Source organism: Elephas maximus, chromosome 13 (genome assembly GCF_024166365.1).
Source record: "Elephas maximus indicus isolate mEleMax1 chromosome 13, mEleMax1 primary haplotype, whole genome shotgun sequence".
In the NCBI taxonomy this organism is placed as follows: domain Eukaryota; kingdom Metazoa; phylum Chordata; class Mammalia; order Proboscidea; family Elephantidae; genus Elephas; species Elephas maximus.
Window position 1 is genome coordinate 252,985 of NC_064831.1, and position 72,089 is coordinate 325,073.

Consider the following 72,089-nt stretch of genomic DNA (forward strand, 5'->3'; position numbering starts at 1 on the left):
GTACTAGGGTTTAGGGTAAGAGGTAGGGTCAGGTTTAGAGTTTTTGTTAGTTTTAGGGTGGAGTTAACGTTAAGCTTAGCGTTAGGGTAAGTGTTAGGTTTAGGTCAGGGTTAAGGTTAGGATTAGGGTTAGGGTTAGGGAAAGGGTTAGGTGTTCGTGGGAGGGTTAGTGTTAGGTTTACACTTAAGCTGATGTTTTACAGTGTTACGGTTAGGTCAGGGTTGTAGTTAGGGTTAGGATGAGGTTTAGGTTTAGGGCTATATTTAGGGGATAGTTTAGGGTTAGGTTTAGTTTTAGGGTTAAGGTTAGGCTTAGGTTTATCTTGAAATTTATGTTAAGGATGAGGGTTAGGGTTAGCGTTAGGGTTAGGTGTTTGGGTTAAGGTTAGGGTTAGGTTTAGGGTTTGGGTTAGGGTTCGGTGTTTCGGTTAATGTTAGGGTCAGGTTTAGGGTAAGGGTTAGGGTTCGGTATAGGATCAGGCTTAGGGTTAGGGTTAGAATTAGGGTTAGTGGTTAGGGTTAGGCTTAGGGTTAAGGTTAGGTTTAGGCTAAACATCAGGATTTGATTTCGAGTTAGGTGTTAGTGTTTCGGTTAGGTTTAGGGTAGGTTTATATTTAAGGTTAGGTTAAGAGTTAGATTTATGTTTACAGTTAAGGTGAGGGTTTTGAGTAAGTGTTACATTTAGGGTTAGGGTTAGGTGTAGGGCTAGGGCTAGGGTTAGGTTTAGATTTCGGGTTACCGGTTAGGGTTAGGTTTCAGTTTATGGTAGGGTAAAGTTAGGGTTAAGGTTTGGTTAGGGTTAGGGTCAGGGTTAGGATTAGGATTAGGTTTAGGGTGAGGGTTAGGGTCAGAGTTATTGTAAGGGTTAGGTTTGGGGTTACAGGTGGGTCAAGGTTAAGGTTACGGTCAGGGTTAAAGTTAGGGTGTGCTTTAGATTAGGGATAGGGTGAAGTTTAAGATAGGGTGAGGGTTAGGGTTATGGCTAAGGTTTGCTTGAGTTTTCAGGTTAGTGTTAAGGTTATGTTTAGGGTTAGGAATAAGTTTATGGGTTCTGTTTACTTTTAGGGTTAGGGGTAGATTTTAGGTTAGGGTTAAGTTCAGTGTTACGGTTAGGGTTAGGTTTACGGTTTGTGTTAGGCATTGTGGTTGGTGTGAGGATTAGGTTTAGGATTAGGGTTGGGTAGGGTTAGGATTCTGGTTATGGTAAGGTGTTAGGGATTAGAGGAGTAGTTTTGGGTTAGGGCTTGGGTGAGGGTTCCGGTTAGGCATTGTGGTTCTGGTCATGGTTAGGTTTGGTTTAGGGTTAGGGTTAGTTTTATGATTAGGTTTAGGGTTAGTGTTAGAGTTAGGGTTAGGCTTTGGTGCTAGGGGTTAGGTTTTGGGTTAGGGTTATCGTTAGGGCTTAGGTTTTCAGGTGAGTGTTTGGGTTAGGGTTAGGGATAGCATTAGGGTTAGCTTTTGGGGGTACGGTTAGGGGTTAGGTGAGGGTTACAGTTAGTATTGCAGTTAAGGTTAGGTTTTAGGGCAAGTGTTAGGATTAGGGTTAGAGTTAGAGTTAGGGTTAGGTGCAGGGTTAGGTGCAGGGTAAGTTTTAGATTCAAGTCCTGGTTTAGGGTTAGAGTTAGTGTTCTATTTAGGGTCAAGTTTAGAGTTCGGCTTAGGTTTAGGATTAGGTCTATTGTTGGGCTTAGGATTAGGGTTAGGTTCAGAGCTATTGTAAGGCTTAGGTTTAGGGTTACAGATGGACTAGCTTTACGGTTAGAGTTAGGTTTAAGGTCAGGGTTTGGGCTAGGTTTACGTTTACGGTTATGGTTAGGGTTAGGATTTGGTTGAAGCTTAGCATAGGCTGAGGGTTACTTTTAGGGTTAGGGCTAGAGTTTGGGTTTGTGTTCAGGTTAGTGTTATGGTTAGATTTAGGGTCCAGTTTAGGGTTAGGGGTTAGGTTTAGTGTTAGGGTTAGTTTTAGGTTTAGGGTTAGTGTGAAGTTTAGGTTAAGGGTGAGAGCTAGGGTTAGGGTTAGGATTAGGGTTAGTGTTAGACGTTAGGTTTAGGGTGCTAGTTTTAGGTTTATGGTTAGGGTAGGTTTAAGTTTAGGGTGAATGTTAGGGTTAGTGTTCGATTAGGGTTACTGTTCGTGTTAGGGTTACAGTTAGGGTTAGGGATAGCATTAGGTTTAGTGTTAGGAATATAGTTAGGCGTTAGGGTGAGGGTTGGGGATATGGTGAGGGTTAGGTTTAGGTTTACAGTTAAGGTGAGGGTTTAGGGTAATTGTTATGGTTAGGGTTAGAGTTAGGGTCATGGTGAAGTTTCAGGTAATAGTGGGGTTCAGGGTTAATGTTAGATTTAGGGTTAAGGTTAGTGTTAGGGTTAGGTTTAGATTAGGGTTAAGGTAGCGGTCAGGTTAGGGTTAAGACTAGGTTTACGGTAAAGTGTAAGGCTAGGTTAGGGTTAGGTTTAGAGTTAGTGCTAGGGCTTAGGGTTAGGGTTAAGGTCAGGTTTAGAGTTATTGTTAGGTTTACGGTTAAGGTTAGGGTAGAGTTAAGGTTAAGGTTAAGTTTAAGGTTAGGGTAAGAGTTAGGTTTACGTCAGGTTTAGGGTTAGGATGAGGGATAGGGTTAGGGAAAGGGTTAGGGTTTCATGTGAGGATTAGTGTTATGTTTACATGAAGCTGATGTTTTTGGGTGCTACAGTAAGGTTCAGGGTTAGAGTTAGGTTAGTTTAGAGTTAGGGCTAGAGTATGGTGATAGTGCTTTAGGCTTAGGTTTAGGGTGAAATTTAGGTTAAGGATGAGGGTTAGGGTTGGGGTAGGTGTTTGGATTAATGTTAGGGTCAGGTTTAGGGTTTGGGTTTAGAGTTCAGGTTAGATTCAGGGTTAGGGTTAGATTTAGGTTTAGGGTTAGGGTTAGGTTTAGTGTTAGTTTAGCTTAGGGTTAGGGTTTGAATGAAGTTAGGGTAGGTTTAGGGTTATGGTTAGGTTGAAATTTTGGTTAAGTGTGAGGGTTTGGTTTCGGGTTAGGGTTAGAGTTAGGATTAGTGGTTAAGGTTAGGTTTAGGGTTAAGGTTAGGTTTAGGCTAAGCATTAGGGTTAGAGTTAGGGTTAGTGGTTAGTGTTTCAGTTAGGTTTAGGATAGGGTTATAATTAGGGTTAAGTTTAGGGTTACGGTAAGAGTTAGATTTACGTTTACAGTTAAGGTGAGGGTTTTGCGTAACTGTTACGGTTAGGGTAGGGCTAGGTTTAGGGTTAGAGTTGGGTTAGGGGTTAGGTTTAGGTTAAGTTTATGGTAGGCTTAAAGTTAGGGTTAAGGTTAGGTTAGGGTTACGTCAGGGTTAGGATTAGAATTAGGTTTCGGGCGAGGGTTAGTGTCAGAGTTATTATAAGGGTTAGGTTGAGGGTTACAGATGGGCCAAGGTTAAGGTTAGGGTTAGGTTTAGGGGTAGGATTAGGGTTAAAGTTAGGGTTAGCTTTAGGTTAGGGATAGGGTGAAGTAAAGTAGGGTGAGGGTTAGGGTTATGGCTAAGGTTTGGGTTCGTTTTCAGGTTAGTGTTAAGTTTATGTTTAGGGTTAGGGTTAAGTTTATGGGTTGTGTTTAGTTTTAGGGTTAGGGTTAGATTTTAGGTTAGGGTTAAGTTAAGTGTAACAGTTAGGGTTACGATTTGTGTTAGGCATTGTGGTTGGGGTGAGTGTTAGGTTTATGGTTAGGGTTGGGTAGAGTTAGGATTATGGTTATGGTAAGGTGTTAGGGTTTAGAGGTGTAGTTTAGGGTTAGGGTTTGGGTGAGGGTTTCGGTTAGGCATTGTGGTTCTGGTCATGGTTAAGTTTGGTTCAGTGTTAGGGTTAGGTTTATGATTAGGTTTCGGGTTAGTGTTAGAGTTAGGGTGAGGGATAGTGTTAAGGTTTAGCTTAGGTTTTGGTGTTATAGGTTAGGGTTTGCGTTAGGGTTAGTGTTCTCTTTATGGCTTAGGGGTTTCAGGTTAGTGTTGTGGTTAGGGCTAGGGTTAGCATTAGGGTTAGGGTTGTGGGCTACGGTTAGGGGTTAGAGTGAAGGCTACGGTTAGTTTTACAGTTAAGGTGAGGGTTTAGGGTAAGTGTTATGATTAGGGTTAGAGTTCGAGTTAGGGTTAGGTTTAGGGTTAGGGTTAGGTGTAGGGTAATATTTAGGTTTACGTCCAAGTTTAGGGTTCGAGTTAGTGCTGTATTTAGGGTCAGAGCTAGTGTTCTATTTAGGGTCAAGTTTAGAGTTAGGGTTAGGTTCAGGATTAGGATTATGTTTAGGGTTAGGGTTAGGTTCAGGCCTATCGTAAGGGTTAGGTTTAGGGTTTCAGATGGACTAGTGTTATGGTTAGAGTTAGGTTTAAGGTAAGGGTTTTGCTTAGGTTTAGGTTAGGGCTAAGGTTAGGGTTAGGGTTTGGATGATGTTTAGGCTAGGGTGAGGGTTATTTTTATGGTTAGGGCTGGAGTTTGGGTTTGTGCTCACGTCACTTTTAAGGTCAGGTTTAGGGTTTGGATTAGGGTTAGGGGTTATGTTTAGGGTTAGATTTACGAACAGGGTTAGTATTAGTGTGAAGTTCAGGTTAAGTGGGAGGGTTAGGATAAGGGTTAGGATTAGGGTTAGAATTATAATGTTAGACATTAGGTTTAGGGTGTTAGGTTTAGGTTCATGGTTAGGCTAGTCTTAAGTTTAAGGTTAATGTTAGGGTTAGGATTAGATTAGGGTTACTCTTCGTGTTAGAGTTAGGGTTAGGGATAAGTTTCGGGATAGCATTAGGTTTAGGGTTGGGGACACGGTTAAGGGTTAGGGTGTGTGTTAGTGTTAGTTTTACCGTTAAGGAGAGGGTTTAGGTTAATTGTTATGGTTAGGGTTAGAGTTAGAGTTAGGGTTAGGGTTAGGGTGAAGTTTCAGTTAATAGTGAGGGTTAGGGTTAAGGTTAGAGTTAGGGTTAAGGTTAGTGTCAGGGTTAGGTTTAGGGTTAGGGTTACGGTAGGGGTAAGGTTACTGTGAAGGCTAGGTTTACAGTAAAGGGTAGTGCTGGGTTAGGGTTAGGGTTACGTTTAGAGTTATTGTTAGGCTTAAGTTTAGGGTTAGGGTAGAGTTAATGTTAGGGTTAATTTTAGGGTTAGGGTAAGGGTTAGGTTTAGTTCAGGGTTAGGGCTAGGATTAGGGATAGGGTTAGGATTGGGGGATGGGTTAGGGATTCTTGTGAGGGTTGGTGTCAGGTTTACAGTTAAGCTGATGTTTTAGGGTGTTACAGTTAGGGTTAGGGTTAGAGTTAGGGTTAGGATTAGGTTTATGCTTAGGATTAGGGTTAGGGTTAGGGTCAGGGTTAGGTGGAGATCTAGTGTCATGTTTAGGTTGTTTTTTTAGTTTTAGGGTTAGGCTTAGTGTGAAGTTTATTTTAATTATGAGGTTTAGGGTTAGGGGTTAGGGTTAGGTTATGTTTAGTTTTAGGTTTGGGGTTAGTGTTAGCGTTAGGGTTAGTTTTAGTTTTGGTTAGGGTTTGAATGAATTTAAGGTAGGTTTAGCGTTATGGTTAGGGTGAAATTTTGGTTAAGGGTGAGGGTTTGTTTTAGGTTTAGGGTTAGGGTTAGAGTTCGGGTGAGTGTTTATGTTTTAGGTTTAAGGTTAAGTTTAGGTTTAGGCTAATGATTAGGTTTAGAGTTAGGGTTAGGGGTTATTGTTTCGGTAAGGTTTAGGGTAGGGTTCTGTTTAGGGTTAAGAATAGTGTTAGGGTAAGAGTTAGAGTTCCATTTACAGTTGAGTGTTTTGGGTGTTACTGTTAGGGTTAGGGCTAGGGTTACAGTTAGAGTTAGGGTTAGAGGTTAGGGTTAGGTGTAAGTTTATGGTAGCCTTAATGTTAGGTTAAGGTTAGGTTAGGGTTAGGGTCAGGGTTAGGATTAGGTTTAGGGTGAGGGTTAGGGTCAGAGATATTGTAAGGGTTAGGTTTAGGGTTACAAGTGGGCCATGGTTAAGGTTAGGGTTAGGTTTAGGGTTAAAGTTAGGGTTAGCTTTAGGTTAGGGATAGGATGAAGTTTAAGATAGGGTGAGGGTTAGGGTTATGGCTAAGGTTTGGGTTAGTTTTCAGGTTAGTGTTAAGGTTATGTTTAGGGTTAGGGTTAAGTTTATGGGTTGTGTTTAGTTTTAGGGTTAGGGTTAGATTTTAGGTTAGGGTTAAGTTTAGTGTAAACAGCTAAGGTTACGGTTTGTGTTAGGCATTGTGGTTGGGGTGAGGTTTAGGTTTAGGGTTAGGGTTGTGTATGCTTAGGATTATGGTTATGGTAAGGTGTTAGAGGTTAGAAGTGTAGTTTAGGGTTAGGGGTGGGTGAGGGTTCTGGTAAAGCATTGTGGTTCTGACCATGGTTAGGTTTGGTTTAGGGTTACGGTTAGGTTTATGATTAGGTTTCAGGTTAGTGTTCGAGTTAGAGTTAAGGTTTGGGTTAGGCTTTGGTGTTAGGGGTTAGGGTTTGGGTTATGGTTAGGTGTAGGGCAATATTTAGGTTTAGGTGCCGGTTTAGTGTTAGAGTCAGTGTTCAATTTAGGGTCAAGGTTAGATTTAGGGTTAGGGTTAGGTTTAGGTCTAGGGTTAGGATTAGGTTTAGGGTTAGGTTCAGGGCTATTGTAAGGGTTAGGTTTAGGGTTACATTTGGACTAGCATTATGGTTAGAGTTATGTTCAAGGATAGGGTTTGGGTTAGGTTTAGGTTTAGGGTTAGGGTTTGGATGAAGTTTAGGATAGGGTGAGGGTTATTTTTATGGTTTGGGCTAAAGTTTGGTTTTGTGTTCAGCTTAGTGTTAAGGTTACGTTTAGGGTTCGGTTTTGGGTTAGGGGTTATGTTTAGGGTTTGGGTTACGCTTTGGTTTAGGGTTAGTGTGAAGTTTAGGTTAAGGGTGAGGGTTAGGATAAAGGTTAGGATTAGGTTTATGGTAAGGTGTTAGTGGTTAGAGGTGTAGTTTAGGGTTAGGGTTTGGGTGAGGGTTCCGGTTAGGAATTGTGGTTCTGGTCATGATTGGGTTTGGTTTAGGTTTATGATTCGGTTTCGGGTTAGTGTTAGAGTTAGGGTGAGAGTTAGGGTTAAGGTTTGGATTAGGCTTTGGTGTTAGGGGTTAGGGTTTGTGTTAGAGTTAGGGTTATCGTTAGGGCTCAGGGGTTTCAGGTTAGTTTTAGGGTTAAGGTTAGGGATTGCATTAGGGTTAGGTTTGGGGGATACGGTTAGGGGTTAGGGTGAGGGTTGTGGTTAGGGTGTGGGTTAGGGTTAGGTTTACAGTTAAGGTGAGGGTTTAGGGTAAGTGTTATAGTTAGGGTTCGAGTTAGGGTTTGGGTTAGGTTTAGGGTGAAGTTTCAGTTAATAGTCAGGGTCAGGGTAAGGGTTAGGGCTAAGATTACAGTTAGGGTTAAGTTTAGTGTTAGCGTTAGGGTTACGGTAGGGGTAAGGTTAGGGTTAAGGCTAGGTTTACGGTAAAGGGTAGGGCTAGGTTAGGGTTAGGTTTAGAGTTAGAGCTAGTACTAGGGTTTAGGGTAAGAGGTAGGGTCAGGTTTAGAGTTTTTGTTAGTTTTAGGGTGGAGTTAAGGTTAAGCTTAGCGTTAGGGTAAGTGTTAGGTTTAGGTCAGGGTTAAGGTTAGGATTAGGGTTAGGGTTAGGGAAAGGGTTAGGTGTTCGTGGGAGGGTTAGTGTTAGGTTTACACTTAAGCTGATGTTTTACAGTGTTACGGTTAGGTCAGGGTTGTAGTTAGGGTTAGGATGAGGTTTAGGTTTAGGGCTATATTTAGGGGATAGTTTAGGGTTAGGTTTAGTTTTAGGGTTAAGGTTAGGCTTAGGTTTATCTTGAAATTTATGTTAAGGATGAGGGTTAGGGTTAGCGTTAGGGTTAGGTGTTTGGGTTAAGGTTAGGGTTAGGTTTAGGGTTTGGGTTAGGGTTCGGTGTTTCGGTTAATGTTACGGTCAGGTTTAGGGTAAGGGTTAGGGTTCGGTATAGGATCAGGCTTAGGGTTAGGGTTAGAATTAGGGTTAGTGGTTAGGGTTAGGCTTAGGGTTAAGGTTAGGTTTAGGCTAAACATCAGGATTTGATTTCGAGTTAGGTGTTAGTGTTTCGGTTAGGTTTAGGGTAGGTTTATATTTAAGGTTAGGTTAAGAGTTAGATTTATGTTTACAGTTAAGGTGAGGGTTTTGAGTAAGTGTTACATTTAGGGTTAGGGTTAGGTGTAGGGCTAGGGCTAGGGTTAGGTTTAGATTTCGGGTTACCGGTTAGGGTTAGGTTTCAGTTTATGGTAGGGTAAAGTTAGGGTTAAGGTTTGGTTAGGGTTAGGGTCAGGGTTAGGATTAGGATTAGGTTTAGGGTGAGGGTTAGGGTCAGAGTTATTGTAAGGGTTAGGTTTGGGGTTACAGGTGGGTCAAGGTTAAGGTTACGGTCAGGGTTAAAGTTAGGGTGTGCTTTAGATTAGGGATAGGGTGAAGTTTAAGATAGGGTGAGGGTTAGGGTTATGGCTAAGGTTTGCTTGAGTTTTCAGGTGAGTGTTAAGGTTATGTTTAGGGTTAGGAATAAGTTTATGGGTTCTGTTTACTTTTAGGGTTAGGGGTAGATTTTAGGTTAGGGTTAAGTTCAGTGTTACGGTTAGGGTTAGGTTTACGGTTTGTGTTAGGCATTGTGGTTGGTGTGAGGATTAGGTTTAGGATTAGGGTTGGGTAGGGTTAGGATTCTGGTTATGGTAAGGTGTTAGGGATTAGAGGAGTAGTTTTGGGTTAGGGCTTGGGTGAGGGTTCCGGTTAGGCATTGTGGTTCTGGTCATGGTTAGGTTTGGTTTAGGGTTAGGGTTAGTTTTATGATTAGGTTTAGGGTTAGTGTTAGAGTTAGGGTTAGGCTTTGGTGCTAGGGGTTAGGTTTTGGGTTAGGGTTATCGTTAGGGCTTAGGTTTTCAGGTGAGTGTTTGGGTTAGGGTTAGGGATAGCATTAGGGTTAGCTTTTGGGGGTACGGTTAGGGGTTAGGTGAGGGTTACAGTTAGTATTGCAGTTAAGGTTAGGTTTTAGGGCAAGTGTTAGGATTAGGGTTAGAGTTAGAGTTAGGGTTAGGTGCAGGGTTAGGTGCAGGGTAAGTTTTAGATTCAAGTCCTGGTTTAGGGTTAGAGTTAGTGTTCTATTTAGGGTCAAGTTTAGAGTTCGGCTTAGGTTTAGGATTAGGTCTATTGTTGGGCTTAGGATTAGGGTTAGGTTCAGAGCTATTGTAAGGCTTAGGTTTAGGGTTACAGATGGACTAGCTTTACGGTTAGAGTTAGGTTTAAGGTCAGGGTTTGGGCTAGGTTTACGTTTACGGTTATGGTTAGGGTTAGGATTTGGTTGAAGCTTAGCATAGGCTGAGGGTTACTTTTAGGGTTAGGGCTAGAGTTTGGGTTTGTGTTCAGGTTAGTGTTATGGTTAGATTTAGGGTCCAGTTTAGGGTTAGGGGTTAGGTTTAGTGTTAGGGTTAGTTTTAGGTTTAGGGTTAGTGTGAAGTTTAGGTTAAGGGTGAGAGCTAGGGTTAGGGTTAGGATTAGGGTTAGTGTTAGACGTTAGGTTTAGGGTGCTAGTTTTAGGTTTATGGTTAGGGTAGGTTTAAGTTTAGGGTGAATGTTAGGGTTAGTGTTCGATTAGGGTTACTGTTCGTGTTAGGGTTACAGTTAGGGTTAGGGATAGCATTAGGTTTAGTGTTAGGAATATAGTTAGGCGTTAGGGTGAGGGTTGGGGATATGGTGAGGGTTAGGTTTAGGTTTACAGTTAAGGTGAGGGTTTAGGGTAATTGTTATGGTTAGGGTTAGAGTTAGGGTCATGGTGAAGTTTCAGGTAATAGTGGGGTTCAGGGTTAATGTTAGATTTAGGGTTAAGGTTAGTGTTAGGGTTAGGTTTAGATTAGGGTTAAGGTAGCGGTCAGGTTAGGGTTAAGACTAGGTTTACGGTAAAGTGTAAGGCTAGGTTAGGGTTAGGTTTAGAGTTAGTGCTAGGGCTTAGGGTTAGGGTTAAGGTCAGGTTTAGAGTTATTGTTAGGTTTACGGTTAAGGTTAGGGTAGAGTTAAGGTTAAGGTTAAGTTTAAGGTTAGGGTAAGAGTTAGGTTTACGTCAGGTTTAGGGTTAGGATGAGGGATAGGGTTAGGGAAAGGGTTAGGGTTTCATGTGAGGATTAGTGTTATGTTTACATGAAGCTGATGTTTTTGGGTGCTACAGTAAGGTTCAGGGTTAGAGTTAGGTTAGTTTAGAGTTAGGGCTAGAGTATGGTGATAGTGCTTTAGGCTTAGGTTTAGGGTGAAATTTAGGTTAAGGATGAGGGTTAGGGTTGGGGTAGGTGTTTGGATTAATGTTAGGGTCAGGTTTAGGGTTTGGGTTTAGAGTTCAGGTTAGATTCAGGGTTAGGGTTAGATTTAGGTTTAGGGTTAGGGTTAGGTTTAGTGTTAGTTTAGCTTAGGGTTAGGGTTTGAATGAAGTTAGGGTAGGTTTAGGGTTATGGTTAGGTTGAAATTTTGGTTAAGTGTGAGGGTTTGGTTTCGGGTTAGGGTTAGAGTTAGGATTAGTGGTTAAGGTTAGGTTTAGGGTTAAGGTTAGGTTTAGGCTAAGCATTAGGGTTAGAGTTAGGTTTAGTGGTTAGTGTTTCAGTTAGGTTTAGGATAGGGTTATAATTAGGGTTAAGTTTAGGGTTACGGTAAGAGTTAGATTTACGTTTACAGTTAAGGTGAGGGTTTTGCGTAACTGTTACGGTTAGGGTAGGGCTAGGTTTAGGGTTAGAGTTGGGTTAGGGGTTAGGTTTAGGTTAAGTTTATGGTAGGCTTAAAGTTAGGGTTAAGGTTAGGTTAGGGTTACGTCAGGGTTAGGATTAGAATTAGGTTTCGGGCGAGGGTTAGTGTCAGAGTTATTATAAGGGTTAGGTTGAGGGTTACAGATGGGCCAAGGTTAAGGTTAGGGTTAGGTTTAGGGGTAGGATTAGGGTTAAAGTTAGGGTTAGCTTTAGGTTAGGGATAGGGTGAAGTAAAGTAGGGTGAGGGTTAGGGTTATGGCTAAGGTTTGGGTTCGTTTTCAGGTTAGTGTTAAGTTTATGTTTAGGGTTAGGGTTAAGTTTATGGGTTGTGTTTAGTTTTAGGGTTAGGGTTAGATTTTAGGTTAGGGTTAAGTTAAGTGTAACAGTTAGGGTTACGATTTGTGTTAGGCATTGTGGTTGGGGTGAGTGTTAGGTTTATGGTTAGGGTTGGGTAGAGTTAGGATTATGGTTATGGTAAGGTGTTAGGGTTTAGAGGTGTAGTTTAGGGTTAGGGTTTGGGTGAGGGTTTCGGTTAGGCATTGTGGTTCTGGTCATGGTTAAGTTTGGTTCAGTGTTAGGGTTAGGTTTATGATTAGGTTTCGGGTTAGTGTTAGAGTTAGGGTGAGGGATAGTGTTAAGGTTTAGCTTAGGTTTTGGTGTTATAGGTTAGGGTTTGCGTTAGGGTTAGTGTTCTCTTTATGGCTTAGGGGTTTCAGGTTAGTGTTGTGGTTAGGGCTAGGGTTAGCATTAGGGTTAGGGTTGTGGGCTACGGTTAGGGGTTAGAGTGAAGGCTACGGTTAGTTTTACAGTTAAGGTGAGGGTTTAGGGTAAGTGTTATGATTAGGGTTAGAGTTCGAGTTAGGGTTAGGTTTAGGGTTAGGGTTAGGTGTAGGGTAATATTTAGGTTTACGTCCAAGTTTAGGGTTCGAGTTAGTGCTGTATTTAGGGTCAGAGCTAGTGTTCTATTTAGGGTCAAGTTTAGAGTTAGGGTTAGGTTTAGGATTAGGATTATGTTTAGGGTTAGGGTTAGGTTCAGGCCTATCGTAAGGGTTAGGTTTAGGGTTTCAGATGGACTAGTGTTATGGTTAGAGTTAGGTTTAAGGTAAGGGTTTTGCTTAGGTTTAGGTTAGGGCTAAGGTTAGGGTTAGGGTTTGGATGATGTTTAGGCTAGGGTGAGGGTTATTTTTATGGTTAGGGCTGGAGTTTGGGTTTGTGCTCACGTCACTTTTAAGGTCAGGTTTAGGGTTTGGATTAGGGTTAGGGGTTATGTTTAGGGCTAGATTTACGAACAGGGTTAGTATTAGTGTGAAGTTCAGGTTAAGTGGGAGGGTTAGGATAAGGGTTAGGATTAGGGTTAGAATTATAATGTTAGACATTAGGTTTAGGGTGTTAGGTTTAGGTTCATGGTTAGGCTAGTCTTAAGTTTAAGGTTAATGTTAGGGTTAGGATTAGATTAGGGTTACTCTTCGTGTTAGAGTTCGGGTTAGGGATAAGTTTCGGGATAGCATTAGGTTTAGGGTTGGGGACACGGTTAAGGGTTAGGGTGTGTGTTAGTGTTAGTTTTACCGTTAAGGAGAGGGTTTAGGTTAATTGTTATGGTTAGGGTTAGAGTTAGAGTTAGGGTTAGGGTTAGGGTGAAGTTTCAGTTAATAGTGAGGGTTAGGGTTAAGGTTAGAGTTAGGGTTAAGGTTAGTGTCAGGGTTAGGTTTAGGGTTAGGGTTACGGTAGGGGTAAGGTTACTGTGAAGGCTAGGTTTACAGTAAAGGGTAGTGCTGGGTTAGGGTTAGGGTTACGTTTAGAGTTATTGTTAGGCTTAAGTTTAGGGTTAGGGTAGAGTTAATGTTAGGGTTAATTTTAGGGTTAGGGTAAGGGTTAGGTTTAGTTCAGGGTTAGGGCTAGGATTAGGGATAGGGTTAGGATTGGGGGATGGGTTAGGGATTCTTGTGAGGGTTGGTGTCAGGTTTACAGTTAAGCTGATGTTTTAGGGTGTTACAGTTAGGGTTAGGGTTAGAGTTAGGGTTAGGATTAGGTTTATGCTTAGGATTAGGGTTAGGGTTAGGGTCAGGGTTAGGTGGAGATCTAGTGTCATGTTTAGGTTGTTTTTTTAGTTTTAGGGTTAGGCTTAGTGTGAAGTTTATTTTAATTATGAGGTTTAGGGTTAGGGGTTAGGGTTAGGTTATGTTTAGTTTTAGGTTTGGGGTTAGTGTTAGCGTTAGGGTTAGTTTTAGTTTTGGTTAGGGTTTGAATGAATTTAAGGTAGGTTTAGCGTTATGGTTAGGGTGAAATTTTGGTTAAGGGTGAGGGTTTGTTTTAGGTTTAGGGTTAGGGTTAGAGTTCGGGTGAGTGTTTATGTTTTAGGTTTAAGGTTAAGTTTAGGTTTAGGCTAATGATTAGGTTTAGAGTTAGGGTTAGGGGTTATTGTTTCGGTAAGGTTTAGGGTAGGGTTCTGTTTAGGGTTAAGAATAGTGTTAGGGTAAGAGTTAGAGTTCCATTTACAGTTGAGTGTTTTGGGTGTTACTGTTAGGGTTAGGGCTAGGGTTACAGTTAGAGTTAGGGTTAGAGGTTAGGGTTAGGTGTAAGTTTATGGTAGCCTTAATGTTAGGTTAAGGTTAGGTTAGGGTTAGGGTCAGGGTTAGGATTAGGTTTAGGGTGAGGGTTAGGGTCAGAGATATTGTAAGGGTTAGGTTTAGGGTTACAAGTGGGCCATGGTTAAGGTTAGGGTTAGGTTTAGGGTTAAAGTTAGGGTTAGCTTTAGGTTAGGGATAGGATGAAGTTTAAGATAGGGTGAGGGTTAGGGTTATGGCTAAGGTTTGGGTTAGTTTTCAGGTTAGTGTTAAGGTTATGTTTAGGGTTAGGGTTAAGTTTATGGGTTGTGTTTAGTTTTAGGGTTAGGGTTAGATTTTAGGTTAGGGTTAAGTTTAGTGTAAACAGCTAAGGTTACGGTTTGTGTTAGGCATTGTGGTTGGGGTGAGGTTTAGGTTTAGGGTTAGGGTTGTGTATGCTTAGGATTATGGTTATGGTAAGGTGTTAGGGGTTAGAAGTGTAGTTTAGGGTTAGGGGTGGGTGAGGGTTCTGGTAAAGCATTGTGGTTCTGACCATGGTTAGGTTTGGTTTAGGGTTACGGTTAGGTTTATGATTAGGTTTCAGGTTAGTGTTCGAGTTAGAGTTAAGGTTTGGGTTAGGCTTTGGTGTTAGGGGTTAGGGTTTGGGTTATGGTTAGGTGTAGGGCAATATTTAGGTTTAGGTGCCGGTTTAGTGTTAGAGTCAGTGTTCAATTTAGGGTCAAGGTTAGATTTAGGGTTAGGGTTAGGTTTAGGTCTAGGGTTAGGATTAGGTTTAGGGTTAGGTTCAGGGCTATTGTAAGGGTTAGGTTTAGGGTTACATTTGGACTAGCATTATGGTTAGAGTTATGTTCAAGGATAGGGTTTGGGTTAGGTTTAGGTTTCGGGTTAGGGTTTGGATGAAGTTTAGGATAGGGTGAGGGTTATTTTTATGGTTTGGGCTAAAGTTTGGTTTTGTGTTCAGCTTAGTGTTAAGGTTAGGTTTAGGGTTCGGTTTTGGGTTCGGGGTTATGTTTAGGGTTTGGGTTACGCTTTGGTTTAGGGTTAGTGTGAAGTTTAGGTTAAGGGTGAGGGTTAGGATAAAGGTTAGGATTAGGTTTATGGTAAGGTGTTAGTGGTTAGAGGTGTAGTTTAGGGTTAGGGTTTGGGTGAGGGTTCCGGTTAGGAATTGTGGTTCTGGTCATGATTGGGTTTGGTTTAGGTTTATGATTCGGTTTCGGGTTAGTGTTAGAGTTAGGGTGAGAGTTAGGGTTAAGGTTTGGATTAGGCTTTGGTGTTAGGGGTTAGGGTTTGTGTTAGAGTTAGGGTTATCGTTAGGGCTCAGGGGTTTCAGGTTAGTTTTAGGGTTAAGGTTAGGGATTGCATTAGGGTTAGGTTTGGGGGATACGGTTAGGGGTTTGGGTGAGGGTTGTGGTTAGGGTGTGGGTTAGGGTTAGGTTTACAGTTAAGGTGAGGGTTTAGGGTAAGTGTTATAGTTAGGGTTCGAGTTAGGGTTTGGGTTAGGTTTAGGGTGAAGTTTCAGTTAATAGTCAGGGTCAGGGTAAGGGTTAGGGCTAAGATTACAGTTAGGGTTAAGTTTAGTGTTAGCGTTAGGGTTACGGTAGGGGTAAGGTTAGGGTTAAGGCTAGGTTTACGGTAAAGGGTAGGGCTAGGTTAGGGTTAGGTTTAGAGTTAGAGCTAGTACTAGGGTTTAGGGTAAGAGGTAGGGTCAGGTTTAGAGTTTTTGTTAGTTTTAGGGTGGAGTTAAGGTTAAGCTTAGCGTTAGGGTAAGTGTTAGGTTTAGGTCAGGGTTAAGGTTAGGATTAGGGTTAGGGTTAGGGAAAGGGTTAGGTGTTCGTGGGAGGGTTAGTGTTAGGTTTACACTTAAGCTGATGTTTTACAGTGTTACGGTTAGGTCAGGGTTGTAGTCAGGGTTAGGATGAGGTTTAGGTTTAGGGCTATATTTAGGGGATAGTTTAGGGTTAGGTTTAGTTTTAGGGTTAAGGTTAGGCTTAGGTTTATCTTGAAATTTATGTTAAGGATGAGGGTTAGGGTTAGCGTTAGGGTTAGGTGTTTGGGTTAAGGTTAGGGTTAGGTTTAGGGTTTGGGTTAGGGTTCGGTGTTTCGGTTAATGTTAGGGTCAGGTTTAGGGTAAGGGTTAGGGTTCGGTATAGGATCAGGCTTAGGGTTAGGGTTAGAATTAGGGTTAGTGGTTAGGGTTAGGCTTAGGGTTAAGGTTAGGTTTAGGCTAAACATCAGGATTTGATTTCGAGTTAGGTGTTAGTGTTTCGGTTAGGTTTAGGGTAGGTTTATATTTAAGGTTAGGTTAAGAGTTAGATTTATGTTTACAGTTAAGGTGAGGGTTTTGAGTAAGTGTTACATTTAGGGTTAGGGTTAGGTGTAGGGCTAGGGCTAGGGTTAGGTTTAGATTTCGGGTTACCGGTTAGGGTTAGGTTTCAGTTTATGGTAGGGTAAAGTTAGGGTTAAGGTTTGGTTAGGGTTAGGGTCAGGGTTAGGATTAGGATTAGGTTTAGGGTGAGGGTTAGGGTCAGAGTTATTGTAAGGGTTAGGTTTGGGGTTACAGGTGGGTCAAGGTTAAGGTTACGGTCAGGGTTAAAGTTAGGGTGTGCTTTAGATTAGGGATAGGGTGAAGTTTAAGATAGGGTGAGGGTTAGGGTTATGGCTAAGGTTTGCTTGAGTTTTCAGGTTAGTGTTAAGGTTATGTTTAGGGTTAGGAATAAGTTTATGGGTTCTGTTTACTTTTAGGGTTAGGGGTAGATTTTAGGTTAGGGTTAAGTTCAGTGTTACGGTTAGGGTTAGGTTTACGGTTTGTGTTAGGCATTGTGGTTGGTGTGAGGATTAGGTTTAGGATTAGGGTTGGGTAGGGTTAGGATTCTGGTTATGGTAAGGTGTTAGGGATTAGAGGAGTAGTTTTGGGTTAGGGCTTGGGTGAGGGTTCCGGTTAGGCATTGTGGTTCTGGTCATGGTTAGGTTTGGTTTAGGGTTAGGGTTAGTTTTATGATTAGGTTTAGGGTTAGTGTTAGAGTTAGGGTTAGGCTTTGGTGCTAGGGGTTAGGTTTTGGGTTAGGGTTATCGTTAGGGCTTAGGTTTTCAGGTGAGTGTTTGGGTTAGGGTTAGGGATAGCATTAGGGTTAGCTTTTGGGGGTACGGTTAGGGGTTAGGTGAGGGTTACAGTTAGTATTGCAGTTAAGGTTAGGTTTTAGGGCAAGTGTTAGGATTAGGGTTAGAGTTAGAGTTAGGGTTAGGTGCAGGGTTAGGTGCAGGGTAAGTTTTAGATTCAAGTCCTGGTTTAGGGTTGGAGTTAGTGTTCTATTTAGGGTCAAGTTTAGAGTTCGGCTTAGGTTTAGGATTAGGTCTATTGTTGGGCTTAGGATTAGGGTTAGGTTCAGAGCTATTGTAAGGCTTAGGTTTAGGGTTACAGATGGACTAGCTTTACGGTTAGAGTTAGGTTTAAGGTCAGGGTTTGGGCTAGGTTTACGTTTACGGTTATGGTTAGGGTTAGGATTTGGTTGAAGCTTAGCATAGGCTGAGGGTTACTTTTAGGGTTAGGGCTAGAGTTTGGGTTTGTGTTCAGGTTAGTGTTATGGTTAGATTTAGGGTCCAGTTTAGGGTTAGGGGTTAGGTTTAGTGTTAGGGTTAGTTTTAGGTTTAGGGTTAGTGTGAAGTTTAGGTTAAGGGTGAGAGCTAGGGTTAGGGTTAGGATTAGGGTTAGTGTTAGACGTTAGGTTTAGGGTGCTAGTTTTAGGTTTATGGTTAGGGTAGGTTTAAGTTTAGGGTGAATGTTAGGGTTAGTGTTCGATTAGGGTTACTGTTCGTGTTAGGGTTACAGTTAGGGTTAGGGATAGCATTAGGTTTAGTGTTAGGAATATAGTTAGGCGTTAGGGTGAGGGTTGGGGATATGGTGAGGGTTAGGTTTAGGTTTACAGTTAAGGTGAGGGTTTAGGGTAATTGTTATGGTTAGGGTTAGAGTTAGGGTCATGGTGAAGTTTCAGGTAATAGTGGGGTTCAGGGTTAATGTTAGATTTAGGGTTAAGGTTAGTGTTAGGGTTAGGTTTAGATTAGGGTTAAGGTAGCGGTCAGGTTAGGGTTAAGACTAGGTTTACGGTAAAGTGTAAGGCTAGGTTAGGGTTAGGTTTAGAGTTAGTGCTAGGGCTTAGGGTTAGGGTTAAGGTCAGGTTTAGAGTTATTGTTAGGTTTACGGTTAAGGTTAGGGTAGAGTTAAGGTTAAGGTTAAGTTTAAGGTTAGGGTAAGAGTTAGGTTTACGTCAGGTTTAGGGTTAGGATGAGGGATAGGGTTAGGGAAAGGGTTAGGGTTTCATGTGAGGATTAGTGTTATGTTTACATGAAGCTGATGTTTTTGGGTGCTACAGTAAGGTTCAGGGTTAGAGTTAGGTTAGTTTAGAGTTAGGGCTAGAGTATGGTGATAGTGCTTTAGGCTTAGGTTTAGGGTGAAATTTAGGTTAAGGATGAGGGTTAGGGTTGGGGTAGGTGTTTGGATTAATGTTAGGGTCAGGTTTAGGGTTTGGGTTTAGAGTTCAGGTTAGATTCAGGGTTAGGGTTAGATTTAGGTTTAGGGTTAGGGTTAGGTTTAGTGTTAGTTTAGCTTAGGGTTAGGGTTTGAATGAAGTTAGGGTAGGTTTAGGGTTATGGTTAGGTTGAAATTTTGGTTAAGTGTGAGGGTTTGGTTTCGGGTTAGGGTTAGAGTTAGGATTAGTGGTTAAGGTTAGGTTTAGGGTTAAGGTTAGGTTTAGGCTAAGCATTAGGGTTAGAGTTAGGGTTAGTGGTTAGTGTTTCAGTTAGGTTTAGGATAGGGTTATAATTAGGGTTAAGTTTAGGGTTACGGTAAGAGTTACATTTACGTTTACAGTTAAGGTGAGGGTTTTGCGTAACTGTTACGGTTAGGGTTAGGGCTAGGTTTAGGGTTAGAGTTGGGTTAGGGGTTAGGTTTAGGTTAAGTTTATGGTAGGCTTAAAGTTAGGGTTAAGGTTAGGTTAGGGTTACGTCAGGGTTAGGATTAGAATTAGGTTTCGGGCGAGGGTTAGTGTCAGAGTTATTATAAGGGTTAGGTTGAGGGTTACAGATGGGCCAAGGTTAAGGTTAGGGTTAGGTTTAGGGGTAGGATTAGGGTTAAAGTTAGGGTTAGCTTTAGGTTAGGGATAGGGTGAAGTAAAGTAGGGTGAGGGTTAGGGTTATGGCTAAGGTTTGGGTTCGTTTTCAGGTTAGTGTTAAGTTTATGTTTAGGGTTAGGGTTAAGTTTATGGGTTGTGTTTAGTTTTAGGGTTAGGGTTAGATTTTAGGTTAGGGTTAAGTTAAGTGTAACAGTTAGGGTTACGATTTGTGTTAGGCATTGTGGTTGGGGTGAGTGTTAGGTTTATGGTTAGGGTTGGGTAGAGTTAGGATTATGGTTATGGTAAGGTGTTAGGGTTTAGAGGTGTAGTTTAGGGTTAGGGTTTGGGTGAGGGTTTCGGTTAGGCATTGTGGTTCTGGTCATGGTTAAGTTTGGTTCAGTGTTAGGGTTAGGTTTATGATTAGGTTTCGGGTTAGTGTTAGAGTTAGGGTGAGGGATAGTGTTAAGGTTTAGCTTAGGTTTTGGTGTTATAGGTTAGGGTTTGCGTTAGGGTTAGTGTTCTCTTTATGGCTTAGGGGTTTCAGGTTAGTGTTGTGGTTAGGGCTAGGGTTAGCATTAGGGTTAGGGTTGTGGGCTACGGTTAGGGGTTAGAGTGAAGGCTACGGTTAGTTTTACAGTTAAGGTGAGGGTTTAGGGTAAGTGTTATGATTAGGGTTAGAGTTCGAGTTAGGGTTAGGTTTAGGGTTAGGGTTAGGTGTAGGGTAATATTTAGGTTTACGTCCAAGTTTAGGGTTCGAGTTAGTGCTGTATTTAGGGTCAGAGCTAGTGTTCTATTTAGGGTCAAGTTTAGAGTTAGGGTTAGGTTTAGGATTAGGATTATGTTTAGGGTTAGGGTTAGGTTCAGGCCTATCGTAAGGGTTAGGTTTAGGGTTTCAGATGGACTAGTGTTATGGTTAGAGTTAGGTTTAAGGTAAGGGTTTTGCTTAGGTTTAGGTTAGGGCTAAGGTTAGGGTTAGGGTTTGGATGATGTTTAGGCTAGGGTGAGGGTTATTTTTATGGTTAGGGCTGGAGTTTGGGTTTGTGCTCACGTCACTTTTAAGGTCAGGTTTAGGGTTTGGATTAGGGTTAGGGGTTATGTTTAGGGTTAGATTTACGAACAGGGTTAGTATTAGTGTGAAGTTCAGGTTAAGTGGGAGGGTTAGGATAAGGGTTAGGATTAGGGTTAGAATTATAATGTTAGACATTAGGTTTAGGGTGTTAGGTTTAGGTTCATGGTTAGGCTAGTCTTAAGTTTAAGGTTAATGTTAGGGTTAGGATTAGATTAGGGTTACTCTTCGTGTTAGAGTTAGGGTTAGGGATAAGTTTCGGGATAGCATTAGGTTTAGGGTTGGGGACACGGTTAAGGGTTAGGGTGTGTGTTAGTGTTAGTTTTACCGTTAAGGAGAGGGTTTAGGTTAATTGTTATGGTTAGGGTTAGAGTTAGAGTTAGGGTTAGGGTTAGGGTGAAGTTTCAGTTAATAGTGAGGGTTAGGGTTAAGGTTAGAGTTAGGGTTAAGGTTAGTGTCAGGGTTAGGTTTAGGGTTAGGGTTACGGTAGGGGTAAGGTTACTGTGAAGGCTAGGTTTACAGTAAAGGGTAGTGCTGGGTTAGGGTTAGGGTTACGTTTAGAGTTATTGTTAGGCTTAAGTTTAGGGTTAGGGTAGAGTTAATGTTAGGGTTAATTTTAGGGTTAGGGTAAGGGTTAGGTTTAGTTCAGGGTTAGGGCTAGGATTAGGGATAGGGTTAGGATTGGGGGATGGGTTAGGGATTCTTGTGAGGGTTGGTGTCAGGTTTACAGTTAAGCTGATGTTTTAGGGTGTTACAGTTAGGGTTAGGGTTAGAGTTAGGGTTAGGATTAGGTTTATGCTTAGGATTAGGGTTAGGGTTAGGGTCAGGGTTAGGTGGAGATCTAGTGTCATGTTTAGGTTGTTTTTTTAGTTTTAGGGTTAGGCTTAGTGTGAAGTTTATTTTAATTATGAGGTTTAGGGTTAGGGGTTAGGGTTAGGTTATGTTTAGTTTTAGGTTTGGGGTTAGTGTTAGTGTTAGGGTTAGTTTTAGTTTTGGTTAGGGTTTGAATGAATTTAAGGTAGGTTTAGCGTTATGGTTAGGGTGAAATTTTGGTTAAGGGTGAGGGTTTGTTTTAGGTTTAGGGTTAGGGTTAGAGTTCGGGTGAGTGTTTATGTTTTAGGTTTAAGGTTAAGTTTAGGTTTAGGCTAATGATTAGGTTTAGAGTTAGGGTTAGGGGTTATTGTTTCGGTAAGGTTTAGGGTAGGGTTCTGTTTAGGGTTAAGAATAGTGTTAGGGTAAGAGTTAGAGTTCCATTTACAGTTGAGTGTTTTGGGTGTTACTGTTAGGGTTAGGGCTAGGGTTACAGTTAGAGTTAGGGTTAGAGGTTAGGGTTAGGTGTAAGTTTATGGTAGCCTTAATGTTAGGTTAAGGTTAGGTTAGGGTTAGGGTCAGGGTTAGGATTAGGTTTAGGGTGAGGGTTAGGGTCAGAGATATTGTAAGGGTTAGGTTTAGGGTTACAAGTGGGCCATGGTTAAGGTTAGGGTTAGGTTTAGGGTTAAAGTTAGGGTTAGCTTTAGGTTAGGGATAGGATGAAGTTTAAGATAGGGTGAGGGTTAGGGTTATGGCTAAGGTTTGGGTTAGTTTTCAGGTTAGTGTTAAGGTTATGTTTAGGGTTAGGGTTAAGTTTATGGGTTGTGTTTAGTTTTAGGGTTAGGGTTAGATTTTAGGTTAGGGTTAAGTTTAGTGTAAACAGCTAAGGTTACGGTTTGTGTTAGGCATTGTTGTTGGGGTGAGGTTTAGGTTTAGGGTTAGGGTTGTGTATGCTTAGGATTATGGTTATGGTAAGGTGTTAGGGGTTAGAAGTGTAGTTTAGGGTTAGGGGTGGGTGAGGGTTCTGGTAAAGCATTGTGGTTCTGACCATGGTTAGGTTTGGTTTAGGGTTACGGTTAGGTTTATGATTAGGTTTCAGGTTAGTGTTCGAGTTAGAGTTAAGGTTTGGGTTAGGCTTTGGTGTTAGGGGTTAGGGTTTGGGTTATGGTTAGGTGTAGGGCAATATTTAGGTTTAGGTGCCGGTTTAGTGTTAGAGTCAGTGTTCAATTTAGGGTCAAGGTTAGATTTAGGGTTAGGGTTAGGTTTAGGTCTAGGGTTAGGATTAGGTTTAGGGTTAGGTTCAGGGCTATTGTAAGGGTTAGGTTTAGGGTTACATTTGGACTAGCATTATGGTTAGAGTTATGTTCAAGGATAGGGTTTGGGTTAGGTTTAGGTTTAGGGTTAGGGTTTGGATGAAGTTTAGGATAGGGTGAGGGTTATTTTTATGGTTTGGGCTAAAGTTTGGTTTTGTGTTCAGCTTAGTGTTAAGGTTACGTTTAGGGTTCGGTTTTGGGTTAGGGGTTATGTTTAGGGTTTGGGTTACGCTTTGGTTTAGGGTTAGTGTGAAGTTTAGGTTAAGGGTGAGGGTTAGGATAAAAGTTAGGATTAGGTTTATGGTAAGGTGTTAGTGGTTAGAGGTGTAGTTTAGGGTTAGGGTTTGGGTGAGGGTTCCGGTTAGGAATTGTGGTTCTGGTCATGATTGGGTTTGGTTTAGGTTTATGATTCGGTTTCGGGTTAGTGTTAGAGTTAGGGTGAGAGTTAGGGTTAAGGTTTGGATTAGGCTTTGGCGTTAGGGGTTAGGGTTTGTGTTAGAGTTAGGGTTATCGTTAGGGCTCAGGGGTTTCAGGTTAGTTTTAGGGTTAAGGTTAGGGATTGCATTAGGGTTAGGTTTGGGGGATACGGTTAGGGGTTAGGGTGAGGGTTGTGGTTAGGGTGTGGGTTAGGGTTAGGTTTACAGTTAAGGTGAGGGTTTAGGGTAAGTGTTATAGTTAGGGTTCGAGTTAGGGTTTGGGTTAGGTTTAGGGTGAAGTTTCAGTTAATAGTCAGGGTCAGGGTAAGAGTTAGGGCTAAGATTACAGTTAGGGTTAAGTTTAGTGTTAGCGTTAGGGTTACGGTAGGGGTAAGGTTAGGGTTAAGGCTAGGTTTACGGTAAAGGGTAGGGCTAGGTTAGGGTTAGGTTTAGAGTTAGAGCTAGTACTAGGGTTTAGGGTAAGAGGTAGGGTCAGGTTTAGAGTTTTTGTTAGTTTTAGGGTGGAGTTAAGGTTAAGCTTAGCGTTAGGGTAAGTGTTAGGTTTAGGTCAGGGTTAAGGTTAGGATTAGGGTTAGGGTTAGGGAAAGGGTTAGGTGTTCGTGGGAGGGTTAGTGTTAGGTTTACACTTAAGCTGATGTTTTACAGTGTTACGGTTAGGTCAGGGTTGTAGTTAGGGTTAGGATGAGGTTTAGGTTTAGGGCTATATTTAGGGGATAGTTTAGGGTTAGGTTTAGTTTTAGGGTTAAGGTTAGGCTTAGGTTTATCTTGAAATTTATGTTAAGGATGAGGGTTAGGGTTAGCGTTAGGGTTAGGTGTTTGGGTTAAGGTTAGGGTTAGGTTTAGGGTTTGGGTTAGGGTTCGGTGTTTCGGTTAATGTTAGGGTCAGGTTTAGGGTAAGGGTTAGGGTTCGGTATAGGATCAGGCTTAGGGTTAGGGTTAGAATTAGGGTTAGTGGTTAGGGTTAGGCTTAGGGTTAAGGTTAGGTTTAGGCTAAACATCAGGATTTGATTTCGAGTTAGGTGTTAGTGTTTCGGTTAGGTTTAGGGTAGGTTTATATTTAAGGTTAGGTTAAGAGTTAGATTTATGTTTACAGTTAAGGTGAGGGTTTTGAGTAAGTGTTACATTTAGGGTTAGGGTTAGGTGTAGGGCTAGGGCTAGGGTTAGGTTTAGATTTCGGGTTACCGGTTAGGGTTAGGTTTCAGTTTATGGTAGGGTAAAGTTAGGGTTAAGGTTTGGTTAGGGTTAGGGTCAGGGTTAGGATTAGGATTAGGTTTAGGGTGAGGGTTAGGGTCAGAGTTATTGTAAGGGTTAGGTTTGGGGTTACAGGTGGGTCAAGGTTAAGGTTACGGTCAGGGTTAAAGTTAGGGTGTGCTTTAGATTAGGGATAGGGTGAAGTTTAAGATAGGGTGAGGGTTAGGGTTATGGCTAAGGTTTGCTTGAGTTTTCAGGTTAGTGTTAAGGTTATGTTTAGGGTTAGGAATAAGTTTATGGGTTCTGTTTACTTTTAGGGTTAGGGGTAGATTTTAGGGTAGGGTTAAGTTCAGTGTTACGGTTAGGGTTAGGTTTACGGTTTGTGTTAGGCATTGTGGTTGGTGTGAGGATTAGGTTTAGGATTAGGGTTGGGTAGGGTTAGGATTCTGGTTATGGTAAGGTGTTAGGGATTAGAGGAGTAGTTTTGGGTTAGGGCTTGGGTGAGGGTTCCGGTTAGGCATTGTGGTTCTGGTCATGGTTAGGTTTGGTTTAGGGTTAGGGTTAGTTTTATGATTAGGTTTAGGGTTAGTGTTAGAGTTAGGGTTAGGCTTTGGTGCTAGGGGTTAGGTTTTGGGTTAGGGTTATCGTTAGGGCTTAGGTTTTCAGGTGAGTGTTTGGGTTAGGGTTAGGGATAGCATTAGGGTTAGCTTTTGGGGGTACGGTTAGGGGTTAGGTGAGGGTTACAGTTAGTATTGCAGTTAAGGTTAGGTTTTAGGGCAAGTGTTAGGATTAGGGTTAGAGTTAGAGTTAGGGTTAGGTGCAGGGTTAGGTGCAGGGTAAGTTTTAGATTCAAGTCCTGGTTTAGGGTTAGAGTTAGTGTTCTATTTAGGGTCAAGTTTAGAGTTCGGCTTAGGTTTAGGATTAGGTCTATTGTTGGGCTTAGGATTAGGGTTAGGTTCAGAGCTATTGTAAGGCTTAGGTTTAGGGTTACAGATGGACTAGCTTTACGGTTAGAGTTAGGTTTAAGGTCAGGGTTTGGGCTAGGTTTACGTTTACGGTTATGGTTAGGGTTAGGATTTGGTTGAAGCTTAGCATAGGCTGAGGGTTACTTTTAGGGTTAGGGCTAGAGTTTGGGTTTGTGTTCAGGTTAGTGTTATGGTTAGATTTAGGGTCCAGTTTAGGGTTAGGGGTTAGGTTTAGTGTTAGGGTTAGTTTTAGGTTTAGGGTTAGTGTGAAGTTTAGGTTAAGGGTGAGAGCTAGGGTTAGGGTTAGGATTAGGGTTAGTGTTAGACGTTAGGTTTAGGGTGCTAGTTTTAGGTTTATGGTTAGGGTAGGTTTAAATTTAGGGTGAATGTTAGGGTTAGTGTTCGATTAGGGTTACTGTTCGTGTTAGGGTTACAGTTAGGGTTAGGGATAGCATTAGGTTTAGTGTTAGGAATATAGTTAGGCGTTAGGGTGAGGGTTGGGGATATGGTGAGGGTTAGGTTTAGGTTTACAGTTAAGGTGAGGGTTTAGGGTAATTGTTATGGTTAGGGTTAGAGTTAGGGTCATGGTGAAGTTTCAGGTAATAGTGGGGTTCAGGGTTAATGTTAGATTTAGGGTTAAGGTTAGTGTTAGGGTTAGGTTTAGATTAGGGTTAAGGTAGCGGTCAGGTTAGGGTTAAGACTAGGTTTACGGTAAAGTGTAAGGCTAGGTTAGGGTTAGGTTTAGAGTTAGTGCTAGGGCTTAGGGTTAGGGTTAAGGTCAGGTTTAGAGTTATTGTTAGGTTTACGGTTAAGGTTAGGGTAGAGTTAAGGTTAAGGTTAAGTTTAAGGTTAGGGTAAGAGTTAGGTTTACGTCAGGTTTAGGGTTAGGATGAGGGATAGGGTTAGGGAAAGGGTTAGGGTTTCATGTGAGGATTAGTGTTATGTTTACATGAAGCTGATGTTTTTGGGTGCTACAGTAAGGTTCAGGGTTAGAGTTAGGTTAGTTTAGAGTTAGGGCTAGAGTATGGTGATAGTGCTTTAGGCTTAGGTTTAGGGTGAAATTTAGGTTAAGGATGAGGGTTAGGGTTGGGGTAGGTGTTTGGATTAATGTTAGGGTCAGGTTTAGGGTTTGGGTTTAGAGTTCAGGTTAGATTCAGGGTTAGGGTTAGATTTAGGTTTAGGGTTAGGGTTAGGTTTAGTGTTAGTTTAGCTTAGGGTTAGGGTTTGAATGAAGTTAGGGTAGGTTTAGGGTTATGGTTAGGTTGAAATTTTGGTTAAGTGTGAGGGTTTGGTTTCGGGTTAGGGTTAGAGTTAGGATTAGTGGTTAAGGTTAGGTTTAGGGTTAAGGTTAGGTTTAGGCTAAGCATTAGGGTTAGAGTTAGGGTTAGTGGTTAGTGTTTCAGTTAGGTTTAGGATAGGGTTATAATTAGGGTTAAGTTTAGGGTTACGGTAAGAGTTACATTTACGTTTACAGTTAAGGTGAGGGTTTTGCGTAACTGTTACGGTTAGGGTTAGGGCTAGGTTTAGGGTTAGAGTTGGGTTAGGGGTTAGGTTTAGGTTAAGTTTATGGTAGGCTTAAAGTTAGGGTTAAGGTTAGGTTAGGGTTACGTCAGGGTTAGGATTAGAATTAGGTTTCGGGCGAGGGTTAGTGTCAGAGTTATTATAAGGGTTAGGTTGAGGGTTACAGATGGGCCAAGGTTAAGGTTAGGGTTAGGTTTAGGGGTAGGATTAGGGTTAAAGTTAGGGTTAGCTTTAGGTTAGGGATAGGGTGAAGTAAAGTAGGGTGAGGGTTAGGGTTATGGCTAAGGTTTGGGTTCGTTTTCAGGTTAGTGTTAAGTTTATGTTTAGGGTTAGGGTTAAGTTTATGGGTTGTGTTTAGTTTTAGGGTTAGGGTTAGATTTTAGGTTAGGGTTAAGTTAAGTGTAACAGTTAGGGTTACGACTTGTGTTAGGCATTGTGGTTGGGGTGAGTGTTAGGTTTATGGTTAGGGTTGGGTAGAGTTAGGATTATGGTTATGGTAAGGTGTTAGGGTTTAGAGGTGTAGTTTAGGGTTAGGGTTTGGGTGAGGGTTTCGGTTAGGCATTGTGGTTCTGGTCATGGTTAAGTTTGGTTCAGTGTTAGGGTTAGGTTTATGATTAGGTTTCGGGTTAGTGTTAGAGTTAGGGTGAGGGATAGTGTTAAGGTTTAGCTTAGGTTTTGGTGTTATAGGTTAGGGTTTGCGTTAGGGTTAGTGTTCTCTTTATGGCTTAGGGGTTTCAGGTTAGTGTTGTGGTTAGGGCTAGGGTTAGCATTAGGGTTAGGGTTGTGGGCTACGGTTAGGGGTTAGAGTGAAGGCTACGGTTAGTTTTACAGTTAAGGTGAGGGTTTAGGGTAAGTGTTATGATTAGGGTTAGAGTTCGAGTTAGGGTTAGGTTTAGGGTTAGGGTTAGGTGTAGGGTAATATTTAGGTTTACGTCCAAGTTTAGGGTTCGAGTTAGTGCTGTATTTAGGGTCAGAGCTAGTGTTCTATTTAGGGTCAAGTTTAGAGTTAGGGTTAGGTTTAGGATTAGGATTATGTTTAGGGTTAGGGTTAGGTTCAGGCCTATCGTAAGGGTTAGGTTTAGGGTTTCAGATGGACTAGTGTTATGGTTAGAGTTAGGTTTAAGGTAAGGGTTTTGCTTAGGTTTAGGTTAGGGCTAAGGTTAGGGTTAGGGTTTGGATGATGTTTAGGCTAGGGTGAGGGTTATTTTTATGGTTAGGGCTGGAGTTTGGGTTTGTGCTCACGTCACTTTTAAGGTCAGGTTTAGGGTTTGGATTAGGGTTAGGGGTTATGTTTAGGGTTAGATTTACGAACAGGGTTAGTATTAGTGTGAAGTTCAGGTTAAGTGGGAGGGTTAGGATAAGGGTTAGGATTAGGGTTAGAATTATAATGTTAGACATTAGGTTTAGGGTGTTAGGTTTAGGTTCATGGTTAGGCTAGTCTTAAGTTTAAGGTTAATGTTAGGGTTAGGATTAGATTAGGGTTACTCTTCGTGTTAGAGTTAGGGTTAGGGATAAGTTTCGGGATAGCATTAGGTTTAGGGTTGGGGACACGGTTAAGGGTTAGGGTGTGTGTTAGTGTTAGTTTTACCGTTAAGGAGAGGGTTTAGGTTAATTGTTATGGTTAGGGTTAGAGTTAGAGTTAGGGTTAGGGTTAGGGTGAAGTTTCAGTTAATAGTGAGGGTTAGGGTTAAGGTTAGAGTTAGGGTTAAGGTTAGTGTCAGGGTTAGGTTTAGGGTTAGGGTTACGGTAGGGGTAAGGTTACTGTGAAGGCTAGGTTTACAGTAAAGGGTAGTGCTGGGTTAGGGTTAGGGTTACGTTTAGAGTTATTGTTAGGCTTAAGTTTAGGGTTAGGGTAGAGTTAATGTTAGGGTTAATTTTAGGGTTAGGGTAAGGGTTAGGTTTAGTTCAGGGTTAGGGCTAGGATTAGGGATAGGGTTAGGATTGGGGGATGGGTTAGGGATTCTTGTGAGGGTTGGTGTCAGGTTTACAGTTAAGCTGATGTTTTAGGGTGTTACAGTTAGGGTTAGGGTTAGAGTTAGGGTTAGGATTAGGTTTATGCTTAGGATTAGGGTTAGGGTTAGGGTCAGGGTTAGGTGGAGATCTAGTGTCATGTTTAGGTTGTTTTTTTAGTTTTAGGGTTAGGCTTAGTGTGAAGTTTATTTTAATTATGAGGTTTAGGGTTAGGGGTTAGGGTTAGGTTATGTTTAGTTTTAGGTTTGGGGTTAGTGTTAGTGTTAGGGTTAGTTTTAGTTTTGGTTAGGGTTTGAATGAATTTAAGGTAGGTTTAGCGTTATGGTTAGGGTGAAATTTTGGTTAAGGGTGAGGGTTTGTTTTAGGTTTAGGGTTAGGGTTAGAGTTCGGGTGAGTGTTTATGTTTTAGGTTTAAGGTTAAGTTTAGGTTTAGGCTAATGATTAGGTTTAGAGTTAGGGTTAGGGGTTATTGTTTCGGTAAGGTTTAGGGTAGGGTTCTGTTTAGGGTTAAGAATAGTGTTAGGGTAAGAGTTAGAGTTCCATTTACAGTTGAGTGTTTTGGGTGTTACTGTTAGGGTTAGGGCTAGGGTTACAGTTAGAGTTAGGGTTAGAGGTTAGGGTTAGGTGTAAGTTTATGGTAGCCTTAATGTTAGGTTAAGGTTAGGTTAGGGTTAGGGTCAGGGTTAGGATTAGGTTTAGGGTGAGGGTTAGGGTCAGAGATATTGTAAGGGTTAGGTTTAGGGTTACAAGTGGGCCATGGTTAAGGTTAGGGTTAGGTTTAGGGTTAAAGTTAGGGTTAGCTTTAGGTTAGGGATAGGATGAAGTTTAAGATAGGGTGAGGGTTAGGGTTATGGCTAAGGTTTGGGTTAGTTTTCAGGTTAGTGTTAAGGTTATGTTTAGGGTTAGGGTTAAGTTTATGGGTTGTGTTTAGTTTTAGGGTTAGGGTTAGATTTTAGGTTAGGGTTAAGTTTAGTGTAAACAGCTAAGGTTACGGTTTGTGTTAGGCATTGTTGTTGGGGTGAGGTTTAGGTTTAGGGTTAGGGTTGTGTATGCTTAGGATTATGGTTATGGTAAGGTGTTAGGGGTTAGAAGTGTAGTTTAGGGTTAGGGGTGGGTGAGGGTTCTGGTAAAGCATTGTGGTTCTGACCATGGTTAGGTTTGGTTTAGGGTTACGGTTAGGTTTATGATTAGGTTTCAGGTTAGTGTTCGAGTTAGAGTTAAGGTTTGGGTTAGGCTTTGGTGTTAGGGGTTAGGGTTTGGGTTATGGTTAGGTGTAGGGCAATATTTAGGTTTAGGTGCCGGTTTAGTGTTAGAGTCAGTGTTCAATTTAGGGTCAAGGTTAGATTTAGGGTTAGGGTTAGGTTTAGGTCTAGGGTTAGGATTAGGTTTAGGGTTAGGTTCAGGGCTATTGTAAGGGTTAGGTTTAGGGTTACATTTGGACTAGCATTATGGTTAGAGTTATGTTCAAGGATAGGGTTTGGGTTAGGTTTAGGTTTAGGGTTAGGGTTTGGATGAAGTTTAGGATAGGGTGAGGGTTATTTTTATGGTTTGGGCTAAAGTTTGGTTTTGTGTTCAGCTTAGTGTTAAGGTTACGTTTAGGGTTCGGTTTTGGGTTAGGGGTTATGTTTAGGGTTTGGGTTACGCTTTGGTTTAGGGTTAGTGTGAAGTTTAGGTTAAGGGTGAGGGTTAGGATAAAAGTTAGGATTAGGTTTATGGTAAGGTGTTAGTGGTTAGAGGTGTAGTTTAGGGTTAGGGTTTGGGTGAGGGTTCCGGTTAGGAATTGTGGTTCTGGTCATGATTGGGTTTGGTTTAGGTTTATGATTCGGTTTCGGGTTAGTGTTAGAGTTAGGGTGAGAGTTAGGGTTAAGGTTTGGATTAGGCTTTGGTGTTAGGGGTTAGGGTTTGTGTTAGAGTTAGGGTTATCGTTAGGGCTCAGGGGTTTCAGGTTAGTTTTAGGGTTAAGGTTAGGGATTGCATTAGGGTTAGGTTTGGGGGATACGGTTAGGGGTTAGGGTGAGGGTTGTGGTTAGGGTGTGGGTTAGGGTTAGGTTTACAGTTAAGGTGAGGGTTTAGGGTAAGTGTTATAGTTAGGGTTCGAGTTAGGGTTTGGGTTAGGTTTAGGGTGAAGTTTCAGTTAATAGTCAGGGTCAGGGTAAGAGTTAGGGCTAAGATTACAGTTAGGGTTAAGTTTAGTGTTAGCGTTAGGGTTACGGTAGGGGTAAGGTTAGGGTTAAGGCTAGGTTTACGGTAAAGGGTAGGGCTAGGTTAGGGTTAGGTTTAGAGTTAGAGCTAGTACTAGGGTTTAGGGTAAGAGGTAGGGTCAGGTTTAGAGTTTTTGTTAGTTTTAGGGTGGAGTTAAGGTTAAGCTTAGCGTTAGGGTAAGTGTTAGGTTTAGGTCAGGGTTAAGGTTAGGATTAGGGTTAGGGTTAGGGAAAGGGTTAGGTGTTCGTGGGAGGGTTAGTGTTAGGTTTACACTTAAGCTGATGTTTTACAGTGTTACGGTTAGGTCAGGGTTGTAGTTAGGGTTAGGATGAGGTTTAGGTTTAGGGCTATATTTAGGGGATAGTTTAGGGTTAGGTTTAGTTTTAGGGTTAAGGTTAGGCTTAGGTTTATCTTGAAATTTATGTTAAGGATGAGGGTTAGGGTTAGCGTTAGGGTTAGGTGTTTGGGTTAAGGTTAGGGTTAGGTTTAGGGTTTGGGTTAGGGTTCGGTGTTTCGGTTAATGTTAGGGTCAGGTTTAGGGTAAGGGTTAGGGTTCGGTATAGGATCAGGCTTAGGGTTAGGGTTAGAATTAGGGTTAGTGGTTAGGGTTAGGCTTAGGGTTAAGGTTAGGTTTAGGCTAAACATCAGGATTTGATTTCGAGTTAGGTGTTAGTGTTTCGGTTAGGTTTAGGGTAGGTTTATATTTAAGGTTAGGTTAAGAGTTAGATTTATGTTTACAGTTAAGGTGAGGGTTTTGAGTAAGTGTTACATTTAGGGTTAGGGTTAGGTGTAGGGCTAGGGCTAGGGTTAGGTTTAGATTTCGGGTTACCGGTTAGGGTTAGGTTTCAGTTTATGGTAGGGTAAAGTTAGGGTTAAGGTTTGGTTAGGGTTAGGGTCAGGGTTAGGATTAGGATTAGGTTTAGGGTGAGGGTTAGGGTCAGAGTTATTGTAAGGTTTAGGTTTGGGGTTACAGGTGGGTCAAGGTTAAGGTTACGGTCAGGGTTAAAGTTAGGGTGTGCTTTAGATTAGGGATAGGGTGAAGTTTAAGATAGGGTGAGGGTTAGGGTTATGGCTAAGGTTTGCTTGAGTTTTCAGGTTAGTGTTAAGGTTATGTTTAGGGTTAGGAATAAGTTTATGGGTTCTGTTTACTTTTAGGGTTAGGGGTAGATTTTAGGTTAGGGTTAAGTTCAGTGTTACGGTTAGGGTTAGGTTTACGGTTTGTGTTAGGCATTGTGGTTGGTGTGAGGATTAGGTTTAGGATTAGGGTTGGGTAGGGTTAGGATTCTGGTTATGGTAAGGTGTTAGGGATTAGAGGAGTAGTTTTGGGTTAGGGCTTGGGTGAGGGTTCCGGTTAGGCATTGTGGTTCTGGTCATGGTTAGGTTTGGTTTAGGGTTAGGGTTAGTTTTATGATTAGGTTTAGGGTTAGTGTTAGAGTTAGGGTTAGGCTTTGGTGCTAGGGGTTAGGTTTTGGGTTAGGGTTATCGTTAGGGCTTAGGTTTTCAGGTGAGTGTTTGGGTTAGGGTTAGGGATAGCATTAGGGTTAGCTTTTGGGGGTACGGTTAGGGGTTAGGTGAGGGTTACAGTTAGTATTGCAGTTAAGGTTAGGTTTTAGGGCAAGTGTTAGGATTAGGGTTAGAGTTAGAGTTAGGGTTAGGTGCAGGGTTAGGTGCAGGGTAAGTTTTAGATTCAAGTCCTGGTTTAGGGTTAGAGTTAGTGTTCTATTTAGGGTCAAGTTTAGAGTTCGGCTTAGGTTTAGGATTAGGTCTATTGTTGGGCTTAGGATTAGGGTTAGGTTCAGAGCTATTGTAAGGCTTAGGTTTAGGGTTACAGATGGACTAGCTTTACGGTTAGAGTTAGGTTTAAGGTCAGGGTTTGGGCTAGGTTTACGTTTACGGTTATGGTTAGGGTTAGGATTTGGTTGAAGCTTAGCATAGGCTGAGGGTTACTTTTAGGGTTAGGGCTAGAGTTTGGGTTTGTGTTCAGGTTAGTGTTATGGTTAGATTTAGGGTCCAGTTTAGGGTTAGGGGTTAGGTTTAGTGTTAGGGTTAGTTTTAGGTTTAGGGTTAGTGTGAAGTTTAGGTTAAGGGTGAGAGCTAGGGTTAGGGTTAGGATTAGGGTTAGTGTTAGACGTTAGGTTTAGGGTGCTAGTTTTAGGTTTATGGTTAGGGTAGGTTTAAGTTTAGGGTGAATGTTAGGGTTAGTGTTCGATTAGGGTTACTGTTCGTGTTAGGGTTACAGTTAGGGTTAGGGATAGCATTAGGTTTAGTGTTAGGAATATAGTTAGGCGTTAGGGTGAGGGTTGGGGATATGGTGAGGGTTAGGTTTAGGTTTACAGTTAAGGTGAGGGTTTAGGGTAATTGTTATGGTTAGGGTTAGAGTTAGGGTCATGGTGAAGTTTCAGGTAATAGTGGGGTTCAGGGTTAATGTTAGATTTAGGGTTAAGGTTAGTGTTAGGGTTAGGTTTAGATTAGGGTTAAGGTAGCAGTCAGGTTAGGGTTAAGACTAGGTTTACGGTAAAGTGTAAGGCTAGGTTAGGGTTAGGTTTAGAGTTAGTGCTAGGGCTTAGGGTTAGGGTTAAGGTCAGGTTTAGAGTTATTGTTAGGTTTACGGTTAAGGTTAGGGTAGAGTTAAGGTTAAGGTTAAGTTTAAGGTTAGGGTAAGAGTTAGGTTTACGTCAGGTTTAGGGTTAGGATGAGGGATAGGGTTAGGGAAAGGGTTAGGGTTTCATGTGAGGATTAGTGTTATGTTTACATGAAGCTGATGTTTTTGGGTGCTACAGTAAGGTTCAGGGTTAGAGTTAGGTTAGTTTAGAGTTAGGGCTAGAGTATGGTGATAGTGCTTTAGGCTTAGGTTTAGGGTGAAATTTAGGTTAAGGATGAGGGTTAGGGTTGGGGTAGGTGTTTGGATTAATGTTAGGGTCAGGTTTAGGGTTTGGGTTTAGAGTTCAGGTTAGATTCAGGGTTAGGGTTAGATTTAGGTTTAGGGTTAGGGTTAGGTTTAGTGTTAGTTTAGCTTAGGGTTAGGGTTTGAATGAAGTTAGGGTAGGTTTAGGGTTATGGTTAGGTTGAAATTTTGGTTAAGTGTGAGGGTTTGGTTTCGGGTTAGGGTTAGAGTTAGGATTAGTGGTTAAGGTTAGGTTTAGGGTTAAGGTTAGGTTTAGGCTAAGCATTAGGGTTAGAGTTAGGGTTAGTGGTTAGTGTTTCAGTTAGGTTTAGGATAGGGTTATAATTAGGGTTAAGTTTAGGGTTACGGTAAGAGTTACATTTACGTTTACAGTTAAGGTGAGGGTTTTGCGTAACTGTTACGGTTAGGGTTAGGGCTAGGTTTAGGGTTAGAGTTGGGTTAGGGGTTAGGTTTAGGTTAAGTTTATGGTAGGCTTAAAGTTAGGGTTAAGGTTAGGTTAGGGTTACGTCAGGGTTAGGATTAGAATTAGGTTTCGGGCGAGGGTTAGTGTCAGAGTTATTATAAGGGTTAGGTTGAGGGTTACAGATGGGCCAAGGTTAAGGTTAGGGTTAGGTTTAGGGGTAGGATTAGGGTTAAAGTTAGGGTTAGCTTTAGGTTAGGGATAGGGTGAAGTAAAGTAGGGTGAGGGTTAGGGTTATGGCTAAGGTTTGGGTTCGTTTTCAGGTTAGTGTTAAGTTTATGTTTAGGGTTAGGGTTAAGTTTATGGGTTGTGTTTAGTTTTAGGGTTAGGGTTAGATTTTAGGTTAGGGTTAAGTTAAGTGTAACAGTTAGGGTTACGATTTGTGTTAGGCATTGTGGTTGGGGTGAGTGTTAGGTTTATGGTTAGGGTTGGGTAGAGTTAGGATTATGGTTATGGTAAGGTGTTAGGGTTTAGAGGTGTAGTTTAGGGTTAGGGTTTGGGTGAGGGTTTCGGTTAGGCATTGTGGTTCTGGTCATGGTTAAGTTTGGTTCAGTGTTAGGGTTAGGTTTATGATTAGGTTTCGGGTTAGTGTTAGAGTTAGGGTGAGGGATAGTGTTAAGGTTTAGCTTAGGTTTTGGTGTTATAGGTTAGGGTTTGCGTTAGGGTTAGTGTTCTCTTTATGGCTTAGGGGTTTCAGGTTAGTGTTGTGGTTAGGGCTAGGGTTAGCATTAGGGTTAGGGTTGTGGGCTACGGTTAGGGGTTAGAGTGAAGGCTACGGTTAGTTTTACAGTTAAGGTGAGGGTTTAGGGTAAGTGTTATGATTAGGGTTAGAGTTCGAGTTAGGGTTAGGTTTAGGGTTAGGGTTAGGTGTAGGGTAATATTTAGGTTTACGTCCAAGTTTAGGGTTCGAGTTAGTGCTGTATTTAGGGTCAGAGCTAGTGTTCTATTTAGGGTCAAGTTTAGAGTTAGGGTTAGGTTTAGGATTAGGATTATGTTTAGGGTTAGGGTTAGGTTCAGGCCTATCGTAAGGGTTAGGTTTAGGGTTTCAGATGGACTAGTGTTATGGTTAGAGTTAGGTTTAAGGTAAGGGTTTTGCTTAGGTTTAGGTTAGGGCTAAGGTTAGGGTTAGGGTTTGGATGATGTTTAGGCTAGGGTGAGGGTTATTTTTATGGTTAGGGCTGGAGTTTGGGTTTGTGCTCACGTCACTTTTAAGGTCAGGTTTAGGGTTTGGATTAGGGTTAGGGGTTATGTTTAGGGCTAGATTTACGAACAGGGTTAGTATTAGTGTGAAGTTCAGGTTAAGTGGGAGGGTTAGGATAAGGGTTAGGATTAGGGTTAGAATTATAATGTTAGACATTAGGTTTAGGGTGTTAGGTTTAGGTTCATGGTTAGGCTAGTCTTAAGTTTAAGGTTAATGTTAGGGTTAGGATTAGATTAGGGTTACTCTTCGTGTTAGAGTTAGGGTTAGGGATAAGTTTCGGGATAGCATTAGGTTTAGGGTTGGGGACACGGTTAAGGGTTAGGGTGTGTGTTAGTGTTAGTTTTACCGTTAAGGAGAGGGTTTAGGTTAATTGTTATGGTTAGGGTTAGAGTTAGAGTTAGGGTTAGGGTTAGGGTGAAGTTTCAGTTAATAGTGAGGGTTAGGGTTAAGGTTAGAGTTAGGGTTAAGGTTAGTGTCAGGGTTAGGTTTAGGGTTAGGGTTACGGTAGGGGTAAGGTTACTGTGAAGGCTAGGTTTACAGTAAAGGGTAGTGCTGGGTTAGGGTTAGGGTTACGTTTAGAGTTATTGTTAGGCTTAAGTTTAGGGTTAGGGTAGAGTTAATGTTAGGGTTAATTTTAGGGTTAGGGTAAGGGTTAGGTTTAGTTCAGGGTTAGGGCTAGGATTAGGGATAGGGTTAGGATTGGGGGATGGGTTAGGGATTCTTGTGAGGGTTGGTGTCAGGTTTACAGTTAAGCTGATGTTTTAGGGTGTTACAGTTAGGGTTAGGGTTAGAGTTAGGGTTAGGATTAGGTTTATGCTTAGGATTAGGGTTAGGGTTAGGGTCAGGGTTAGGTGGAGATCTAGTGTCATGTTTAGGTTGTTTTTTTAGTTTTAGGGTTAGGCTTAGTGTGAAGTTTATTTTAATTATGAGGTTTAGGGTTAGGGGTTAGGGTTAGGTTATGTTTAGTTTTAGGTTTGGGGTTAGTGTTAGCGTTAGGGTTAGTTTTAGTTTTGGTTAGGGTTTGAATGAATTTAAGGTAGGTTTAGCGTTATGGTTAGGGTGAAATTTTGGTGAAGGGTGAGGGTTTGTTTCAGGTTTAGGGTTAGGGTTAGAGTTCGGGTGAGTGTTTATGTTTTAGGTTTAAGGTTAAGTTTAGGTTTAGGCTAATGATTAGGTTTAGAGTTAGGGTTAGGGGTTATTGTTTCGGTAAGGTTTAGGGTAGGGTTCTGTTTAGGGTTAAGAATAGTGTTAGGGTAAGAGTTAGAGTTCCATTTACAGTTGAGTGTTTTGGGTGTTACTGTTAGGGTTAGGGCTAGGGTTACAGTTAGAGTTAGGGTTAGAGGTTAGGGTTAGGTGTAAGTTTATGGTAGCCTTAATGTTAGGTTAAGGTTAGGTTAGGGTTAGGGTCAGGGTTAGGATTAGGTTTAGGGTGAGGGTTAGGGTCAGAGATATTGTAAGGGTTAGGTTTAGGGTTACAAGTGGGCCATGGTTAAGGTTAGGGTTAGGTTTAGGGTTAAAGTTAGGGTTAGCTTTAGGTTAGGGATAGGATGAAGTTTAAGATAGGGTGAGGGTTAGGGTTATGGCTAAGGTTTGGGTTAGTTTTCAGGTTAGTGTTAAGGTTATGTTTAGGGTTAGGGTTAAGTTTATGGGTTGTGTTTAGTTTTAGGGTTAGGGTTAGATTTTAGGTTAGGGTTAAGTTTAGTGTAAACAGCTAAGGTTACGGTTTGTGTTAGGCATTGTGGTTGGGGTGAGGTTTAGGTTTAGGGTTAGGGTTGTGTATGCTTAGGATTATGGTTATGGTAAGGTGTTAGGGGTTAGAAGTGTAGTTTAGGGTTAGGGGTGGGTGAGGGTTCTGGTAAAGCATTGTGGTTCTGACCATGGTTAGGTTTGGTTTAGGGTTACGGTTAGGTTTATGATTAGGTTTCAGGTTAGTGTTCGAGTTAGAGTTAAGGTTTGGGTTAGGCTTTGGTGTTAGGGGTTAGGGTTTGGGTTATGGTTAGGTGTAGGGCAATATTTAGGTTTAGGTGCCGGTTTAGTGTTAGAGTCAGTGTTCAATTTAGGGTCAAGGTTAGATTTAGGGTTAGGGTTAGGTTTAGGTCTAGGGTTAGGATTAGGTTTAGGGTTAGGTTCAGGGCTATTGTAAGGGTTAGGTTTAGGGTTACATTTGGACTAGCATTATGGTTAGAGTTATGTTCAAGGATAGGGTTTGGGTTAGGTTTAGGTTTCGGGTTAGGGTTTGGATGAAGTTTAGGATAGGGTGAGGGTTATTTTTATGGTTTGGGCTAAAGTTTGGTTTTGTGTTCAGCTTAGTGTTAAGGTTAGGTTTAGGGTTCGGTTTTGGGTTCGGGGTTATGTTTAGGGTTTGGGTTACGCTTTGGTTTAGGGTTAGTGTGAAGTTTAGGTTAAGGGTGAGGGTTAGGATAAAGGTTAGGATTAGGTTTATGGTAAGGTGTTAGTGGTTAGAGGTGTAGTTTAGGGTTAGGGTTTGGGTGAGGGTTCCGGTTAGGAATTGTGGTTCTGGTCATGATTGGGTTTGGTTTAGGTTTATGATTCGGTTTCGGGTTAGTGTTAGAGTTAGGGTGAGAGTTAGGGTTAAGGTTTGGATTAGGCTTTGGTGTTAGGGGTTAGGGTTTGTGTTAGAGTTAGGGTTATCGTTAGGGCTCAGGGGTTTCAGGTTAGTTTTAGGGTTAAGGTTAGGGATTGCATTAGGGTTAGGTTTGGGGGATACGGTTAGGGGTTAGGGTGAGGGTTACGGTTAGTTTTACAGTTAAAGTGTGGGTTTAGGATAAGTGTTATGATTAGGGTTAGAGTTGGAGTTATTTTTAGGTTTAGGGTTAGGTGTAGGGGAAGATTTAGGTTTAGGTCCAGGTTTAGGGTTAGAGTTAGTGTTCTCTCTAGGGTCAAGGGTGCAGGTAGGGTTAGGTTAGGATTAGGCCTAGGGCTAGGATTAGGTTTAGGGTTAATTTCAGGGCTATTGTAAGGGTTAGGTTTAGGGTTACAGATGGACTAGCGCTATGGTTAGAGGTAGGTTTAAGGTTAGGGTTTGGGTTAGGTTTAGGTTTAAGGTAGTGTTAGAGTTTGGATGAAGTTTAGGATAGGGCGAGGGTTATTTTTATGGTTAGGGCTAGAGTTTGGGTTTGTGTTCCGGTTAGCTTTAAGGCTAGGGTTCAGGTTAGGGTTAGGGGTTATGTTTAGGGTTAGGGTTATGTTTTGGTTTAGGGTTAGTGTGAAGTTTAGGTTAAGGGTGAGGGTTAGGATAAGAGTTAGCATTAGGGTTAGGATTATAGTTAGTGTTAGAGGTTAGATTTAGGATGCTAACGTTAGGTTTATGGTTAGGGTTGGGTTCATGTTAGAGTTAGGGTTAGATTAGGTTTAATGCTCGTGTTTGGGTTAGGGATAGGGTTACGGATAGCATTAGGTTTAGGTTTGGGGATACGGTTAGGGGTTAGGGTGAGGGTTGTGGTTAGGGTGTGGGTTAGGGTTAGGTTTACAGTTAAGGTGAGGGTTTAGGGTAAGTGTTATAGTTAGGGTTCGAGTTAGGGTTTGGGTTAGGTTTAGGGTGAAGTTTCAGTTAATAGTCAGGGTCAGGGTAAGGGTTAGGGCTAAGATTACAGTTAGGGTTAAGTTTAGTGTTAGCGTTAGGGTTACGGTAGGGGTAAGGTTAGGGTTAAGGCTAGGTTTACGGTAAAGGGTAGGGCTAGGTTAGGGTTAGGTTTAGAGTTAGAGCTAGTACTAGGGTTTAGGGTAAGAGGTAGGGTCAGGTTTAGAGTTTTTGTTAGTTTTAGGGTGGAGTTAAGGTTAAGCTTAGCGTTAGGGTAAGTGTTAGGTTTAGGTCAGGGTTAAGGTTAGGATTAGGGTTAGGGTTAGGGAAAGGGTTAGGTGTTCGTGGGAGGGTTAGTGTTAGGTTTACACTTAAGCTGATGTTTTACAGTGTTACGGTTAGGTCAGGGTTGTAGTCAGGGTTAGGATGAGGTTTAGGTTTAGGGCTATATTTAGGGGATAGTTTAGGGTTAGGTTTAGTTTTAGGGTTAAGGTTAGGCTTAGGTTTATCTTGAAATTTATGTTAAGGATGAGGGTTAGGGTTAGCGTTAGGGTTAGGTGTTTGGGTTAAGGTTAGGGTTAGGTTTAGGGTTTGGGTTAGGGTTCGGTGTTTCGGTTAATGTTAGGGTCAGGTTTAGGGTAAGGGTTAGGGTTCGGTATAGGATCAGGCTTAGGGTTAGGGTTAGAATTAGGGTTAGTGGTTAGGGTTAGGCTTAGGGTTAAGGTTAGGTTTAGGCTAAACATCAGGATTTGATTTCGAGTTAGGTGTTAGTGTTTCGGTTAGGTTTAGGGTAGGTTTATATTTAAGGTTAGGTTAAGAGTTAGATTTATGTTTACAGTTAAGGTGAGGGTTTTGAGTAAGTGTTACATTTAGGGTTAGGGTTAGGTGTAGGGCTAGGGCTAGGGTTAGGTTTAGATTTCGGGTTACCGGTTAGGGTTAGGTTTAAGTTTATGGTAGGGTAAAGTTAGGGTTAAGGTTTGGTTAGGGTTAGGGTCAGGGTTAGGATTAGGATTAGGTTTAGGGTGAGGGTTAGGGTCAGAGTTATTGTAAGGGTTAGGTTTGGGGTTACAGGTGGGTCAAGGTTAAGGTTACGGTCAGGGTTAAAAGTTAGGGTGTGCTTTAGATTAGGGATAGGGTGAAGTTTAAGATAGGGTGAGGGTTAGGGTTATGGCTAAGGTTTGCTTGAGTTTTCAGGTGAGTGTTAAGGTTATGTTTAGGGTTAGGAATAAGTTTATGGGTTCTGTTTACTTTTAGGGTTAGGGGTAGATTTTAGGTTAGGGTTAAGTTCAGTGTTACGGTTAGGGTTAGGTTTACGGTTTGTGTTAGGCATTGTGGTTGGTGTGAGGATTAGGTTTAGGATTAGGGTTGGGTAGGGTTAGGATTCTGGTTATGGTAAGGTGTTAGGGATTAGAGGAGTAGTTTTGGGTTAGGGCTTGGGTGAGGGTTCCGGTTAGGCATTGTGGTTCTGGTCATGGTTAGGTTTGGTTTAGGGTTAGGGTTAGTTTTATGATTAGGTTTAGGGTTAGTGTTAGAGTTAGGGTTAGGCTTTGGTGCTAGGGGTTAGGTTTTGGGTTAGGGTTAGGGTTATCGTTAGGGCTTAGGTTTTCAGGTGAGTGTTTGGGTTAGGGTTAGGGATAGCATTAGGGTTAGCTTTTGGGGGTACGGTTAGGGGTTAGGTGAGGGTTACAGTTAGTATTGCAGTTAAGGTTAGGTTTTAGGGCAAGTGTTAGGATTAGGGTTAGAGTTAGAGTTAGGGTTAGGTGCAGGGTTAGGTGCAGGGTAAGTTTTAGATTCAAGTCCTGGTTTAGGGTTAGAGTTAGTGTTCTATTTAGGGTCAAGTTTAGAGTTCGGCTTAGGTTTAGGATTAGGTCTATTGTTGGGCTTAGGATTAGGGTTAGGTTCAGAGCTATTGTAAGGCTTAGGTTTAGGGTTACAGATGGACTAGCTTTACGGTTAGAGTTAGGTTTAAGGTTAGGGTTTGGGCTAGGTTTACGTTTACGGTTATGGTTAGGGTTAGGATTTGGTTGAAGCTTAGCATAGGCTGAGGGTTACTTTTAGGGTTAGGGCTAGAGTTTGGGTTTGTGTTCAGGTTAGTGTTATGGTTAGATTTAGGGTCCAGTTTAGGGTTAGGGGTTAGGTTTAGTGTTAGGGTTAGTTTTAGGTTTAGGGTTAGTGTGAAGTTTAGGTTAAGGGTGAGAGCTAGGGTTAGGGTTAGGATTGGGGTTAGTGTTAGACGTTAGGTTTAGGGTGCTAGTTTTAGGTTTATGGTTAGGGTAGGTTTAAGTTTAGGGTGAATGTTAGGGTTAGTGTTCGATTAGGGTTACTGTTCGTGTTAGGGTTACAGTTAGGGTTAGGGATAGCATTAGGTTTAGTGTTAGGAATATAGTTAGGCGTTAGGGTGAGGGTTGGGGATATGGTGAGGGTTAGGTTTAGGTTTACAGTTAAGGTGAGGGTTTAGGGTAATTGTTATGGTTAGGGTTAGAGTTAGGGTCATGGTGAAGTTTCAGGTAATAGTGGGGTTCAGGGTTAATGTTAGATTTAGGGTTAAGGTTAGTGTTAGGGTTAGGTTTAGATTAGGGTTAAGGTAGCGGTCAGGTTAGGGTTAAGACTAGGTTTACGGTAAAGTGTAAGGCTAGGTTAGGGTTAGGTTTAGAGTTAGTGCTAGGGCTTAGGGTTAGGGTTAAGGTCAGGTTTAGAGTTATTGTTAGGTTTACGGTTAAGGTTAGGGTAGAGTTAAGGTTAAGGTTAAGTTAAAGGTTAGGGTAAGAGTTAGGTTTACGTCAGGTTTAGGGTTAGGATGAGGGATAGGGTTAGGGAAAGGGTTAGGGTTTCATGTGAGGATTAGTGTTATGTTTACATGAAGCTGATGTTTTTGGGTGCTACAGTAAGGTTCAGGGTTAGAGTTAGGTTAGTTTAGAGTTAGGGCTAGAGTATGGTGATAGTGCTTTAGGCTTAGGTTTAGGGTGAAATTTAGGTTAAGGATGAGGGTTAGGGTTGGGGTAGGTGTTTGGATTAATGTTAGGGTCAGGTTTAGGGTTTGGGTTTAGAGTTCAGGTTAGATTCAGGGTTAGGGTTACATTTAGGTTTAGGGTTAGGGTTAGGTTTAGTGTTAGTTTAGCTTAGGGTTAGGGTTTGAATGAAGTTAGGGTAGGTTTAGGGTTATGGTTAGGTTGAAATTTTGGTTAAGTGTGAGGGTTTGGTTTCGGGTTAGGGTTAGAGTTAGGATTAGTGGTTAAGGTTAGGTTTAGGGTTAAGGTTAGGTTTAGGCTAAGCATTAGGGTTAGAGTTAGGGTTAGTGGTTAGTGTTTCAGTTAGGTTTAGGATAGGGTTATAATTAGGGTTAAGTTTAGGGTTACGGTAAGAGTTAGATTTACGTTTACAGTTAAGGTGAGGGTTTTGCGTAACTGTTACGGTTAGGGTAGGGCTAGGTTTAGGGTTAGAGTTGGGTTAGGGGTTAGGTTTAGGTTAAGTTTATGGTAGGCTTAAAGTTAGGGTTAAGGTTAGGTTAGGGTTACGTCAGGGTTAGGATTAGAATTAGGTTTCGGGCGAGGGTTAGTGTCAGAGTTATTATAAGGGTTAGGTTGAGGGTTACAGATGGGCCAAGGTTAAGGTTAGGGTTAGGTTTAGGGGTAGGATTAGGGTTAAAGTTAGGGTTAGCTTTAGGTTAGGGATAGGGTGAAGTAAAGTAGGGTGAGGGTTAGGGTTATGGCTAAGGTTTGGGTTCGTTTTCAGGTTAGTGTTAAGTTTATGTTTAGGGTTAGGGTTAAGTTTATGGGTTGTGTTTAGTTTTAGGGTTAGGGTTAGATTTTAGGTTAGGGTTAAGTTAAGTGTAACAGTTAGGGTTACGATTTGTGTTAGGCATTGTGGTTGGGGTGAGTGTTAGGTTTATGGTTAGGGTTGGGTAGAGTTAGGATTATGGTTATGGTAAGGTGTTAGGGTTTAGAGGTGTAGTTTAGGGTTAGGGTTTGGGTGAGGGTTTCGGTTAGACATTGTGGTTCTGGTCATGGTTAAGTTTGGTTCAGTGTTAGGGTTAGGTTTATGATTAGGTTTCGGGTTAGTGTTAGAGTTAGGGTGAGGGATAGTGTTAAGGTTTAGCTTAGGTTTTGGTGTTATGGGTTAGGGTTTGCGTTAGGGTTAGTGTTCTCTTTATGGCTTAGGGGTTTCAGGTTAGTGTTGTGGTTAGGGCTAGGGTTAGCATTAGGGTTAGGGTTGTGGGCTACGGTTAGGGGTTAGAGTGAAGGCTACGGTTAGTTTTACAGTTAAGGTGAGGGTTTAGGGTAAGTGTTATGATTAGGGTTAGAGTTCGAGTTAGGGTTAGGTTTAGGGTTAGGGTTAGGTGTAGGGTAATATTTAGGTTTGCGTCCAAGTTTAGGGTTAGAGTTAGTGCTGTATTTAGGGTCAGAGCTAGTGTTCTATTTAGGGTCAAGTTTAGATTTAGGGTTAGGTTTAGGATTAGGATTATGTTTAGGGTTAGGGTTAGGTTCAGGCCTATCGTAAGGGTTAGGTTTAGGGTTTCAGATGGACTAGTGTTATGGTTAGAGTTAGGTTTAAGGTAAGGGTTTTGCTTAGGTTTAGGTTAGGGCTAAGGTTAGGGTTAGGGTTTGGATGATGTTTAGGCTAGGGTGAGGGTTATTTTTATGGTTAGGGCTGGAGTTTGGGTTTGTGCTCACGTCACTTTTAAGGTCAGGTTTAGGGTTTGGATTAGGGTTAGGGGTTATGTTTAGGGTTAGATTTACGAACAGGGTTAGTATTAGTGTGAAGTTCAGGTTAAGTGGGAGGGTTAGGATAAGGGTTAGAATTATAATGTTAGACATTAGGTTTAGGGTGTTAGGTTTAGGTTCATGGTTAGGCTAGTCTTAAGTTTAAGGTTAATGTTAGGGTTAGGATTAGATTAGGGTTACTCTTCGTGTTAGAGTTAGGGTTAGGGATAAGTTTCGGGATAGCATTAGGTTTAGGGTTGGGGACACGGTTAAGGGTTAGGGTGTGTGTTAGTGTTAGTTTTACCGTTAAGGAGAGGGTTTAGGTTAATTGTTATGGTTAGGGTTAGAGTTAGAGTTAGGGTTAGGGTTAGGGTGAAGTTTCAGTTAATAGTGAGGGTTAGGGTTAAGGTTAGAGTTAGGGTTAAGGTTAGTGTCAGGGTTAGGTTTAGGGTTAGGGTTACGGTAGGGGTAAGGTTACTGTGAAGGCTAGGTTTACAGTAAAGGGTAGTGCTGGGTTAGGGTTAGGGTTACGTTTAGAGTTATTGTTAGGCTTAAGTTTAGGGTTAGGGTAGAGTTAATGTTAGGGTTAATTTTAGGGTTAGGGTAAGGGTTAGGTTTAGTTCAGGGTTAGGGCTAGGATTAGGGATAGGGTTAGGATTGGGGGATGGGTTAGGGATTCTTGTGAGGGTTGGTGTCAGGTTTACAGTTAAGCTGATGTTTTAGGGTGTTACAGTTAGGGTTAGGGTTAGAGTTAGGGTTAGGATTAGGTTTATGCTTAGGATTAGGGTTAGGGTTAGGGTCAGGGTTAGGTGGAGATCTAGTGTCATGTTTAGGTTGTTTTTTTAGTTTTAGGGTTAGGCTTAGTGTGAAGTTTATTTTAATTATGAGGTTTAGGGTTAGGGGTTAGGGTTAGGTTATGTTTAGTTTTAGGTTTGGGGTTAGTGTTAGCGTTAGGGTTAGTTTTAGTTTTGGTTAGGGTTTGAATGAATTTAAGGTAGGTTTAGCGTTATGGTTAGGGTGAAATTTTGGTGAAGGGTGAGGGTTTGTTTTAGGTTTAGGGTTAGGGTTAGAGTTCGGGTGAGTGTTTATGTTTTAGGTTTAAGGTTAAGTTTAGGTTTAGGCTAATGATTAGGTTTAGAGTTAGGGTTAGGGGTTATTGTTTCGGTAAGGTTTAGGGTAGGGTTCTGTTTAGGGTTAAGAATAGTGTTAGGGTAAGAGTTAGAGTTCCATTTACAGTTGAGTGTTTTGGGTGTTACTGTTAGGGTTAGGGCTAGGGTTACAGTTAGAGTTAGGGTTAGAGGTTAGGGTTAGGTGTAAGTTTATGGTAGCCTTAATGTTAGGTTAAGGTTAGGTTAGGGTTAGGGTCAGGGTTAGGATTAGGTTTAGGGTGAGGGTTAGGGTCAGAGATATTGTAAGGGTTAGGTTTAGGGTTACAAGTGGGCCATGGTTAAGGTTAGGGTTAGGTTTAGGGTTAAAGTTAGGGTTAGCTTTAGGTTAGGGATAGGATGAAGTTTAAGATAGGGTGAGGGTTAGGGTTATGGCTAAGGTTTGGGTTAGTTTTCAGGTTAGTGTTAAGGTTATGTTTAGGGTTAGGGTTAAGTTTATGGGTTGTGTTTAGTTTTAGGGTTAGGGTTAGATTTTAGGTTAGGGTTAAGTTTAGTGTAAACAGCTAAGGTTACGGTTTGTGTTAGGCATTGTGGTTGGGGTGAGGTTTAGGTTTAGGGTTAGGGTTATGTATGCTTAGGATTATGGTTATGGTAAGGTGTTAGGGGTTAGAAGTGTAGTTTAGGGTTAGGGGTGGGTGAGGGTTCTGGTAAAGCATTGTGGTTCTGACCACGGTTAGGTTTGGTTTAGGGTTACGGTTAGGTTTATGATTAGGTTTCAGGTTAGTGTTCGAGTTAGAGTTAAGGTTTGGGTTAGGCTTTGGTGTTAGGGGTTAGGGTTTGGGTTATGGTTAGGTGTAGGGCAATATTTAGGTTTAGGTGCCGGTTTAGTGTTAGAGTCAGTGTTCAATTTAGGGTCAAGGTTAGATTTAGGGTTAGGGTTAGGTTTAGGTCTAGGGTTAGGATTAGGTTTAGGGTTAGGTTCAGGGCTATTGTAAGGGTTAGGTTTAGGGTTACATTTGGACTAGCATTATGGTTAGAGTTATGTTCAAGGATAGGGTTTGGGTTAGGTTTAGGTTTAGGGTTAGGGTTTGGATGAAGTTTAGGATAGGGTGAGGGTTATTTTTATGGTTTGGGCTAAAGTTTCGTTTTGTGTTCAGCTTAGTGTTAAGGTTAGGTTTAGGGTTCGGTTTTGGGTTAAGGGTTATGTTTAGGGTTTGGGTTACGGTTTGGTTTAGGGTTAGTGTGAAGTTTAGGTTAAGGGTGAGGGTTAGGATAAAGGTTAGGATTAGGTTTATGGTAAGGTGTTAGTGGTTAGAGGTGTAGTTTAGGGTTAGGGTTTGGGTGAGGGTTTCGGTTAGGCATTGTGGTTCTGGTCATGGTTAAGTTTGGTTCAGTGTTAGGGTTAGGTTTATGATTAGGTTTCGGATTAGTGTTAGAGTTAGGGTGAGGGATAGTGTTAAGGTTTAGGTTAGGTTTTCGTGTTATATTTTAGGGTTTGCGTTAGGGTTTGCGTTAGAAAGAAAAGAGAATAACAAGAGGCCTTTTCTCCCCGGCTGCTCTGCCAAGCCCTTCCAGCTAAAACTATGTCGTTGATCCTCTGGAAGGATCCCTGCACCGTGACGTAGTTTTTCAGAAGAAGCCTTGCGTTTGCAAGAGCAAATGAGGAATTCGTTGCAGGAAAGAGGAAGGAAAGAAAGTTTCTCTCCTTCTGCCTGCTTTGCTCAGAGGACTGGATGAAGTCAGGGAGTTCTCCCTTTCACTGAGAAACGTGCAGGCTGCTGTTGCCTGTGCGCTCTCTTTTTTGCAAAAGAGTCTGCAGTTCCACGCTTTGACCCGTGGAAAGGCGCCGGGCTCTGCTAAGATTTCCCCCGGCGCTTCGTTTGCCCTGGGCCAAAGCGAGCCTTCACATTAGCTGAACGCTAACACTGCATACTCGTTCCACTTCCAGATCAGGGCTACCGCGAGGCAGTTCTCCGGGGGAAAACGGCCCTTCGCGAAGGGCAGATCTGTCGAGCTCATTGCGGGAAAGCGAAAGCAAAGGACGCTTTTCTCCCTCCAACCGCTTTCGTCAGAGGAACGGGGGAAGTCACAGTGTTCTTTCTCTCACTGAGATACACACAATCTGACGTTGCCTCTGAGCTCCGTTGCTGGCATAGAACTGAAACGGACATACATTCCTGTGGGGAAACACAGGGCTTTGCTAGGATTTCTCTAGGCAGTGTGATTTCCCTGGGCCTCACTGTAGCAACACTATCTCGCCAGGGCAACACTGCATGGGATTTCCTCTGCCAGGAGAGAGCTGCTGCTTTGTAGTTTGTGCTAGGAAACCTTGCTTTGGCAAGTGGCAATTGACCGCAGTGAGGCAGAAAGAAAAGAGAACAGCAAGAGACCTTTTCTCCCCAGCTGCTCAGCCAAGCCCTTCCAGCTAAAACTATGTCGTTGCTCCTCTGGAAGGATCCCTGCACCGTGACGTAGTTTTTCAGAAGAAGCCTTGCGTTTGCAAGAGCAAATGAGGAATTCGTTGCAGGAAAAAGGAAGGAAAGAAAGTTTCTCTCCTTCTGCCTGCTTTGCTCAGAGGACTGGATGAAGTCAGGGAGTTCTCCCTTTCACTGAGAAACGTGCAGGCTGCTGTTGCCTGGGCTCTCTCTTCTTTGCAAAAGAGTCCGCAGTTCCACGCTTTGAACCGTGGAAAGACGCCGGGCTCTCCTAAGATTTCCCCCGGCGCTTCGTTTGCCCTGGGCCAAAGTGAGCCTTCACATTCGCTGAACGTTAACACTGCATACTCGTTCCACTTCCAGAACAGGGCTACCGCGAGGCAGTTCTCTGGGGGAAAACGGCCCTTCGCGAAGGGCAGATCTGTCAAGCTCATTGCGGGAAAGGGAAAGCAAAGGACGCTTTTCTCCCTCTAACTGCTTTCGTCAGAGGAACGGGGGAAGTCACAGTATTCTTTCTCTCACTGAGATACACACAATCTGACGTTGCCTCTTTGCTCCGTTGCTGGCGAAGAACTGAAACGGACATACATTCCTGTGGGGAAACACAGGGCTTTGCTAGGATTTCTCTAGGCAGTGTGTTTTCCCTGGGCCTCACTGTAGCAACACTATCTCGGCAGGGCAACACTGCATGGGATTTCCTCTGCCAGGAGAGAGCTGCTGCTTTGTAGTTTGTGCTGGGAAACCTTGCTTTGGCAAGTGCCAATTGACCGCAGTTAGGCAGAAAGAAAAGAGAATAGCAAGAGGCCTTTTCTCCCTGGCTGCTCTGCCAAGCCCTTCCAGCTAAAACTATGTCGTTGCTCCTCTGGAAGGATCCCTGCACCGTGATGTAGTTTTTTAGAAGAAGCCTTGCGTTTCCAAGAGCAAATGAGGAATTCGTTGCAGAAAAGAGGACGGAAAGAAAGTTTCTCTTCTTCTGCCTGCTTTGGTCAGACGACTGGATGAAGTCAGGGAGTTCTCCCTTTCACTGAGAAACGTGCAGGGTGCTGTTGCCTGGGCGCTCTCTTCTTTGCAAAAGAGTCTGCAGTTCCACGCTTTGAACCGTGGAAAGGCGCCGGGCTCTCCTAAGATTTCCCCCGGCGCTTCCTTTGCCCTGGGCCAAAGCGAGCCTTCACAATAGCTGAACGTTAACACTGCATACTCGTTCTATTTCCAGAACAGGGCTACCGCGAGGCAGTTCTCCAGGGGAAAACGGCCCTTCGCGAAGGGCGGATCTGTCGAGCTCATTGCGGGAAAGCGAAAGCAAAGGATGCTTTTCTCCCTCCAACTGCTTTCGTCAGAGGAATTGGGGAAGTCACATTGTTCTTTCTCTCACTGAGATACACACAATCTGACGTTGCCTCTGAGGTGCGTTGCTGGCAAAGAAGTGAAATGGACATACATTCCTGTGGGGAAACACAGCGGTTTGCTAGGATTTCTCTAGGCAGTGTGTTTTAAACCCCTAACAACAAACAACACTAACCCCCTAACAACAACCAACATTAACCCCCTAACAAAAAACAACTCTAACCCGCTGACAACAAACAATCCTAACCACCTAACAACAAACAACACTCACCCCCAAAAAACAAATTACCCTAAAACCCTAAAAACAAACAACAGTAAGCCCCTAACAACAAATAGTACTAAGCGACTAACAACCAAAAAGACAACCCACTAACAACAGCCAACACTAACCCCCTAACAACAAACAGCACTAACACCCGAACAACACCACTAAACCGCAACAAGAAACAACCTTAAACACATAACAACAAGCAACACTAACCCCCTAACAACAAACAACATTAACACCCTAACAACAAACATCCCTAACCCCCTAACAGCAAACAACGCTAACCCCCTAAAAATAAACAACACGAACCCCCAACAACAAACAACCCTTACCCCTTAACAACAAACAACCCTAACCCCCAACAACAAACAACACTAAACCCCTAACAAGAAACTAACCTAACCCCGTAACAACTAACAACACTAACCCGGTAACAAGAAACAACCCTAACCCACAAACAACAAACAACCCTAACCCCCTAACAACAAACAATCCTAACCCCTGAACAACGAACAACACTAACCCCCTAACCACAATAAACACTAACACCCGAACAACAAAAACCACTAAACCCCAACAAGAAACAACCCTAAACCCCTAACAACAAACAACACTAACCCCCTAACAACAAACAACCCTAACCAAACAACAAACAAACCTAAACCACTAACAACAAACAACACTAACACGCGAACAACAAACAACCCTAACCCCCTAACAACAAACAACAATAACACCCTAACAACAAAAACCACTAAACCCCAACAAGAAACTACCCTAAAACCCTAACAACAAACAACACTAACCCCCTAACAACAAACAACCCTAACCAAACAACAAAAAACCCTAACCCACTAACAACAAACAACACTAACACCCTAACAACAAACAACCCTAACCCCCTAACAACAAACACTAACCCCCAAACAACAAACAACCCTAACCCCTAAAAACCAAAAACACTAACCCACTAACAACAAACAACCCTAAACCACTAACAACAAACAACCCTAACACCCTAACAACAAACAACACTAACACCCTAACAACAAAAACCACTAAACCCCAACAAGAAACAACCCTAAAACCCTAACAACAAACAGTAACCCCCTAACAACAAACAACCCTAAACACCTAACATCAAAGAACACTAACACCCTAACAACAAACAACCCTAACCCCCTAACAACAAACAATAATCCCCAAACAACAAACAACCCTAACCCCTAAAAACCAAAAACACTAACCCACTACCAACAAACAACCCTAACAACCTAACAACAAACAACACTAACACCCTGACAACAAAAACCACTAAACCCCAACAAGAAACAACCCTAAACCCCGAACAACAAACACTAACGCCCTAACAACAAACAACACTAAACCCCTAACAAGAAACTAACCTAACCCCGTAACAACAAACAACACTAACCCCGTAACAACAAACAACCCTAACCCCCAAACAACAAACAACCCTAACCCCCTAACAACAACCAATCCTAACCCCCGAACAACCAACAACACTAACCCCCTAACCACAATAAAGACTAACACCCTAACAACAAAAACCACTAAACCCCAACAAGAAACAACACTAAACCCCTAACAACAAACACTAACCCCCTAAAAACAAACAACTCTTACCAAACAACAAACAAACCTAACCCACTAACAACAAACAACACTAACCCACTAACAACAAACAACCCTAACCCACTAACAACAAACAACCCTAACCCCCTAACAACAAACAAACCTAAACCCCTAACATCAAACAACACTAACCTCCTAACAACACAAAACACTAACACCCTAACAACAAACAACACTAACACCCTAACAAAAAAAACCACTAAACCCCAACAAGAAACAACCCTAACCCCCTAACAACAAACACTAACCCCCAAACAACAAACAACCCTAACCCCTAACATCAAACAACACTAACCCCCAAACGACACAAAACACTAACACCCTAACAACAAACAACACTAACCCCCTAACAACAAACAACACTAAACCCCTAACAAGAAACTACCCTAACCCCGTAACAACAAACAACACTACCCCGGTAACAAAAAACAACCCTAACCCCCAAACAACCAACAACCCTAACCCCCTAACAACAAACAATCCTAACCCCCGAACAACGAACAACACTAACCCCCTAACCACAATAAACACTAACACCCGAACAACAAAAACCACTAAACCCCAACAAGAAACAACCCTAAACCCCTAACAACAAACAACAGTAACACCCTAACCAGAAACAAACCTAACCCCCTAACAACAAACAACACTAACCCCCAACAACAAGCAACCCTAAACCCCTAACATCAAAGAAACCTAACACCCTAACAACAAACAACCCGAACCCCCTAACAACAAACACTAACCCCCAAACAACAAACAACCCTAACACCTAAAAACCAAAAACACTAACCCACTAACAACAAACAACCCTAAACCACTAACAACAAACAACCCTAACTCCCTAACATCAAACAACACTAACCCCCTAACAACACAAAACACTAACACCCTAACAACAAACAACACTAACACCCTAACAACAAAAACCACTAAACCCCAACAAGAAACAACCCTAAACCCCTAACAACAAACAGTAACCCCCTAACAACAAACAACCCTAAACACCTAACATCAAAGAACACTAACACCCTAACAACAAACAACCCTAACCCCCTAACAACAAACACTAACCCCCAAACAACAAACAACCCTAACCCCTAAAAACCAAAAACACTAACCCACTAACAAGAAACAACCCTAACAAACTAACAACAAACAACCCTAACACCCTAAAAACAAACAACACTAACCCCCTAACAACAAACAACCCTAAACCCCTAACATCAAACAACACTAACCCCCTAACAACACAAAACACTAACACCCTAACAACAAACAACACTAAAACCCTAACAACAAAAACCACTAAACCCCAACAAGAAACAACCCTAAACCCCTAACAACAAACACTAACCCCCTAACAACAAACAACACTAAACCCCTAACAAGAAACTACCCTAACCCCGTAACAACAAACAACACTAACCCTGTAACAAGAAACAACCCTAACACCCAAACAACAAACAACCATAACCCCCTAACAACAAACAATCCTAACCCCCGAACAACGAACAACACTAACCCCCTAACCACAATAAACACTAACACCCGAACAACAAAAACCACTAAACCCCAACAAGAAACAACCTTAAACCCCTAAGAACAAACAACACTAACCCCCTAACAACAAACACCCCTAACCAAACAACAAACAAACCTAAACCACTAACAACAAACAACACTAACACGCGAACAACAAACAACCCTAACCCCCTAACAACAAACAACACTAACACCCTAACAACAAAAACCAATAAACCCCAACAAGAAACAACCCTAAAACCCTAACAACAAACAACACTAACCCCCTAACAACAAACAACCCTAACCAAACAACAAACAAACCTAACCCACTAACAACAAACAACACTAACACCCGAACAACAAACAACCCTAACCCCCTAACAACAAACAACCCTAAACCCCTAACATCAAACAACACTAACCTCCTAACAACACAAAACACTAACACCCTAACAACAAACAACACTAACACCCTAACAACAAAAACCACTAAACCCCAACAAGAAAAAACCCTAACCCCCTAACAACAAACACTAACCCCCAAACAACAAACAACCCTAACCCCTAACATCAAACAACACTAACCCCCAAACGACACAAAACACTAACACCCTAACAACAAACAACACTAACACCCTAACAACAAAAACAACTAAACCCCAACAAGAAACAACACGAAACCCCTAACAACAAACACTAACCCCCAAACAACAAACAACCCTAACCCCTAAAAACCAAAAACACTAACCCACTAACAACAAACTACCCTAACCCACTAACAACAAACAACCCTAACACCCTAACAACAAACAACACTAACCCCCTAACAACAAACAACACTAAACCCCTAACAAGAAACTACCCTAACCCCGTAACAACAAACAACACTACCCCGGTAACAAGAAACAACCCTAACCCCCAAACAACCAACAACCCTAACCCCCTAACAACAAACAATCCTAACCCCCGAACAACGAACAACACTAACCCCCTAACCACAATAAACACTAACACCCGAACAACAAAAACCACTAAACCCCAACAAGAAACAACCCTAAACCCCTAACAACAAACAACACTAACCCCCTAACAACAAACAACCCTAACCAAACAACAAAAAACCCTAACCCACTAACAACAAACAACACTAACACCCTAACAACAAACAACCCTAACCCCCTAACAACAAACAACACTAACCCCCTAAAAACAAACAACCCTAAACCCCTAACATCAAAGAACACTAACACCCTAACAACAAACAACCCTAACCCCCTAATAACAAACAACAGAAACACCCTAACCAGAAACAACCCTAACCCCCTAACAACAAACAACCCTAACCCCCTAACAACAAACACTAACCCCCTAACAACAAACAACACTAAACCCCTAACAAGAAACTACCCTAACCCCGTAACAACAAACAACACTAACCCGGTAACAACAAACAACCCTAACCCCAAACAACAAACAACCCTAACCCCCTAACAACAAACAATCCTAAACCCCGAACAACGAACAACACTAACCCCCTAACCACAATAAACACTGACACCCGAACAACAAAAACCACTATACCCCAACAAGAAACAACCCTAAACCCCTAACAACAAACAACACTAACACCCTAACAACAAAAACCACTAAACCCCAACAAGAAACAACCCTAAAACCCTAACAACAAACAACACTAACCCCCTAACAACAAACAACCCTAACCAAACAACAAACAAACCTAACCCACTAACAACAAACAACACTAACACCCGAACAACAAACAACCCTAACCCCCTAACAACAAACAACACTAACACCCTAACAACAAACAACCCTAACCCCCTAACAACAAACAACACTAACCCCATAACAACAAACAACCCTAAACCCCTAACATCAAAGAACACTAACACCCTAGCAACAAACAACCCTAACCCCCTAACAACAAACACTAACCCCCAAACAACAAACAACCCTAAAACCCTAAAAGCAAACAACACTAAACCCCTAAAAACAAACAACACTAAGCCCCTAACAACAAACAACACTAACACCCGAACAACAAACACCACTAAACCCCAACAAGAAACAACCCTAAGACCCTAACAACAAACAACACTAACCCCCTAACAAGAAACAACCCTAAACCCCTAACAACAAACAACACTAACCCCCTAACAACAAACAACACTAACACCCTAACAACAACCAACCCTAACCCCCTAAGAACAAACAACACTAACGCCCTAAGAAGAAACAACACTAACCCCCAGCAACGAACAATACTAACCCTCTAACAACACAAAACCTAACCTCTTATCAACAAACAACCCTAACCCACTAACAACAAACAACCCTAACACCCTAACAACAAACAACACTAACCCCCTAACAACAAACAACCCTAAACCCCTAACATCAAAGAACACTAACACCCTAACAACAAACAACCCTAGCCCCCTAACAACAAACACTAACCCCCAAACAACAAACAACCCTAACCCCTAAAAACCAAAAACACTAACCCACTAACAACAAACAACCCTAACCCACTAACAACAAACAACCCTAACCCCCTAACAACAAACAACACTAAACCCCTAACATCAAACAACACTAAACTCCTAACAACACAAAACACTAACACCCTAACAATAAACAACACTAACACCCTAACAACAAAAACCACTAAACCCCAACAAGAAACAACCCTAAACCCCTAACAACAAACACTACCCCCTAACAATGAACAACACTAAACCCCTAACAAGAAACTACCCTAACACCGTAACAACAAACAACACTAACCCCGTAACAACAAACAACCCTCAAACCCAAACAACAAACAACCCTAACCCCCTAACAACAAACAATCCAAACCCCCGAACAACCAACAACACTAACCCCCTAAGCACAGTATACACTAACACCCTAACAACAAAAACCACTAAACCCCTACCAGAAACAACCCTAAACCCCTAACAACAAACAACACTAACCCCCTAACAACAAACAACCCTAACCAAACAACAAAAAACCCTAACACACTAACAACAAACAACACTAACACCCTAACAACAAACAACCATAACCCCCTAACAAGAAACAACAGTAACACCCTAATCAGAAACATCCATAACCCCCTAACAACAAACAACACTAAAACCCTAAAAACAAACAACCCTAAACCCCTAACATCAAAGAACACTAACACCCTAACAACAAACAACCCTAACCCCCTAACAAAAAACACTAACACCCAAACAACAAACGACCCTAAACCCTAAAAACCGAAAACACTAACCCACTAACAACAAACAACCCTAACAAACTAACAACAAACAACCCTAACACCCTAACAAGAAACAACACTAACCCCCTAACAACAAACAACCCTAAACCCCTAACATCAAACAACACTAACCCCCTAACAATACAAAACACTAACACCCTAACAACAAACAACCCTAACCCCCTAACAACAAACAACAGTAACACCCTAACCAGAAACAACCCTAACCCCCTAACAACAAACAACACTAACCCCCAACAACAAACAAACCTAAACCCCTAACATCAAAGAACACTAACACCCTAACAACAAACAACCCTAACCCCCTATCAACAAACACTAACCCCCAAACAACAAACAACCCTAACCCCTAAAAACCAAAAACACTAACCCACTAACAACAAACAACCCTAAACCACTACAACAAACAACCCTAACACCCTAACAACAAACAACACTAAAACTCTAACAACAAACAACCCTAAACCCCTAACATCAAACAACACTAACCCCCTAACAACACAAAACACTAACACCCTAACAACAAACAACACTAACACCCTAACAACAAAAACCACTAAACCCCAACAAGAAACAACCCTAAACCCCTAACAACAAACAGTAACCCCCTAACAACAAACAACCCTAAACACCTAACATCAAAGAACACTAACACCCTAACAACAAACAACCCTAACCCCCTAACAACAAACAATAATCCCCAAACAACAAACAACCCTAACCCCTAAAAACCAAAAACACTAACCCACTACCAACAAACAACCCTAACAACCTAACAACAAACAACACTAACACCCTGACAACAAAAACCACTAAACCCCAACAAGAAACAAACCTAAACCCCGAACAACAAACACTAACGCCCTAACAACAAACAACACTAAACCCCTAACAAGAAACTAACCTAACCCCGTAACAACAAACAACACTAACCCCGTAACAACAAACAACCCTAACCCCCAAACAACAAACAACCTTAACCCCCTAACAACAACCAATCCTAACCCCCGAACAACCAACAACACTAACCCCCTATCCACAATAAAGACTAACACCCTAACAACAAAAACCACTAAACCCCAACAAGAAACAACACTAAACCCCTAACAACAAACACTAACCCCCTAAAAACAAACAACCCTAACCAAACAACAAACAAACCTAACCCACTAACAACAAACAACACTAACACCCTAACAACAAACAACCCTAACCCCTAACAACAAACAACACTAACACCCTAACAACAAACAACACTAAACCCCAACAAGAAACAACCCTAAGCCCCTAACAACAAACAACACTAACCCCCTAACAAGAAACAACCCTAAACCCCTAACAACAAACAACACTAACCCCCTAACAACAAACAACACTAACACCCTAACAACAACCAACCCTAACCCCCTAAGAACAAACAACCCTAACCCCCTAAGAACAAACAACACTAACGCCCTAAGAAGAAACAACACTAACCCCCAGCAACGAACAATACTAACCCCCTAACAACACAAAACCTAACCTCTTATCAACAAACAACCCTAACCCACTAACAACAAACAACCCTAACACCCTAACAACAAACAACACTAACCCCCTAACAACAAACAACCCTAAACCCCTAACATCAAAGAACACTAACACCCTAACAACAAACAACCCTAGCCCCCTAACAACAAACACTAACCCCCAAACAACAAACAACCCTAACCCCTAAAAACCAAAAACACTAACCCACTAACAACAAACAACCCTAACCCACTAACAACAAACAACCCTAACCCCCTAACAACAAACAAACCTAAACCCCTAACATCAAACAACACTAACCTCCTAACAACACAAAACACTAACACCCTAACAACAAACAACACTAACACCCTAACAACAAAAACCACTAAACCCCAACAAGAAACAACCCTAACCCCCTAACAACAAACACTAACCCCCAAACAACAAACAACCCTAACCCCTAACATCAAACAACACTAACCCCCAAACGACACAAAACACTAACCCCCTAACAACAAACAACACTAAACCCCTAACAAGAAACTACCCTAACCCCGTAACAACAAACAACACTACCCCGGTAACAAAAAACAACCCTAACCCCCAAACAACCAACAACACTAACCCCCTAACCACAATAAAGACTAACACCCTAACAACAAAAACCACTAAACCCCAACAAGAAACAACCCTAAACCCCTAACAACAAACAACAGTAACACCCTAACCAGAAACAACCCTAACCCCCTAACAACAAACAACACTAACCCCCAACAACAAGCAACCCTAAACCCCTAACATCAAAGAACACTAACACCCTAACAACAAACAACCCGAACCCCCTAACAACAAACATTAACCCCCAAACAACAAACAACCCTAACCCCTAAAAACCAAAAACACTAACCCACTAACAACAAACAACCCTAAACCACTAACAACAAACAACCCTAACACCCTAACAACAAACAACACTAAAAATCTAACAACAAACAACCCTAAACCCCTAACATCAAACAACACTAACCCCCTAACAACACAAAACACTAACACCCTAACTACAAACAACACTAACACCCTAACAACAAAAACCACTAAACCCCAACAAGAAACAACCCTAAACCCCTAACAACAAACACTAACCCCCTAACAAAAAACAACACTAAACCCCTAACAAGAAACTACCCTAACCCCGTAACAACAAACAACACTAACCCTGTAACAAGAAACAACCCTAACACCCAAACAACAAACAACCCTAACCCCCTAACAACAAACAATCCTAACCCCCGAACAACGAACAACACTAACCCCCTAACCACAATAAACACTAACACCCGAACAACAAAAACCACTAAACCCCAACAAGAAACAACCTTAAACCCCTAACAACAAACAACACTAACCCCCTAACAACAAACACCCCTAACCAAACAACAAACAAACCTAAACCACTAACAACAAACAACACTAACACGCGAACAATAAACAACCCTAACCCCCTAACAACAAACAACACTAACACCCTAACAACAAAAACCAATAAACCCCAACAAGAAACAACCCTAAAACCCTAACAACAAACAACACTAACCCCCTAACAACAAACAACCGTAACCAAACAACAAACAAACCTAACCCACTAACAACAAACAACACTAACACCCGAACAACAAACAACCCTAACCACCTAACAAGAAACAACACTAACACCCTAACAACAAACAACCCTAACCCCCTAACAACAAACAACACTAACCCCATAACAACAAACAACCCTAAACCCCTAACATCAAAGAACACTAACACCCTAACAACAAACAACCCTAACACCCTAACAACAAACACTAACCACCAAACAACAAACATCCCTAAAACCCTAAAAGCAAACAACACTAAACCCCTAAAAACAAACAACACTAAGCCCCTAACAACAAACAACACTAACACCCGAACAACAAACACGACTAAACCCCAACAAGAAACAACCCTAAGCCCCTGACAACAAACAACACTAACCCCCTAACAAGAAACAACCCTAAACCCCTAACATCAAAGAACACTAACACCCTAACAACAAACAACCCTAGCCCCCTAACAACAAACACTAACCCCCAAACAACAAACAACCCTAACCCCTAAAAACCAAAAACACTAACCCACTAACAACAAACAACCCTAACCCACTAACAACAAACAACCCTAACCCCCTAACAACAAACAACACTAAACCCCTAACATCAAACAACACTAACCTCCTAACAACACAAAACACTAACACCCTAACAACAAACAACACTAACACCCTAACAACAAAAACCACTAAACCCCAACAAGAAACAACCCTAAACCCCTAACAACAAACACTACCCCCTAACAATGAACAACACTAAACCCCTAACAAGAAACTACCCTAACACCGTAAAAACAAACAACACTAACCCCGTAACAACAAACAACCCTCACCCCCAAACAACAAACAACCCTAACCCCCTAACAACAAACAATCCTAACCCCCGAACAACCAACAACACTAACCCCCTAAGCACAGTATACACTAACACCCTAACAACAAAAACCACTAAACCCCTAGAAGAAACAACCCTAAACCCCTAACAACAAACAACACTAACCCCCTAACAACAAAAAACCCTAACCAAACAACAAAAAACCCTAACACACTAACAACAAACAACACTAACACCCTAACAACAAACAACCATAACCCCCTAAAAACAAACAACAGTAACACCCTAATCAGAAACATGCATAACCCCCTAACAACAGACAACACTAACCCCCTAAAAACAAACAACCCTAAACCCCTAACATCAAAGAACACTAACACCCTAACAACAAACAACCCTAACCCCCTAACAACAAACACTAACCCCCAAACAACAAACAACCCTAACCCCTAAAAACCAAAAACACTAACCCACTAACAACAAACAACCCTAACAAACTGACAACAAACAACCCTAACACCCTAACAACAAACAACACTAACCCCCTAATAACACAAAACACTAACACCCTAACAACAAACAACACTAAAACCCTAACAACAAAAACCACTAAACCCCAACAAGAAACAACCCTAAACCCCTAACAACAAACACTAACCCCCTAACAAAAAACAACACTAAACCCCTAACAAGAAACTACCCTAACCCCGTAACAACAAACAACACTAACCCGGTAACAAGAAACAACCCTAACCCCCAAACAACAAACAACCCTAACCCCCTAACAACAAACAATCCTAACCCCCGAACAACGAACAACACTACCCCTAACCACAATAAACACTAACACTCGAACAACAAAAAACACTAAACCCCAACAAGAAACAACCCTAAACCCCTACCAACAAACAACACTAAACCCCTAACAACAAACAACCCTAACCAAACAACAAAAAACCCTAACCCCCTAACAACAAACAACACTAACCCCCAACAACAAACAACCCTAAACCCCTAACATCAAAGAACACTAACACCCTAACAACAAACAACCCTAACCCCCTAACAACAAACACTAACCCCCAAACAACAAAAAACCCTAACCCCTAAAAACCAAAAACACTAACCCACTAACAACAAACAACCCTAAACCACTAACAACAAACAACCCTAACACCCTAACAACAAACAACACTAAAACTCTAACAACAAACAACCCTAAACCCCTAACATCAAACAAAACTAACCCCCTAACAACACAAAACACTAACACCCTAACAACAAACAACACGAACACCCTAACAACAAAAAGCACTAAACCCCAACAAGAAACAACCCTAAACCCCTAACAACAAACAGTAACCCCCTAACAACAAACAACCCTAAACACCTAACGTCAAAGAACACTAACACCCTAACAACAAACAACCCTAACCCCCTAACAACAAACAATAATCCCCAAACAACAAACAACCCTAACCCCTAAAAACCAAAAACACTAACCCACTACCAACAAACAACCCTAACAACCTAACAACAAACAACACTAACACCCTGACAACAAAAACCACTAAACCCCAACAAGAAACAACCCTAAACCCCGAACAACAAACACTAACGCCCTAACAACAAACAACACTAAACCCCTAACAAGAAACTAACCTAACCCCGTAACAACAAACAACACTAACCCCGTAACAACAAACAACCCTAACCCCCAAACAACAAACAACCCTAACCCCCTAACAACAACCAATCCTAACCCCCGAACAACCAACAACACTAACCCCCTATCCACAATAAAGACTAACACCCTAACAACAAAAACCACTAAACCCCAACAAGAAACAACACTAAACCCCTAACAACAAACACTAACCCCCTAAAAACAAACAACCCTAACCAAACAACAAACAAACCTAACCCACTAACAACAAACAACACTAACACCCTAACAACAAACAAACCTAACCCCTAACAACAAACAACACTAACACCCTAACAACAAACAACACTAAACCCCAACAAGAAACAACCCTAAGCCCCTAACAACAAACAACACTAACCCCCTAACAACAAACAACACTAACACCCTAACAACAACCAACCCTAACCCCCTAAGAACAAACAACACTAACGCCCTAAGAAGAAACAACACTAACCCCCAGCAACGAACAATACTAACCCCCTAACAACACAAAACCTAACCTCTTATCAACAAACAACCCTAACCCACTAACAACAAACAACCCTAACACCCTAACAACAAACAACACTAACCCCCTAACAACAAACAACCCTAAACCCCTAACATCAAAGAACACTAACACCCTAACAACAAACAACCCTAGCCCCCTAACAACAAACACTAACCCCCAAACAACAAACAACCCTAACCCCTAAAAACCAAAAACACTAACCCACTAACAACAAACAACCCTAACCCACTAACAACAAACAACCCTAACCCCCTAACAACAAACAAACCTAAACCCCTAACATCAAACAACACTAACCTCCTAACAACACAAAACACTAACACCCTAACAACAAACAACACTAACACCCTAACAAAAAAAACCACTAAACCCCAACAAGAAACAACCCTAACCCCCTAACAACAAACACTAACCCCCAAACAACAAACAACCCTAACCCCTAACATCAAACAACACTAACCCCCAAACGACACAAAACACTAACACCCTAACAACAAACAACACTAACCCCCTAACAACAAACAACACTAAACCCCTAACAAGAAACTACACTAACCCCGTAACAACAAACAACACTACCCCGGTAACAAAAAACAACCCTAACCCCCAAACAACCAACAACCCTAACCCCCTAACAACAAACAATCCTAACCCCCGAACAACGAACAACACTAACCCCCTAACCACAATAAACACTAACACCCGAACAACAAAAACCACTAAACCCCAACAAGAAATAACCCTAAACCCCTAACAACAAACAACAGTAACACCCTAACCAGAAACAACCCTAACCCCCTAACAACAAACAACACTAACCCCCAACAACAAGCAACCCTAAACTCCTAACATCAAAGAACACTAAAACCCTAACAACAAACAACCCGAACCCCCTAACAACAAACACTAACCCCCAAACAACAAACAACCCTAACCCCTAAAAACCAAAAACACTAACCCACTAACAACAAACAACCCTAAACCACTAACAACAAACAACCCTAACACCCTAACAACAAACAACACTAAAACTCTAACAACAAACAACCCTAAACCCCTAACATCAAACAACACTAACCCCCTAACAACACAAAACACTAACACCCTAACAACAAACAACACTAACACCCTAACAACAAAAACCACTAAACCCCAACAAGAAACAACCCTAAACCCCTAACAACAAACAGTAACCCCCTAACAACAAACAACACTAAACCCCTAACAAGAAACTACCCTAACCCCGTAACAACAAACAACACTAACCCTGTAACAAGAAACAACCCTAACACCCAAACAACAAACAACCCTAACCCCCTAACAACAAACAATCCTAACCCCCGAACAACGAACAACACTAACCCCCTAACCACAATAAACACTAACACCCGAACAACAAAAACCACTAAACCCCAACAAGAAACAACCTTAAACCCCTAACAACAAACAACACTAACCCCCTAACAACAAACACCCCTAACCAAACAACAAACAAACCTAAACCACTAACAACAAACAACACTCACACGCGAACAATAAACAACCCTAACCCCCTAACAACAAACAACACTAACACCCTAACAACAAAAACCAATAAACCCCAACAAGAAACAACCCTAAAACCCTAACAACAAACAACACTAACCCCCTAACAACAAACAACCCTAACCAAACAACAAACAAACCTAACCCACTAACAACAAACAACACTAACACCCGAACAACAAACAACCCTAACCACCTAACAAGAAACAACACTAACACCCTAACAACAAACAACCCTAACCCCCTAACAACAAACAACACTAACCCCATAACAACAAGCAACCCTAAACCCCTAACATCAAAGAACACTAACACCCTAACAACAAACAACCCTAACCCCCTAACAACAAACACTAACCCCAAAACAACAAACAACCCTAAAACCCTAAAAGCAAACAACACTAAACCCCTAAAAACAAACAACACTAAGCCCCTAACAACAAACAACACTAACACCCGAACAACAAACACCACTAAACCCCAACAAGAAACAACCCTAAGCCCCTGACAACAAACAACACTAACCCCCTAACAAGAAACAACCCTAAACCCCTAACAACAAACAACACTAACCCCCTAACAACAAACAACACTAACACCCTAACAACAACCAACCCTAACCCCCTAAGAACAAACAACACTAACGCCCTAAGAAGAAACAACACTAACCCCCAGCAACGAACAATACTAACCCCCTAACAACACAAAACCTAACCTCTTATCAACAAACAACCCTAACCCACTGACAACAAACAACCCTAACACCCTAACAACAAACAACACTAACCCCCTAACAACAAACAACCCTAAACCCCTAACATCAAAGAACGCTAACACCCTAACAACAAACAACCCTAGCCCCCTAACAACAAACACTAACCCCCAAACAACAAACAACCCTAACCCCTAAAAACCAAAAACACTAACCCACTAACAACAAACAACCCTAACCCACTAACAACAAACAACCCTAACCCCCTAACAACAAACAACACTAAACCCCTAACATCAAACAACACTAACCTCCTAACAACACAAAACACTAACACCCTAACAACAAACAACACTAACACCCTAACAACAAAAACCACTAAACCCCAACAAGAAACAACCCTAAACCCCTAACAACAAACACTACCCCCTAACAATGAACAACACTAAACCCCTAACAAGAAACTACCCTAACACCGTAAAAACAAACAACACTAACCCCGTAACAACAAACAACCCTCACCCCCAAACAACAAACAACCTTAACCCCCTAGCAACAAACAATCCTAACCCCCGAACAACCAACAACACTAACCCCCTAAGCACAGTATACACTAACACCCTAACAACAAAAACCACTAAACCCCTAGAAGAAACAACCCTAAACCCCTAACAACAAACAACACTAACCCCCTAACAACAAACAACCCTAACCAAACAACAAAAAACCCTAACGCACTAACAACAAACAACACTAACACCCTAACAACAAACAACCATAACCCCCTAAAAACAAACAACAGTAACACCCTAATCAGAAAAATCCATAACCCCCTAACAACAAACAACACTAACCCCCTAAAAACAAACAACCCTAAACCCCTAACATCAAAGAACACTAACACCCTAACAACAAACAACCCTAACCCCCTAAGAACAAACAACACTAACGCCCTAAGAAGAAACAACACTAACCCCCAGCAACGAACAATACTAACCCCCTAACAACACAAAACCTAACCTCTTATCAACAAACAACCCTAACCCACTGACAACAAACAACCCTAACACCCTAACAACAAACAACACTAACCCCCTAACAACAAACAACCCTAAACCCCTAACATCAAAGAACGCTAACACCCTAACAACAAACAACCCTAGCCCCCTAACAACAAACACTAACCCCCAAACAACAAACAACCCTAACCCCTAAAAACCAAAAACACTAACCCACTAACAACAAACAACCCTAACCCACTAACAACAAACAACCCTAACCCCCTAACAACAAACAACACTAAACCCCTAACATCAAACAACACTAACCTCCTAACAACACAAAACACTAACACCCTAACAACAAACAACACTAACACCCTAACAACAAAAACCACTAAACCCCAACAAGAAACAACCCTAAACCCCTAACAACAAACACTACCCCCTAACAATGAACAACACTAAACCCCTAACAAGAAACTACCCTAACACCGTAAAAACAAACAACACTAACCCCGTAACAACAAACAACCCTCACCCCCAAACAACAAACAACCTTAACCCCCTAGCAACAAACAATCCTAACCCCCGAACAACCAACAACACTAACCCCCTAAGCACAGTATACACTAACACCCTAACAACAAAAACCACTAAACCCCTAGAAGAAACAACCCTAAACCCCTAACAACAAACAACACTAACCCCCTAACAACAAACAACCCTAACCAAACAACAAAAAACCCTAACGCACTAACAACAAACAACACTAACACCCTAACAACAAACAACCATAACCCCCTAAAAACAAACAACAGTAACACCCTAATCAGAAAAATCCATAACCCCCTAACAACAAACAACACTAACCCCCTAAAAACAAACAACCCTAAACACCTAACATCAAAGAACACTAACACCCTAACAACAAACAACCCTAACCCCCTAACAACAAACACTAACCCCCAAACAACAAACAACCCTAACCCCTAAAAACCAAAAACACTAACCCACTAACAACAAACAACCCTAACAAACTAACAACAAACAACCCTAACACCCTAACAACAAACAACACTAACCCCCTAACAACACAAAACACTAACACCCTAACAACAAACAACACTAAAACCCTAACAACAAAAACCACTAAACCCCAACAAGAAACAACCCGAAACCCCTAACAACAAACACTAACCCCCTAACAAAAAACAACACTAAACCCCTAACAAGAAACTACCCTAACCCCGTAACAACAAACAACACTAACCCGGTAACAAGAAACAACCCTAACCCCCAAACAACAAACAACCCTAACCCCCTAACAACAAACAATCCTAACCCCCGAACAACGAACAACACTAACCCCTAACCACAATAAACACTAACACTCGAACAACAAAAAACACTAAACCCCAACAAGAAACAACCCTAAACCCCTACCAACAAACAACACTAAACCCCTAACAACAAACAACCCTAACCAAACAACAAAAAACCCTAACCCCCTAACAACAAACAACACTAACCCCCAACAACAAACAACCCTAAACCCCTAACATCAAAGAACACTAACACCCTAACAACAAACAACCCTAACCCCCTAACAACAAACACTAACCCCCAAACAACAAAAAACCCTAACCCCTAAAAACCAAAAACACTAACCCACTAACAACAAACAACCCTAAACCACTAACAACAAACAACCCTAACACCCTAACAACAAACAACACTAAAACTCTAACAACAAACAACCCTAAACCCCTAACATCAAACAACACTAACCCCCTAACAACACAAAACACTAACACCCTAACTACAAACAACACTAACACCCTAACAACAAAAACCACTAAACCCCAACAAGAAACAACCCTAAACCCCTAACAACAAACAGTAACCCCCTAACAACAAACAACCCTAAACACCTAACATCAAAGAACACTAACACCCTAACAACAAACAACCCTAACCCCCTAACAACAAACACTAGCCCCCTAACAACAAACAACACTAAACCCCTAACAAGAAACTACCCTAACCCCGTAACAACAAACAACACTAACCCGGTAACAACAAACAACCCTAACCCCAAACAACAAACAACCCTAACCCCCTAACAACAAACAATCCTAACCCCCGAACAACTAACAACACTAACCCCCTAACCACAATAAACACTGCCACCCGAACAACAAAAACCACTATACCCCAACAAGAAACAACCCTAAACCCCTAACAACAAACAACACTAACACCCTAACAACAAAAACCACTAAACCCCAACAAGAAACAACCCTAAAACCCTAACAACAAACACTAACCCCCTAACAACAAACAACCCTAACCAAACAACAAACAAACCTAACCCACTAACAACAAACAACACTAACACCCGAACAACAAACAACCCTAACCCCCTAACAACAAACAACACTAACACCCTAACAACAAACAACCCTAACCCCCTAACAACAAACAACACTAACCCCATAACAACAAACAACCCTAAACCCCTAACATCAAAGAACACTAACACCCTAACAACAAACAACCCTAACCCCCTAACAACAAACACTAACCCCCAAACAACAAACAACCCTAAAACCCTAAAAGCAAACAACACTAAACCCCTAAAAACAAACAACACTAAGCCCCTAACAACAAACAACACTAACACCCGAACAACAAACACCACTAAACCCCAACAAGAAACAACCCTAAGCCCCTGACAACAAACAACACTAACCCCCTAACAAGAAACAACCCTAAACCCCTAACAACAAACAACACTAACCCCCTAACAACAAACAACACTAACACCCTAACAACAACCAACCCTAACCCCCTAAGAACAAACAACACTAACGCCCTAAGAAGAAACAACACTAACCCCCAGCAACGAACAATACTAACCCCCTAACAACACAAAACCTAACCTCTTATCAACAAACAACCCTAACCCACTAACAACAAACAACCCTAACACCCTAACAACAAACAACACTAACCCCCTAACGACAAACAACCCTAAACCCCTAACATCAAAGAACACTAACACCCTAACAACAAACAACCCTAGCCCCCTAACAACAAACACTAACCCCCAAACAACAAACAACCCTAACCCCTAAAAACCAAAAACACTAACCCACTAACAACAAACAACCCTAACCCACTAACAACAAACAACCCTAACCCCCTAACAACAAACAACACTAAACCCCTAACATCAAACAACACTAACCTCCTAACAACACAAAACACTAACACCCTAACAACAAACAACACTAACACCCTAACAACAAAAACCACTAAACCCCAACAAGAAACAACCCTAAACCCCTAACAACAAACACTACCCCCTAACAATGAACAACACTAAACCCCTAACAAGAAACTACCCTAACACCGTAAAAACAAACAACACTAACCCCGTAACAACAAACAACCCTCACCCCCAAACAACAAACAACCCTAACCCCCTAACAACAAACAATCCTAACCCCCGAACAACCAACAACACTAACCCCCTAAGCACAGTATACACTAACACCCTAACAACAAAAACCACTAAACCCCTACAAGAAACAACCCTAAACCCCTAACAACAAACAACACTAACCCCCTAACAACAAACAACCCTAACCAAACAACAAAAAACCCTAACACACTAACAACAAACAACACTAACACCCTAACAACAAACAACCATAACCCCCTAAAAACAAACAACAGTAACACCCTAATCAGAAACATCCATAACCCCCTAACAACAAACAACACTAACCCCCTAAAAACAAACAACCCTAAACCCCTAACATCAAAGAACACTAACACCCTAACAACAAACAACCCTAACCCCCTAACAACAAACACTAACCCCCAAACAACAAACAACCCTAACCCCTAAAAACCAAAAACACTAACCCACTAACAACAAACAACCCTAACAAACTAACAACAAACAACCCTAACCCCCTAACAACAAACAACACTAAACCCCTAACATCAAACAACACTAACCTCCTAACAACACAAAACACTAACACCCTAACAACAAACAACACTAACACCCTAACAACAAAAACCACTAAACCCCAACAAGAAACAACCCTAAACCCCTAACAACAAACACTACCCCCTAACAATGAACAACACTAAACCCCTAACAAGAAACTACCCTAACACCGTAAAAACAAACAACACTAACCCCGTAACAACAAACAACCCTCACCCCCAAACAACAAACAACCTTAACCCCCTAGCAACAAACAATCCTAACCCCCGAACAACCAACAACACTAACCCCCTAAGCACAGTATACACTAACACCCTAACAACAAAAACCACTAAACCCCTAGAAGAAACAACCCTAAACCCCTAACAACAAACAACACTAACCCCCTAACAACAAACAACCCTAACCAAACAACAAAAAACCCTAACGCACTAACAACAAACAACACTAACACCCTAACAACAAACAACCATAACCCCCTAAAAACAAACAACAGTAACACCCTAATCAGAAAAATCCATAACCCCCTAACAACAAACAACACTAACCCCCTAAAAACAAACAACCCTAAACCCCTAACATCAAAGAACACTAACACCCTAACAACAAACAACCCTAACCCCCTAAGAACAAACAACACTAACGCCCTAAGAAGAAACAACACTAACCCCCAGCAACGAACAATACTAACCCCCTAACAACACAAAACCTAACCTCTTATCAACAAACAACCCTAACCCACTGACAACAAACAACCCTAACACCCTAACAACAAACAACACTAACCCCCTAACAACAAACAACCCTAAACCCCTAACATCAAAGAACGCTAACACCCTAACAACAAACAACCCTAGCCCCCTAACAACAAACACTAACCCCCAAACAACAAACAACCCTAACCCCTAAAAACCAAAAACACTAACCCACTAACAACAAACAACCCTAACCCACTAACAACAAACAACCCTAACCCCCTAACAACAAACAACACTAAACCCCTAACATCAAACAACACTAACCTCCTAACAACACAAAACACTAACACCCTAACAACAAACAACACTAACACCCTAACAACAAAAACCACTAAACCCCAACAAGAAACAACCCTAAACCCCTAACAACAAACACTACCCCCTAACAATGAACAACACTAAACCCCTAACAAGAAACTACCCTAACACCGTAAAAACAAACAACACTAACCCCGTAACAACAAACAACCCTCACCCCCAAACAACAAACAACCTTAACCCCCTAGCAACAAACAATCCTAACCCCCGAACAACCAACAACACTAACCCCCTAAGCACAGTATACACTAACACCCTAACAACAAAAACCACTAAACCCCTAGAAGAAACAACCCTAAACCCCTAACAACAAACAACACTAACCCCCTAACAACAAACAACCCTAACCAAACAACAAAAAACCCTAACGCACTAACAACAAACAACACTAACACCCTAACAACAAACAACCATAACCCCCTAAAAACAAACAACAGTAACACCCTAATCAGAAAAATCCATAACCCCCTAACAACAAACAACACTAACCCCCTAAAAACAAACAACCCTAAACACCTAACATCAAAGAACACTAACACCCTAACAACAAACAACCCTAACCCCCTAACAACAAACACTAACCCCCAAACAACAAACAACCCTAACCCCTAAAAACCAAAAACACTAACCCACTAACAACAAACAACCCTAACAAACTAACAACAAACAACCCTAACACCCTAACAACAAACAACACTAACCCCCTAACAACACAAAACACTAACACCCTAACAACAAACAACACTAAAACCCTAACAACAAAAACCACTAAACCCCAACAAGAAACAACCCGAAACCCCTAACAACAAACACTAACCCCCTAACAAAAAACAACACTAAACCCCTAACAAGAAACTACCCTAACCCCGTAACAACAAACAACACTAACCCGGTAACAAGAAACAACCCTAACCCCCAAACAACAAACAACCCTAACCCCCTAACAACAAACAATCCTAACCCCCGAACAACGAACAACACTAACCCCTAACCACAATAAACACTAACACTCGAACAACAAAAAACACTAAACCCCAACAAGAAACAACCCTAAACCCCTACCAACAAACAACACTAAACCCCTAACAACAAACAACCTTAACCAAACAACAAAAAACCCTAACCCCCTAACAACAAACAACACTAACCCCCAACAACAAACAACCCTAAACCCCTAACATCAAAGAACACTAACACCCTAACAACAAACAACCCTAACCCCCTAACAACAAACACTAACCCCCAAACAACAAAAAACCCTAACCCCTAAAAACCAAAAACACTAACCCACTAACAACAAACAACCCTAAACCACTAACAACAAACAACCCTAACACCCTAACAACAAACAACACTAAAACTCTAACAACAAACAACCCTAAACCCCTAACATCAAACAACACTAACCCCCTAACAACACAAAACACTAACACCCTAACTACAAACAACACTAACACCCTAACAACAAAAACCACTAAACCCCAACAAGAAACAACCCTAAACCCCTAACAACAAACAGTAACCCCCTAACAACAAACAACCCTAAACACCTAACATCAAAGAACACTAACACCCTAACAACAAACAACCCTAACCCCCTAACAACAAACACTAGCCCCCTAACAACAAACAACACTAAACCCCTAACAAGAAACTACCCTAACCCCGTAACAACAAACAACACTAACCCGGTAACAACAAACAACCCTAACCCCAAACAACAAACAACCCTAACCCCCTAACAACAAACAATCCTAACCCCCGAACAACTAACAACACTAACCCCCTAACCACAATAAACACTGCCACCCGAACAACAAAAACCACTATACCCCAACAAGAAACAACCCTAAACCCCTAACAACAAACAACACTAACACCCTAACAACAAAAACCACTAAACCCCAACAAGAAACAACCCTAAAACCCTAACAACAAACACTAACCCCCTAACAACAAACAACCCTAACCAAACAACAAACAAACCTAACCCACTAACAACAAACAACACTAACACCCGAACAACAAACAACCCTAACCCCCTAACAACAAACAACACTAACACCCTAACAACAAACAACCCTAACCCCCTAACAACAAACAACACTAACCCCATAACAACAAACAACCCTAAACCCCTAACATCAAAGAACACTAACACCCTAACAACAAACAACCCTAACCCCCTAACAACAAACACTAACCCCCAAACAACAAACAACCCTAAAACCCTAAAAGCAAACAACACTAAACCCCTAAAAACAAACAACACTAAGCCCCTAACAACAAACAACACTAACACCCGAACAACAAACACCACTAAACCCCAACAAGAAACAACCCTAAGCCCCTGACAACAAACAACACTAACCCCCTAACAAGAAACAACCCTAAACCCCTAACAACAAACAACACTAACCCCCTAACAACAAACAACACTAACACCCTAACAACAACCAACCCTAACCCCCTAAGAACAAACAACACTAACGCCCTAAGAAGAAACAACACTAACCCCCAGCAACGAACAATACTAACCCCCTAACAACACAAAACCTAACCTCTTATCAACAAACAACCCTAACCCACTAACAACAAACAACCCTAACACCCTAACAACAAACAACACTAACCCCCTAACGACAAACAACCCTAAACCCCTAACATCAAAGAACACTAACACCCTAACAACAAACAACCCTAGCCCCCTAACAACAAACACTAACCCCCAAACAACAAACAACCCTAACCCCTAAAAACCAAAAACACTAACCCACTAACAACAAACAACCCTAACCCACTAACAACAAACAACCCTAACCCCCTAACAACAAACAACACTAAACCCCTAACATCAAACAACACTAACCTCCTAACAACACAAAACACTAACACCCTAACAACAAACAACACTAACACCCTAACAACAAAAACCACTAAACCCCAACAAGAAACAACCCTAAACCCCTAACAACAAACACTACCCCCTAACAATGAACAACACTAAACCCCTAACAAGAAACTACCCTAACACCGTAAAAACAAACAACACTAACCCCGTAACAACAAACAACCCTCACCCCCAAACAACAAACAACCCTAACCCCCTAACAACAAACAATCCTAACCCCCGAACAACCAACAACACTAACCCCCTAAGCACAGTATACACTAACACCC